The 71255-nt window shown below is 43.3% G+C and overlaps 4 protein-coding genes across 5 annotated transcripts; 3 read left to right on the top strand and 1 right to left on the bottom strand.

Annotated features, from left to right (window-relative positions):
- Positions 1 to 14547: 14547 nt before the first annotated feature.
- nus1 (NUS1 dehydrodolichyl diphosphate synthase subunit) lies at positions 14548 to 24756 on the top strand. The gene is made up of 5 exons (XM_079179858.1): positions 14548 to 15088; positions 16214 to 16345; positions 19666 to 19818; positions 22116 to 22215; positions 22397 to 24756. The coding sequence occupies exons 1-5, from the start codon at positions 14689 to 14691 to the stop codon at positions 22485 to 22487; spliced, it is 876 nt and encodes a 291-aa protein (XP_079035984.1). The 5' UTR covers positions 14548 to 14688; the 3' UTR covers positions 22488 to 24756.
- A 1758-nt stretch (positions 24757 to 26514) lies between these two features.
- Positions 26515 to 34808, top strand: slc35f1 (solute carrier family 35 member F1; the record flags this gene model as incomplete). Its single annotated transcript, XM_079180832.1, has 8 exons — positions 26515 to 26611; positions 29872 to 30047; positions 30500 to 30627; positions 32457 to 32616; positions 32754 to 32910; positions 33293 to 33345; positions 33473 to 33627; positions 34575 to 34808. The coding sequence occupies exons 1-8, from the start codon at positions 26517 to 26519 to the stop codon at positions 34806 to 34808; spliced, it is 1158 nt and encodes a 385-aa protein (XP_079036958.1). The 5' UTR covers positions 26515 to 26516.
- A 2408-nt stretch (positions 34809 to 37216) lies between these two features.
- On the top strand, positions 37217 to 43611 carry serinc1 (serine incorporator 1). Its single transcript, XM_079179930.1, has 10 exons — positions 37217 to 37356; positions 38085 to 38246; positions 39757 to 39950; positions 40071 to 40150; positions 40492 to 40629; positions 40729 to 40898; positions 41030 to 41120; positions 41363 to 41504; positions 41674 to 41898; positions 42519 to 43611. The coding sequence occupies exons 1-10, from the start codon at positions 37318 to 37320 to the stop codon at positions 42655 to 42657; spliced, it is 1380 nt and encodes a 459-aa protein (XP_079036056.1). The 5' UTR covers positions 37217 to 37317; the 3' UTR covers positions 42658 to 43611.
- A 1115-nt stretch (positions 43612 to 44726) lies between these two features.
- On the bottom strand, positions 44727 to 53711 carry hsf2 (heat shock transcription factor 2). 2 transcript variants are annotated; one of them, XM_079180105.1, is made up of 12 exons: positions 53570 to 53711; positions 53050 to 53158; positions 51032 to 51159; positions 50468 to 50592; positions 50190 to 50265; positions 49915 to 49976; positions 49675 to 49753; positions 49383 to 49504; positions 48912 to 49175; positions 48208 to 48310; positions 47818 to 47884; positions 44727 to 46555 (listed from the first exon to the last, which is right to left on the bottom strand). In XM_079180105.1, exons 1-12 carry the CDS (start codon positions 53660 to 53662, stop codon positions 46221 to 46223), a joined length of 1563 nt encoding a protein of 520 aa, XP_079036231.1. In that variant the 5' UTR covers positions 53663 to 53711; the 3' UTR covers positions 44727 to 46220. The 2 variants fall into 2 exon arrangements, with proteins under 2 accessions (XP_079036231.1, XP_079036232.1); XM_079180106.1 differs by lacking the exon at positions 44727 to 46555 and adding an exon at positions 47642 to 47732.
- Between the last annotated feature and the right edge of the window lie 17544 nt (positions 53712 to 71255).

The following is a 71255-nucleotide window of genomic DNA, read 5'->3' as shown; positions in this document are numbered from 1 at the left end:
AGGGTTAGCTTTTCCTCCACACAATCAAAGTCTTCTAAGCTGCGTTCCCAGCAAACTGGATGAAAAGAAGCACTATGTGTGAATAATGTTTTCTCTCAGAGATACTTGAGCTCTGTCATTTGGGGCAGCCACTCACTCCCACCCAGGGCTGAGGAATCCTCCACTTTCTGGTTGAGAACCACGGCTTTGTAATTGTAGGTGCTAACTGTAATCCTGACTGCTTCACACTCGACTGCAAACTGCCCCAGTGTGTGCTGAAGGTCACGGCCTGATGAAGCCAATAGATCAACATCATCTGCAAAGAGCAGAGAAGCAATTCTGAGGTCCCCCAGCTGCACCTCGAGTTGTGTTGGTCGGGATTTGGAGTTCCTCAAAGGGCTCGTTCCACCATTTGACAATACCCCCATCAGGGACAGCAGTTCTCCTCCCTTGTAGGTGCCGACTCTCATCCCAACCGCTTCACACTTGACGGAAAACTGCCCCTTGTGTGCTGCTCCTGAGTAGTCTTATTGTTTGCCAGAACTTCGTTGAGACCAACCAGAAGTCCTTCTCCATAGCTTCCCCCCTAAACGAACGTGTGGTAGGATTATCGCATTTCATGGACAAATAATTTCAAATAATAGCGTCTTGGTAGTGATGAATTTTCCATTCTGATGTGAAACCTTTCACGCACATTCATGCATGCTGAGGTAGGTGATCATATCGTCAATGTGAAGCTGTCTTTGATAATAGCAACAAGATCAATATGTATCGTTTCTGTGTTAAATGGCTGTTGTCGTACTAGCAGCTGGTAGAAAACTCCCCGTCAGGGAATCGAATCCTGGTCTTCCCCGTGACAAGCGGAGATACTGTCCACTATACTAACGAGGACTGCGCAAGTAGCATCTTTGGCCAGTAAAAAAAAAGTGGCGCTGGTCCGGCCGTTAAAGGGAATTCTTGGAGGTATACAGGCGAGGCTTTAAGTGTAGTCGACATTTACTGTCACTCAATGACACAGCAGCTGTGACTGAATCCATCGGAAACCATGTTGTCTGGCATCTGAAATGTTTGCAGTCAAGTGTGAATGGTGCATTGAGCCTGGGCAGGTGCGTAAAAGTAATTGTCAGCAGTTTCCGTAGTGTAGTGGTTATCACGTTCGCCTAACAAGCGAAAGGTCCCCCGTTCGAAACAGGGCGGAAACACTATTCTTTGTTCCTGCTTACTCCACACATTAAAACTCTACTTAGTGGAATTGTCAGAAATTGGATAATACGTACAACTGCCCCAGGGTTAGCTTTTCCTCCACACAATCAAAGTCTTCGGAGCTGCGTTCCCAGCAAACTGGATGAAAAGAAGCACTATGTGTGAATAATGTTTTCTCTCAGAGATACTTGAGCTCTGTCATTTGGGGCAGCCACTCACTCCCACCCAGGGCTGAGGAATCCTCCACTTTCTGGTTGAGAACCACGGCTTTGTAATTGTAGGTGCTAACTGTAATCCTGACTGCTTCACACTCGACTGCAAACTGCCCCAGTGTGTGCTGAAGGTCACGGCCTGATGAAGCCAATAGATCAACATCATCTGCAAAGAGCAGAGAAGCAATTCTGAGGTCCCCCAGCTGCACCTCGAGTTGTGTTGGTTGGGATTCGGAGTTCCTCAAAGGGCTCGTTCCACCATTTGACAATACCCCCATCAGGGACAGCAGTTCTCCTCCCTTGTAGGTGCCGATTCTCATCCCAACCGCTTCACACTTGACGGAAAACTGCCCCTTGTGTGCTGCTCCTGAGTAGTCTTATTGTTTGCCAGAACTTCGTTGAGACCAACCAGAAGTTCTTCTCCATAGCTTCCCCCCTAAACCAACGTGTGGTAGGATTATCGCATTTCATGGACAAATAATTTCAAATAATAGCATCTTGGTAGTGATGAATTTTCCATTCTGATGTGAAACCTTTCACGCACATTCATGCATGCTGAGGTAGGTGATCATATCGTCAATATGAAGCTGTCTTTGATAATAGCAACAAGATCAATATGTATCGTCTCTGTGTTAAATGGCTGTTGTCTTACTAGCAGCTGGCAGAAAACTCCCCGTCAGGGAATCGAACCCTGGTCTTCCGCGTGACAAGCGGAGATACTGTCCACTATACTAACGAGGACTGCGCAAGTAGCATCTTTGGCCAGTAAAAAAAATGTGGCGCTGTTCCGACCGTTAAAGGGAATTCTTGGAGGTATACAGGGGAGGCTTTAAGTGTAGTCGACATTTACTGTCACTCAATGACACAGCAGCTGTGACTGAATCCATCGGAAACCATGTTGTCTGGCATCTGAAATGGTTGCAGTCAAGTGTGAATGGTGCATTGAGCCTGGGCAGGTGCGTAAAAGTAATTGTCAGCAGTTTCCGTAGTGTAGTGGTTATCACGTTCGCCTAACACGCGAAAGGTCCCCCGTTCGAAACTGGGCGGAAACACTATTCTTTGTTCCTGCTTACTCCACACATTAAAACTCTACTTAGTGGAATTGTCAGAAATTGGATAATACGTACAACTGCCCCAGGGTTAGCTTTTCCTCCACACAATCAAAGTCTTCGGAGCTGCGTTCCCAGCAAACTGGATGAAAAGAAGCACTATGTGTGAATAATGTTTTCTCTCAGAGATACTTGAGCTCTGTCATTTGGGGCAGCCATTCACTCCCACCCAGGGCTGAGGAATCCTCCACTTTCTGGTTGAGAACCACGGCTTTGTAATTGTAGGTGCTAACTGTAATCCTGACTGCTTCACACTCGACTGCAAACTGCCCCAGTGTGTGCTGAAGGTCACGGCCTGATGAAGCCAAGAGATCAACATCATCTGCAAAGAGCAGAGAAGCAATTCTGAGGTCCCCCAGCTGCACCTCGAGTTGTGTTGGTCGGGATTCGGAGTTCCTCAAAGGGCTCGTTCCACCATTTGACAATACCCCCATCAGGGACAGCAGTTCTCCTCCTTTGTAGGTGCCGATTCTCATCCCAACCGCTTCACACTTGACGGAAAACTGCCCCTTGTGTGCTGCTCCTGAGTAGTCTTATTGTTTGCCAGAACTTCGTTGAGACCAACCAGAAGTTCTTCTCCATAGCTTCCCCCCTAAACCAACGTGTGGTAGGATTATCGCATTTCATGGACAAATAATTTCAAATAATAGCGTCTTGGTAGTGATGAATTTTCCATTCTGATGTGAAACCTTTCACGCACATTCATGCATGCTGAGGTAGGTGATCATATCGTCAATGTGAAGCTGTCTTTGATAATAGCAACAAGATCAATATGTATCGTCTCTGTGTTAAATGGCTGTTGTCTTACTAGCAGCTGGCAGAAAACTCCCCGTCAGGGAATCGAACCCTGGTCTTCCGCGTGACAAGAGGAGATACTGTCCACTATACTAACGAGGACTGCACAAGTAGCATCTTTGGCCAGTAAAAAAAAAGTGGCGCTGTTCCAACCGTTAAAGGGAATTCTTGGAGGTATACAGGGGAGGCTTTAAGTGTAGTCGACATTTACTGTCACTCAATGACACAGCAGCTGTGACTGAATCCATCGGAAACCATGTTGTCTGGCATCTGAAATGTTTGCAGTCAAGTGTGAATGGTGCATTGAGCCTGGGCAGGTGCGTAAAAGTAATTGTCAGCAGTTTCCGTAGTGTAGTGGTTATCACGTTCGCCTAACACGCGAAAGGTCCCCCGTTCGAAACTGGGCGGAAACACTATTCTTTGTTCCTGCTTACTCCACACATTAAAACTCTACTTAGTGGAATTGTCAGAAATTGGATAATACGTACAACTGCCCCAGGGTTAGCTTTTCCTCCACACAATCAAAGTCTTCGGAGCTGCGTTCCCAGCAAACTGGATGAAAAGAAGCACTATGTGTGAATAATGTTTTCTCTCAGAGATACTTGAGCTCTGTCATTTGGGGCAGCCATTCACTCCCACCCAGGGCTGAGGAATCCTCCACTTTCTGGTTGAGAACCACGGCTTTGTAATTGTAGGTGCTAACTGTAATCCTGACTGCTTCACACTCGACTGCAAACTGCCCCAGTGTGTGCTGAAGGTCACGGCCTGATGAAGCCAAGAGATCAACATCATCTGCAAAGAGCAGAGAAGCAATTCTGAGGTCCCCCAGCTGCACCTCGAGTTGTGTTGGTCGGGATTCGGAGTTCCTCAAAGGGCTCGTTCCACCATTTGACAATACCCCCATCAGGGACAGCAGTTCTCCTCCTTTGTAGGTGCCGATTCTCATCCCAACCGCTTCACACTTGACGGAAAACTGCCCCTTGTGTGCTGCTCCTGAGTAGTCTTATTGTTTGCCAGAACTTCGTTGAGACCAACCAGAAGTTCTTCTCCATAGCTTACCCCCTAAACCAACGTGTGGTAGGATTATCGCATTTCATGGACAAATAATTTCAAATAATAGCGTCTTGGTAGTGATGAATTTTCCATTCTGATGTGAAACCTTTCACGCACATTCATGCATGCTGAGGTAGGTGATCATATCGTCAATGTGAAGCTGTCTTTGATAATAGCAACAAGATCAATATGTATCGTCTCTGTGTTAAATGGCTGTTGTCTTACTAGCAGCTGGCAGAAAACTCCCCGTCAGAGAATCGAACCATGGTCTTCCGCGTGACAAGCGGAGATACTGTCCACTATACTAACGAGGACTGCGCAAGTAGCATCTTTGGCCAGTAAAAAAAAAGTGGCGCTGTTCCGGCCGTTAAAGGGAATTCTTGGAGGTATACAGGGGAGGCTTTAAGTGTAGTCGACATTTACTGTCACTCAATGACACAGCAGCTGTGACTGAATCCATTGGAAAACCATGTTGTCTGGCATCTGAAATGTTTGCAGTCAAGTGTGAATGGTGCATTGAGCCTGGGCAGGTGCGTAAAAGTAATTGTCAGTGGTTTCCGTAGTGTAGTGGTTATCACGTTCGCCTAACACGCGAAAGGTCACCCGTTCGAAACTGGGCGGAAACACTATTCTTTGTTCCTGCTTACTCCACACATTAAAACTCTATTTAGTGGAATTGTCAGAAACTGGATAATACGTACAACTGCCCCAGGGTTAGCTTTTCCTCCACACAATCAAAGTCTTCGGAGCTGCGTTCCCAGCAAACTGGATGAAAAGAAGCACTATGTGTGAATAATGTTTTCTCTCAGAGATACTTGAACTCTATCATTTGGGGCAGCCACTCACTCCCACCCAGGGCTGAGGAATCCTCCACTTTCTGGTTGAGAACCACGGCTTTGTAATTGTAGGTGCTAACTGTAATCCTGACCGCTTCACACTCGACTGCAAACTGCCCCAGTGTGTGCTGAAGGTCACGGCCTGATGAAGCCAATAGATCAACATCATCTGCAAAGAGCAGAGAAGCAATTCTGAGGTCCCCCAGCTGCACCTCGAGTTGTGTTGGTCGGGATTCGGAGTTCCTCAAAGGGCTCGTTCCACCATTTGACAATACCCCCATCAGGGACAGCAGTTCTCCTCCTTTGTAGGTGCCGATTCTCATCCCAACCGCTTCACACTTGACGGAAAACTGCCCCTTGTGTGCTGCTCCTGAGTAGTCTTATTGTTTGCCAGAACTTCGTTGAGACCAACCAGAAGTCCTTCTCCATAGCTTCCCCCCTAAACCAACGTGTGGTAGGATTAACGCATTTCATGGACAAATAATTTCAAATAATAGCGTCTTGGTAGTGATGAATTTTCCATTCTGATGTGAAACCTTTCACGCACATTCATGCATGCTGAGGTAGGTGATCATATCGTCAATGTGAAGCTGTCTTTGATAATAGGAACAAGCTCAATATGTATCGTCTCTGTGTTAAATGGCTGTTGTCTTACTAGCAGCTGGCAGAAAACTCCCCGTCAGGGAATAGAACCCTGGTCTTCCGCGTGACAAGCGGAGATACCGTCCACTATACTCACGAGGACTGCGCAAGTAGCATCTTTGGCCAGTAAAAAAAAAGTGCCGATATAGGAAATAGGACGATATAGAAATAGGACGGTTTAAAGTAGTGAGCTCAAACCGTATCCAAAAAGAAAGTACGTGGAGTAAGGGAGTGATTTGGCGGGTCTCTGTTGGAGTCACGATGGAGGAAATTAAAGCGAACCTTAAAGGAGGAACTTTGAAAGGCGCCCGAAGGCTGCAGGTGACTCGAGACGGGATAAGGAAAGACAGTGATTACGTTGTGCTGGATTTTGAGGAGGAAGAACTTCCACAGAAAGTCTCTTTAGGCTACCTGAGTTACACCGTTAAGGAGTTTATACCAAAGCCTATGAGGTGTTACAACTGTCAAAGGTTCGGACATACAGCTAAAGCATGTAAAGGCAGAAGGAGGTGTGCGAGGTGTGGAGAAGATCACGAGTACGGGCAATGTAGACATGAACAACCAAAGTGTTGTAACTGCGGGGGTGATCACAGCGTGGCTTACTATGGGTGTGAGGTGTTGAAAAGGGAGAGGGAAATACAGCAGGTGAGGGTGCAGAATAAAATCACCTATGCAGAGGCAGTGAAGAGAGTCGGCCAGAGTGGAGGGACGGATGGAAGAAGTAAGGCAGTAAAACAACCCACAGCAGTCCTAGCCCAGTCAAATGAGGGGAAAATAATGATAGATTTAAAAAAGCTAGTCACTTTCATAGCAGCGGTAGTAAATGCTACAATGGAGGTCAAATCCAAGACGGAGAGAATCCAGATAATTGTTAAAGCAGCAGTTCATCACTTAGATATCAGAGGATTAACGTGGGAGGAAGTAAGAAATGATCTCAGTATTCAAGCAAGTCAAGAGCAAGTAGGGGACGGATAACTTTAAAACACAATGCTTTACCTACTACAATGGAATGCTAGGAGTTTGTTGGCTAATGGACAAGAATTCAAAAAATATGTTGAAAATGTATCTAATAAACCAGATGTCATATGCATACAGAAAACATGGTTAAGGCCAAATTTGGACTTCAGAATAGTTGGATACACGTGTGTTAGGGGTGATAGGGAGGGTGGTCTAGAAGGAGGATGTGCCACATTCATTAGTGAAGACATTACATTTAGAGAAGTAAAGATAGGAACTGAGCTAGAGTATATAACGGTGGAGATCTGGACAAGCGAAGGAGAGTTCATAGTTATTAATTTTTATAATCCTTGTAAAAAATTAGAGGCGAATAGATTGGCACAAATTGAAGGGATGGGTGGCAACAAGGTGGTGCTGTGTGGAGATTTTAATGCACATAGCACATTATGGGGTGGAGTAAGAACAGATGCAAATGGGGAGGTAATAGAAGAGGTACTAGAAGAAAATAATCTGGTGTGTTTAAATGATGGCAGAGGGACTAGATTAGACGTCCACACGGGGAATACATCTGCACTAGATTTAACTATTGTATCAAGAAATTTAGCAGCGATATGTGAGTGGGATATAGAAGACGAAACATCAGTGGGGAGTGATCACTTCCCAATAAGTTGTAAAGTAGCATTACAAAGGAGTAAAGAACAGGGAGATATAGTAGGTAAGTGGGTATTTAGTAGGGCAAAGTGGGAACTTTTTGAATATATATGTGAGCGAGAAATGGATAAAATAGAAATAAATGAAGATATTGAGGAGATTGATACAAAAATAACATTTACAATACTGGAAGCAGCAAATCAAACAATTGCTAAAAGTAAAGGAAGGATGAAAAGAAAGGCAGTCCCCTGGTGGACTGATGAGTGTGGGAGAGCAGTGAAAGAAAGGAACAAAGCTCTTAAGGCATTAAGAAGATCGCATCATTTCCAAAATTTAATAGAATACAAACAAGCACAAGCAAAGGTTCGTAGAATCATTCGTAAAGTAAAAAGGGAAAGCTGGCAGAATTATTGTAGCACAATTGGAAGATCAACACCTGTGGGAGAGATTTGGGGGATGATTAGAAGCATGAGAAGAATTAGAAGAGTGCGGCAGTATCCAGTGTTGAAGAGGGGGGAGGAAACTGCAGCGTCAGATGGGGAGAGGGCAGAGATGATTGCAAAAGCACTAACAGAAATCCACAGCTCTGCCAACCTGACAGTAAAAGGTAAGAGAGGAAGGGAAAGGACGCAATCAGCTCACCCTGATATTCTTGAAAAGAGAGACAATACTAATAGTCCTAGTGATGCCCCGTTTACCTTAGAAGAACTGAAAAGAGCAATAGAAAGAGGAGGACTTACAACCCCAGGGAAGGATGAAATTTGTTATATAATGCTTAAGCATTTAGGTAGTAGAGCAATGATGAAATTGTTATTTTTTTATAATAAGGTTTGGCAAGTGGGGACACTACCTAGTTCTTGGAAAGAAGCTGTGATTATTCCAATCAGGAAACCAGGCAAAGACTCATCAAACCCAATCAATTACAGACCCATAGCATTAACATCCCATGTAGGTAAAATAATGGAAAGAATGATTACAGATAGATTAGTATTTTATATGGAGTCCAGGGGAATGATATCACCTCATCAAAGTGGATTTCGGAAAGGTAGAGGAACTATGGACCCAATTATTTGTTTAGAAACAGAAATCAGAAAGGCCCAGGTGAATAAGGAGTCAGTGATGGCTGTGTTCTTTGATGTGGAAAAGGCTTATGATATGGTTTGGAGGGAAGGGCTATTGATTAAATTAAATATGATAGGAATAGGGGGGAGAACATATAATTGGATTAAAGATTTTTTAATTAACAGATTTATTCAAGTCAGAATTGGGGCAGCACTATCTAGACCAGGGGTGTCAAACATACGGCCCGCGGGCCGGATCCGGCCCGCCACGTCATTTTATGTGGCCCGCGAATCTACCAGCAAAAAAAAAAAAAATGGAAATCGCGCACGGCGGAGCTCCTCCCCGATCCGCGTGCACACACGTCCACCAGCGTATGTGGCAGCAGCAGCCCCCCCCCCCCCCGCCGACGACGACGATGAAGGAGCAGCAGCACCCCCCCCCCCACCCCCGCCGACGACGAAGGAGCAGCAGCACCCCCCCCCCCCCCGCCGACAACCGGCCCTTTGGGGGCAACCATGATGCCGATGCGGCCCCAGAGCAACAATGAGTTTGACACCCCTGATCTAGACGATACCTGGTAGAGAATGGTACACCGCAGGGTAGTGTCATCAGTCCGATACTGTTCTCCATCATGATAAATGATGTTTTCCTTCAAGTTCAGGGTGATATCGGGCGATCTCTATTTGCCGATGATGGAGCACTGTGGAAGAGGGGGAAGAACATAAACCATATTAAAGGGAAAGTACAAGAGGCTGTGAAAGTGGTAGAAAGATGGTCTTATTCATGGGGATTCAAATTTTCTGTGGAGAAAACTAAAACAATCATGTTTACTAGGAAGAGAGGAGTTGATGCTCAGATAAAGATGTACGGACAAAAGATTGAACAAGTGAGAGTTTTTAGGTTTCTTGGTGAGTGGCTCGATGATAAATTAACGTGGAATGAGCATATTCAGAGGATAGTTATGAAATGTAAAACAATTCTAAACGTAATGAGGTGTCTAACAGGGTCAGAATAGGGAGCCAGCAGGTCTGCAATTAAAAATATTTATATCGCTCTGATGAGGTCAGTTCTTGATTATGGCTGTGTTGTATTTGGATCAGCTGCAAAAACTTCACTAAAGAAGCTGGAAGTGTTGCAATCCCAAGCTCTGAGACTGTGTTGTGGTGCTTTTAAGACAAGTCCTGTGGCTGCTCTGCAGGTGGAGGAGGGTGAAACGCCGCTGCATTTGAGACGCAAGCTCTTAACTATGAATTACTGGGCCAATCTGCAAGGACATTCTGGAGATAACCATCCAACCACAAAAGTGCTTCTCCCATGTTGGGAAAGAGACAGGGCCAAACAGGAATGTTTTGCATGGAGCAGTGGGAAATTAGCAAAAGATATGTCATTGGATCGGATAACATTCACTCCTACAATACCATACCAACCTTGCAATATGATGTCAAAAAGAGAACATCAGATCATCTGTCTGTTTATACAGTTGAGACATTGGCCATTTTAACAGCACTGCAATGGGTAGAGGAGGTTCGGGTCGAAAAGGTCATTGTCTGTTCAGATTCTAGTTCAGCACTATCCTCATTACAATCATTCACATCACATAGCAGGCAGGATTTAATTAATGAAATATACGAAACACTGTTCCGACTTAAGAATATGGGTATTTTAGTAGCATTTATGTGGGTACCAGCACACAGAGGGGTAAAAGGAAACGATAGAGCAGATAAATTAGCAAAACAAGCTTTAGAAAGGCAGCACAAGACAGATATGTTACTCAGCAAAGCAGAAGTTAAATCAATTATCAAAAGAAACATTATTAAGGAATGGCAGCATAGTTGGGATGTAGGGGAAACAGGAAGACATCTGTATGCTGTTCAGAGTGAAGTTGGCAAAGGGAGGCCATCTAGAAGAAGCACCACAGAAGAAAACATATTAACCAGACTGAGGATTGGGCACACAAGGCTGAACAAAACAATGTATCTAATAAATAAACACCCAACAGGACTATGTGAGCACTGTCAAGTACTAGAATCGGTAGAGCATATCATTTGTCATAGCCAGAAATACACACTCGAGCGACACAGGTTGAAGAGGAAGCTGGGAGTGGAGGAACTAAATCTAACAGATGCATTAAACTTGGGGGCAGGACAGTTATTACAATATTTGAAAGAAACAGGATTGAGCAATAGAATTTAAATTACTGAAATTATGAATCTCCCTTTTGTTTTGTTTTTGTTTTGTTTTATTGATTTTGTTTTATTTTGTTTTGTTTTGTTTTGTTTTGTAAGGGGATAGGGTACTCTGGTCCGCACTCCACTACAGTAGGTGGCGGAAATGCACCGTTCACTGGATGCCATCCGCCATAAAATTTAAAAGAAGAAGAAGAAGAACACGTGACGTGTATTTATTGTTTGGCACCACAGCTCGTGAGAAGTTGTAGACTGAAAATAACTTGATGACGGAAAACTACCAACCGAGGGTTGGTGCTCCGGTGTTCGGTAAGTGTTCATATTTAGTCTGACCGCCTAAAACTTACCGTTAGCTTCCCTCTGACGGGAGGCTAGCTGACTTTAGCTTCCCTGTGACGGGAGGCTAGCTGACGTTAGCTTTCCTCTGACGGGAGGCTAGCTAACGTTAGCTTTCCTCTGACGCTTATCAGAACACACATTTGATTGGCCGAGTAGCATCACGTGACACTGTTTACAACGCTTGTGATTGGTCGGTGTGTTTCCTGGACCTACTGAACGAGTACCGTATAGACTAGAAAAGCTGCGCCAGTTAAAATGTCTACAAAGACGGCATCATGTGAATGTTAGCTGTACTGGAGACATTTGTACTTCAATAAAACACTTAAAAAACGAATGATTAACTTAATGAAAATATGACGAATATAATATAAGACAAATAATACCCAAACAGATAATCCAGCTCAACTAGTATGTACTTTTCAAGTGAGTTCACATTATTTTGTCCACAGACACGTGGCTGTGAGGATTACCCATAATCCTTTGCTTCTCCTACTAGGTGCAGGTACACATTTACAACAGCAGGTGGCAGAGTTTTCCCATTTATCAGATGATCCTTTTTAACTGTTATACATGTGTAGCTCTGGTGTAAAAGTTATATTAAAACAAGTTAGTTCATAATGAAGTCAGATTAAATAACTCCGTGAGGTAATTAACTGAAAGTAATTTAGTTTAATAAAGAAAAAGTGATCAGATAAGTCTTCTGGTGGCTCATCAGAAAGGGATGTTCAATTCACAGGTTCACTCATACTCACCTCGTCAATCTTCACATCTTCATCCTCCTAAATTACTGACTAGCAGAGGTCCATTTTCAATAAGATTTAGGGGAACCATATTATGGAATGACTTTTCCCACCTAACAAAAAAATGTCCCTCTATAAAAGGTGCCTAAAAGAACATATAATTGTGGTTTTGTAATAGTTTGTATGTATTAGTGTTCATGTCTTTCTTGTTTTAGCTGTTATATTACATTTATAGTTGTTTCACTCATAGGGACTTGTAGCATTACCATTGCTTATGGTAATTAGTTGAGTTACTGCAGGTGTATAAACCAACATCCCTGAACAAACAAGCCCATGCTTACTCTCATTATTTTTTTCTTTTCTTTCTTTCTTTCTTTCTTTCTTTCTTTCTTTCTTTCGTTGTTTGTTTTGTTGTAATGTAATGTCTTATGTATATTTTATGTTTGTAATTTTGTAAAACTGTATTATATAGGTGGAGGCTTCAAATAAGCCCAGTTGGCTTTCTGCCTCTTCCTGCACTGTGATATTCATTTATCTCTGTTATGTATGTTTGTTTGTTTGTTTGTTTTAAATTTCATTGTTTGAATTGTGCTAAATAAATCTAAAAAAGAAGAAAAAGTGATTTCTGAAACAACCTCCTCCTCTAGTATCTCGGATGAAGAAAAATAGGGAACGGTACGAACTTTTTGAGGAGTACCTGAACACAACATTGTCACCAAGTTTCCGTAGTGTAGTGGTTATCACGTTCGCCTCACACGCGAAAGGTCCCCGGTTCGAAACCGGGCGGAAACAATTATTGCTTTTCATTACTAGCTTCTGCTTTTAACATATTGGTATTTTACAGCGATTTATTTCAATACATGCATGCAAAAATACAAACAGAAATAAAAAGAAATCTGTAAAACTGGAATCGCTTCAATATGCGGAAAATCACGTTTTTATTTTACGTCCCTGAACGCACCATATATGTAGTTTCCGTAGTGTAGTGGTTATCACGTTCGCCTAACACGCGAAAGGTCCCCGGTTCGAGACCGGGCGGAAACAATTTGTTTGCTTTTCACCACAAATATTGTTAATATTTGAATGAAGTCAATAAACTGAACTTCATATTGAACTCTAATCCCGCTTGTTGAGAGATGGTGATATCGTAGATTGCAGTTCTTCAAATCTGTTCCCTAACTCAGCCCTTTTAAAATATATTAAGGTTTAAAGTTGTTGCCGTTAGCACTGATATTTATTTTTCCACCGTATTGTGCTGTTGCTTCAGTAAATTCAGAGCACACTGTCTAAGTAAAAGTGTTCACCATTTCTACCACTAGATGGCAGTATACGTGTATTTAAACCAAAGATTTAGTCATATTTACCTGTGCCTTTGTTAATTATCGATGTTATTGATACAGATGTATTTAATTATGTTTATTTCATCTGATACTTGATGTTTGTTGTTAATTTGCAACCTTATATTTGTGTCATTTAAGAACCAAACATTCCTACATGTAAGAGTTAGTTCATTCTTATTAAACACTAAGCATAATTTACCTACCTCATTGATGTATTTGTCACACTTAAATCCTGAATTGAATGGTTAAACAGAAGAGGTCAAAGGGCCAAGATGAGAAGAGATAATGTTGGTCAAATGCAGTAAAATTACTTCAGTTTTATTTAGATTCAGAAAGTTTCACATTTTTTTCTAAGAGCAAAAACCATATTAATTGGTTCTCTTTTCTTCTTTGCTACTATCAAAACGTACACGGAGCATATACACATCTAAGGTATATATTAAGTTTAGTAACAATGATGAGTGTCTTTTTCTCAATTAAATCATGGATCACTCTACTTGTCGGCAATTTCTGAAACTTGACCTACACCAAACATTACACAGCAGGGAAATCCACTGCATTGGTCACTGTCACGTAGTTAAATCCATTTACTTCCGGGCCACGTGACTTGTTAGGCCCTTCCTCGTTAGTATAGTGGACAGTATCTCCGCCTGTCACGCGGAAGACCGGGGTTCGATTCCCCGACGGGGAGTAATACTTTTCATTTTTGTTGTAGTTTTACTATTTTTGAATGTATATTCATGTTTTTTAAGAGCGTAAAGTAAAGAATCATAAATCTGCTAATCATTCGGTGAAGAATAACAGGAGATTAAAGCTGGAGTTACAGACTTTTATGATCTCAGTCTGTAGAGGATCCACCTGCCAATAGAGGGTGGATTTACCACAGTGACGTGCGGTGAGGTTCGTGGCTGGTGATATTGTGAAGTGTTATTGACTTTGTGTATATGTCTTTATTGTATGTGAATTTAAAAAATGTTGCTCTATTTGTTCCAGATTAATGGAGCCTACAATCTGTCTAATCCAAAACACACATGCCCAAATTCTAATATTGATCTAATTAAACCAAGATTAATGGTGCTCAGTGCAACTATTCTGCCCCTATTCACTTTGAACCTACATTTTTAATCTCCTGTACATTTGACACTTTCTTAGATCTGCCACTAACTTTCTGGATGTGTCGGCCTACAGCCCACGCTAAAGGTTTTCTTCAATTTTCGATTATATAATTTTACTTTGACACGACTACTTATATTCTTTCTTGAAAAGAATACATATTGTACCACAAAATAATCTGAAACGTCACGTTATTAAGTGTTGCGGTTTCATGGCCCGGATTGACACTCGTTAAGGCGGCTCTTAGCACCGCGTCACTCGTATCTCATCCAATCAGCGAGCTACGTGTATCACGCAGAGGGTTCACAGGTCAGGGGTTGCCAACGAAAGAGGAAGATGGCGGCAGGCGGACCGAGCTGCAGGCAGCGATGAAACAGGTTTAGTAGGCAGATACTACTTAAAGAGAAAAGCGCATGTACTGCACAGTCAGACCACTATCCTTTAAGGCTCTTACGGGGAATAAGGACACTAATGGCGCTGCTTTACGGCTTGTTATGGCGGCTGCTGCTGGTTCTGGTCCACATCAACAGAGCGCTCGTCGCCTGGCTCCGTGTCCGGCTTCGGAGCTGGAAGGGGCGGCTGTGGGAGCGGGCGATGGCCGGTCTGCTGCTACCGGTAGCCCTGGCTGGGTTCCCGGACCACCAGAAGAAGTTGAATCAAAACCCCGATGCTAACGCTAACCCGGTGACTGGAAACCGCACTGCAGGTCGCCGGCCACGGTGGCTGTCTGACGGCAGGTCTCTGGAGAAGCTGCCGGTCCACATCGGCCTATTGGTAACGGAAGAAGAACCCAGCTATACGGACATAGCAAACCTGGTGGTCTGGTGTATGGCTGTCGGCATTTCTTATGTCAGCGTCTATGATCATCACGGTAAACACCTCTACCTTTACTTCCCGTCTCTCTTCGGTTCTACTGGACAAATGTAGCCACACCGCTGTTTAAGTTACATTTCAACGTAACTGCGGCCAACTAAACTAAATAACGCTCTCCCATTGCTTATATAGTTAAAATGCATGTCTTTTTAATTAAATAAAACCAAAATGTGTATAGCAGACAGCAGCTGTTCTCGTGTCCTACTTTTCATTAGTGTTTCTAAGTCCGTTAAACCCCTGAAACTGTCTAAATATGTCAACGTGTGCGTATCTGCAATGTGGGCTCAGATGAACGGGTTTTGCTGTCACTGAACAGATACACTACGCAATCGTCTCCTCATGTCATCACAGGCCTTTGTGTTTGATTAGTTAGGGTTTGTCTGACCTTTTTAATGTTCCCTTACTCATCTCACCATAACGTATACAAGTCGAACAATGATCCTCCCCAGTCTCATTCCTGTAGCATCATGTGACTGTTGAAGTTATATTGGTTTGTTCCACTTTGTGTGTGTCAGTTGTAAAAAAAAAAGTTGAGCTGCCGAGACTATGCTCATTTCGTGGTCTCTGAGGAAACAGAAATGAGACTTTATTATTCCTCGAAGCCCGTCGGAAATCTATTATTTGGGTCTAAATTATCATCCAGGTTTAGTTTATTTGATATGATCATCACAGTAGCAGTAGCATTGTAACATGCATTTACGCACAAGGACCAGAAGTGTTTGTATTGACAACATCCCGTCCACACGAGGCTTATTTCTGAGGTTCGATTCGGGACCCAGTGTGACTTATTCCAGCCTCTCCTAGAGGTCCATTGTGCAGATGTAGGCCGTGTTGCTGGCGCGTGATCCCAGTTTAGCTCACAAACTGTTCACAAGCTGTGTTCTAAACTGGGATCGATCAGCTGTGCGGAATAGACTGGTTCATCCCAGTAGCAACTTCATCCTGCGCTTAAAAAAACCCTGAAGTTTAGAGGCCGGCCACATGAAGCAAATTGGTCATGTAAAACCCTGCTTTATTACTTTGTACGTTAACATGTTCCCTCTCCTACATGCTCGCTCCTTTGAATGAAGTCAGAGACTCCTCTGTAACGTTGCCTTGTTTCTATTTATTCTGGATTAAATAGGTATTTTCCGCAAGAACAACTCCCGTCTGCTGGAGGAGATAGTAAGGCAGCAGCAGGACTTGCTGGGTGCGGATGGATCCAAATACAATGTGGAGTTCCTAAGCAACGGCAGTGACAAACACCAGCACCACGGTAAGGATTATGCACAGCTGGCTCTACTGTTTTAGTCGGTGCCTTTACATGCACCTCGGTATGATCAAGGCTTCTCTGGTAAACTGATAACTTAAATGTCATGTGGAGGAGAAATCTGGTCTCCCTTGTCTCGGTAGGGGATTAAGGAGACCTGATTCTGCCATGTACACACCTAATCGGTTTGCTTTCTTAATGAAAGGAGAGATCATTACGTGGAGCGATGCATCCTCGTATTTAAAATAACTCCAACGTCCGACTGTAACTGAAAGTAACCCAAAGTAGCCTCTAGAAGTGTGAATAAGTCAGTTTCCACCATCGACCATTTGGCTGTTTATTGAATTCAGTATTTTGATGTATTCAAATCCACAGTTATTCATCCTAAAATCAGTATCGTGGAGAACCCGGAAAAGAAGTCGTCTCTGGAGCTTTACCGATTCACCAAGCTCAGCTTTTCCAACTGTATTTCCGCACTCTGAAGTACAACTTGAGTTATGAACCAATATGTGATAGTCCACGCCCACATGCGCTAATCAATATGAAACTGATTTTGCTTCATGTTTGCCCTCAAATTGAGCGAGGCCATAAGACAACAAATAATAATAATAATAATAATAATAATAATAATAATAATAATAATAATAATAATAATAATAAACCAGCAGAAACTTCAAAGGTTCAACCCCCTTCTGAAAAAGAACTGGTTACTTTAGTGCACTTTGTTACTAACACAATATCATGTTTTGCATTTTATGTAAGCTTTATTTATGGTCCCGTTGAGAATTATAATCTTGCAAAGATGGCAGCACAAAAGATTTACACATAAAAGCACCAAGAAGCACAAATATAATTACACACAAGCACAAATTACAGATTAAATCAAACGGAACATGTTATCAACGAGTTGGCGGTGACATCTTGTACGAGGACGAGTTCAATCGCTATTGAACTAGTCCTCAATCCTGTTTTTTTTTTTTTTAAATCTTGCATGCTTGTAAAATAGTCTAGTGTCTCTGTAGCTCACACCAAGATGGCTGAGTAAATCTGCACACAAGTCATGTATTGCCTCACTCACAGTAGGTCACAGTTTAGATGTGATCTTCACTTTATGTCGGACGTCTTGGCATGTAAGAGATTCACTGTTGCTCAGCTGTGTTGTGGAGTTGTCCTCGGCACAGCGTGAGATTTATCTTTGAGTATTCGTTGCTTCACTTTCTTGTCCCTCGTGATTGGCCGGCTCACTGAAACCTCATATATAAGAATATGTCCCTCAGGTTTGTTGCTCCGCTTCTGTTTTCACAAGCTTTCATCGCCTCGTTCCTTTTGAGAAGCTGAAGTGTGATACGCTAAGCTGAAGGAATATCTACTGTTGCACTAGCTGGCACCGGGTCATTTTCATTCCGCGCAGATAAATAGAGCGTTGGCACAACATTTACAGTGCAAAGTGCAAGCTTGAATGAACTGGCTGACATGATGAAGTTTGAATCCGTTGCAACACTTTGGATGAAATGACCCCAAAGCCCCTCAAATCTTTCTATTTTAACAAACGGCTTTATTTTGAGAGTAAGGCGAAGACTGTGGAGTAAGGGGAACATGACGGAAAACATGGCTGTATGCACAAACCACAGGCTCAGTTTTTAGTTTATTGCTCCGGTCCACTGTCATCCTATTGGATCAGTACCAGGACAGGAGGATTGCGTTCCTCTACGTGGTCTTAGGCCCGGTCCCAAAGTCCCCACCTGAGGCCTTAGGCCCTGAACCCTCGGGGACTTCACTGATGTCTCCTGGTTGAGTGTGAGAGGCTGCAAGGACTTGAACTGGTTATTGTCAAATAATAATATAGTTTTAATAATTAGTTTACTCGTTTTAGTCAATACAGCTTCAGTAATCAAAATGAGACGACATGGTTGAGGAATGAACCAGATATGCAATATATCTCTGCTTGCATTCCTCTGATTTCATGATTTTCGTTTTTTTGTTGTTGTGTAAAACGCCAAGATTTGTGTCCTCATTTGTTTTTTTGGGGGTTTTTTTTACTGCGTTTTGTCACAACCCTATGAATTGTGGGTAACTCCCTCAGGCAAAGTCTGCTGAAACACAGACTTAAGAAAAGTGTGCATATAAAGGGCTCAACATGTGAGAGAGAGCCCTCGAGTACTTGGTTTTGACAATGGGACAGCCCTACGCCCTCGCCTCACATTTCATGAGTGGGATTTGTGCCCTCTGACTCGTTTTTTAGGATATTCTTCCAGGACACAAAAGACAGAAACTGACACCACCAGCAAGCCCTCAAAAACCCACATCCACAGGTTTTTATCTCACACTAGTGCAATGAAGTACTCCAACAGAATATTAGAGAATTCTGTACCACGCTAGCATTTGGGGGAAATTCATTTGTGTCTGTCACGCAAAAGGTGCCTGTCACCCTTCCATTGACTTTCTTTTTGATATTTGAATGTCTCAATCACATGGAGTCACAGTCTCTTCCCCATGAACCCATCAAATGGAATGTAGTTTCCTCGATAACGATGTCCTGTGGAGCAGGTTTCTCTCATTACGCAAGCAGTGTGTAAGTTTTTGTAGTATTGGTGTACTTCCTATAGACTGTAGTTCCAGTTCATTTACAATTCATTCGGGTGGGTTCACCCTCACCCAGGCTTCCTTTCAACACAACTCGCTCAGAAGTCTGCTGTTGCTCAACCGATAGTGGGCACAACATGCAAGCTTGAGGAGATCTAAACAAGTGTATGCCCGATAACATATAAAAAAATGAGGGTCAACTGTGAGGGCCCCTGGGTCCTGAATGGTTGGTCAATGTTCTAACACTCTCTCAAATAGGTAAACATGTAGGAACAAAGGGCTGAGGCCAGAGCGTGATTCATATCTGAGGGAATGCCTCTTCTGCAAATATGTTCTCCCCAAGTGATACTTGGTTTCCTGTGTGAGAATGTCTCCCAGTAAAAGGCTTCTTCTCTGGACTGTGTTGTATGGATGAGTGATCTTGCATGAAAACATATACTTCTACTATAGTTTTGTATGGTTTTGGTAGATCTAGATAACAAAATAGGTGAGGTAGATTCTTTGGTCTGTTACACTGATCTACTTCAAAACTCTTGGCCAATATAACGAAAGAGTTGTAGAACATTCTCCTGGTAGGACATCCACTCTGGGAGATTTACCATCTCAGTTATTTCCCAAATTGCATATTAAATACATTATTTCAATTTGACTATATGGTTTGGTACATTTTAAGGAGAATTTTAAAATGGAAGTTAATCGTGTGTGTGTGTGTGTGTGTGTGTGTCTCTCTCTCTCTCTCTCAGTGGTTTCCTGCAGCCCCACAGTGAAGGTGTTGTCTCCAGAGGACGGGAAGCAGAGCATCGTCCAGGCAGCGCAGCAGCTCTGTCGCTCTGTGGAGAACAAAGAGAGGAGCTCCAAAGACATCAGCGTCTCCATGCTGGACGTGCTGCTAAGAGGTACCAGTTCATGACTGTGTGTGTGTAAAAGTAAAGTTGTTTTTTCCCATATTCGTTTGTCTGGTGTCTCTCACAAAGACAGTGTCTTGTGTTTGGGATACAGACAGTGAGGCATGTCCCAGCTTTATATTTTCTATTACATTCTTGACATCAGGACAGTGCCGCATTATGCAGCAACCTACACACAAAACCAATTCAATTACACATATTGATTACACACTTGTAGTGAAACACCGCTGGGTTGATTAAAGGAAGTGACTGTCTGTGTGTCTGTGTCTTATCTGCAGCATACTGTTGAGGAAAGGTGTCATAGTATTCTTTCCTCTAGTGGTCGACCAACGTGGGCTTTTCAATGTCCGATGCAGATATTGAGAGAGCAGGGCGGCTGATGAATAGTGCCGACATCATGCTTTCTTTCTTTCTTTCTTTTTGCATATGATGAAATACTTCAATGAGCATTTAGTTAACACAGTTGTCTGACTTGTCCCCGTTTGCTGAAGTAAATCTGCACTCTGCAGTGCACTTGTTTAAAATAAATCATTATCGTTAACATATTATTACATATTTTTATTGCAAGGACTATAGGAAGAAAAGTCACTAGAAGATACAGGATTTATCTTAAATTCAACAAGATTATATCGGAGTTAGTTTAGGTTTCTTATTTTTTTACATTTAGTTTCTATTAATCACTTTGTAAGCAGATACAGAATCTGTGGTGAAAGTTGCAACGGAGCTGATATGAAGCCGATATGTCAATCAGCGGATCATTTTGACCCAAGGGGGTCGGCCAACCGTGCAGACATTACCCGAAAAACCTCAAAACGACAATCGACCGACCGATACTATCGTTCTATCGAGGTTTGAACGGTGTCACCATATCACAGTCCACCAGAGAGCGCTGACGTGTTCTGCTCTGTATGGATCTGTCTGAAGAGTGTTGTTTATGTTGTGTGTATTGCATCTATTTATAATGAAATAACTTTGTTCATTCACATCTCTGGATTATTAAAAAAATCCATGCGTCATAAGTAGAAACAACAAATGTGTTGCAGCCACAACAAGTGACCCAGTTTCACCTCCAATCACTCATTAAATGAGGGAATCAAAGTTCCTTAAACTGGTGTGTAGTTGTCCTTTGTTCACTCAGTGAGTGGAGCAGTGACGTGATGAGGATTGAAGCTGTGCTGCTTTAGAACCAGACCTGAATCCGCTCATCGAAATGATGCAATCATTTGCAAAAGGAGAGACTATAAGTCTGCGGATAGTTTGCTGAAACGATGCTCCGCCTCGCGCTCTGCTGCACAGATTTATTTCAAGCCCTTGACTTGCTGTTGAAGGAGGCTTGATTTTATGTTCCCAAGTTAATATGCGACAAGGAAACACAAAGCCAGTTCTTAATTCAGCCTCCAGACCGGAGGCACGGGGAGACGTTGTGTGGGACCATGCTTTACCAAAGGAAAGGAGATAGTGCCGCCCCACAATTCCTTGTGGCAATAACGTCAATAACATCCGCCTTAGCATCATAATTACGTAGCAGTCATGTAAGTGGAGTCCTATTTCTGAGCAGCACAGTTGTCTTTTCTAAGTCCTAATGAATCCTCCTCCACATCTTTCCTCAACCTCGTGATGTTCTCCATCGAGGTCGAGGAAAAGCGGTTTAGAAGACATAGGGCGCCATTGTTTTGACAATTTGTCTGCAGCACAGACATCTTTATGTGAATTTTGTCATTCGAAAAGCTGGATGGAAGCGACGACTCCAGCATAACTCCCCCCCCCTGGAGCTGTCAAACACACCGCTGCATGTGTAGAGGAGACAATAAAGAGACTGTTATCAGCTCCTCTATCGTCGTCTTGCTTCAGAAAGCAACAAAATGCAGACTGATGTGAGCGGAAACAGAGGAACATGTCCGACAGCAGTAAGATCTGGACAGCCGAGCTCTGGTCTTGCCATGTTTTCTTGTGCTCAGGTAGACCCTTAATTCCCCCAGCGGATGGAAACGCACCTAATTCACTTTCTGTTGCCGCATTTGTAACTTTGGCTTTAAATTTGTGGAAAATGATCGCAATCAGGCGATTACGTAATAACTGCGACAGTCCACTGATGATGATCCAGATTCCCAAATGTAAGAAGAAAACTTCTGCACACTTATTACTGGATAGAAACCACTGCGTCGCCATCACCATTTCATAATTAGGTCTATTTAAATGCGGGTTTCACTTTTTTTCAGCTGTAATTGCAATCATAGTGGTAAAAGACTGCTGATGACGTGCCGCCTGTCTGTGCTCGTTTCTTTCAGAGTCCAAGAACGTCCCAGACCCTGAGCTGGTGGTGAAGTTTGGTCCCGTGGACAGCACGCTGGGCTTCCTCCCCTGGCACATCAGACTCACTGAATTCATGTAAGCTGCCGTCTGAACTTTAATATCACAAAAAGAAAGCAAAAACAAAACAAATCTCCAACATGACCAGTAGATGGCACTGTTTAGCTCTCAGTATGGGTATTTTTCTTTCCTCTCCGGATGTGTTCAGTTGTGTACAGTTTGATATGTTTAACGTTTGTGTCCTGCTCTGTATCCTCAGGTCCCTGCCCTCCCACAGAAATGTCTCCTATGAGGACCTGTTTGGTGTCCTGCAGCGCTTCGGTTCTTGTCAGCAGCGGCTGGGCCAGTGATGTGCCGGCCCCCCCCCCCCCCCCCCCCCCGTGTCAGGCTCTTCGAACAGGAGAGAGGTGTGGGGCTTCACGCAGTCGAGAGGAGAGTTTGGACATGCGGTGACCCCTCCACGATTCGCCGTGTCCCTCACGTCTCCTCTCTACCCAACTCTGTCCATCTCCTGGGACTTTTAACAGACTCAAAAGACAAGCTCAAAGACCAGGAGACCAGCCAGCTCACTTCCTGCCACCAGCTCTTGTCTCATAATAAACTCACATTCCAGGACTTCTGGAACGCGCTCTGCAAAGCCGAGAGAAAATAGCACATCGGACACACACTGACATAAGAGGACTGTCTGCACAGACTCGGTGTTCCACAGAACCCTGTTCTGTTTCCTCTCTAACCCTCTTGGCCCTCTGTTTGCCATTCAGTCTCCAGCTGCTGTTTTCTGCTGTAGACTTAGAAAATGACTCGCCTTCACTCGGCGGATGACAAAAGAAGAAACGAGGCTTTGTGCCCGTCTTCGCGCGGCACCCGCCGGAAATACAGCTGCGCCTCGGAGAGAATCTCGACGACCCCGACTACCCCAACCACACATGAGGCCGAGAGGCGGAAGCTGAGCGTAGGGACAGAGCGGTTAATAATGTGTAAATATGAGAAATTCATGTGGCCCTGTGTTTGTTGTCCCGGTGGCCTCCAGTTCGCAGTCGTGTGTTCGTGCGTAGTGTTGCTTCAGACACATACAGAGGTTTGTTCAAGGCTCCTGTTAGACTGACCCAGCTCTGAAATAAAGGAATGCACTGTCTCCCTTCAGTCCAATTTTAGGTCACTTTATTAAAGGAGTCCCTGACAAAACTCCCCCTAATATTAACTAATCCTGACAGACAGTTTACTTAAGAGAGTTCTCACTCAACACAGGTCCATATTTGGGTCTCATAATGACGCAGACCATGAGATGGTGTGTGATGAGTCATGAAACTTGTATATCCACCTTAAGTTCAGATCATTTAGTCAAACTTCTATTTGAACGACATTTGACACTCGACTCATAGATTTGACAAACGTTACGGTCATTAATCTAAACTTTGCCCTCTAAGTCAAAACCTGACTTCTGGAGACGTGGTGACATCACAAGAAACACGAGCAGTGAGACGGTCAGACGGGCTGGAAACGAACCTCCAGGTCGGACAAACTCTTTTGGAGGAGAAATGACCCGTCGTCGACCAGGGGAGGAATACATTTTGACATACGGGTGTAACTAAAAAAAAACAAAAGAAAAGATGAATTGTTTCACCTATGCTTTTTGTGTTGTGACAAATTGTTTGCTGTGGAAAAAGATCAAAAAATCGGTTTCATTTGGAAATATTAAAATGTTCCTCTGGTTAAAACTGACAGAGAAAAAAAAAACGCTGGCAAATTTCAAATTTCAATCTTTTTCTGCCCCCGTGCATTGTGTTTGTGGGGTTGTCGTTCCGTCCATTCGGTTCGTTCTTGTGAAAGTGATATGTCAGGAACCACTGGAGGGAATTATTTCCAAGTTTGCCAAAAACAACAAACCTGAACAGATTAGAATTTGTAGGTCAAAGGTTAAGGTCATTGTGACCTCACGTCCGTCCCATTCTTATCAACGTAATCCTTTGGGAACACCTCGAGCGAATGTCTAATTCAAATTGGGCACAAACGTCCACCTGGACCAATGGTTAACTGATTACAATGTGGTGGTCTAAAGGTCACGGTGACCTCACAAAACTTGATTTTTTTGGCCATAATTCAAGAATTCATGTGCTGATTGTAACAATTTCACACAAATGTCTAATAGGATAAAGTGATGAAGTGACGACGTTGTGGACAGACATGGATGTAAACATGAACATGACTGGTTGGCGGAAGCATTCATCCGCGAGGTGGTTATTGTAGTTTGTTTGCACAAAGGCAATAAATGAGAAACATGTTCATGCTCTAGAGTCTAGATAATGCTTGGCTCCTTCAGTTAATGGTTTCCCTAGTTGATAAAAAAAGTTGACTGAGGTATCTCTGCTACAAATGTAGAGGACTTGAGAGCTTTTTGGTGTCCATACGAGTTTTCAGCATTCATACAGGGATTTAAAAAAACGACTTTCTTTTTAAATTTGACATTACCCTCAATAAACCACAAAGCGCTGCAGCCACAAAACGTGGTTTTCTTTCAGTAACGGTCATCACAGTTGTTTGACCGGCAGGCGTGGCAACGTTCGTACAGCAACAAGTAAGTTAAAACACGTTATGACACAGTAACAAATAAAACCTTGTACCCTGAGATCATGTCTCAACTTATCTTTTGTTGAGAAAGTTACTCAAACTTTTACTTTGTAGGGACTTTTTATCCACCTACTTCTGGAATCTGTGGATTACAGTCGGCTGCCAGGATGGTAATATAGAGCGGAGGCCCTTTTAGCATTAAAGTTCTCTGACTGTGTGGTAAATGTGGGGTTAGAGGACAGAAAAGCTAATTCATTCATCAACAGAATCCTTTCCATTTACCTTGCATTTTAGTGCACAACTATCTCGAGAGTCTCAATCTGGGCTGACATCGATAACATTTAAAAAAAAGCTCTTGGCTTGTTGACGGACAGTTCTGGGCCACTGTGTGTTTTTGTTTCCAGTTTCAGTGCACACATGTACACAACAAAAACCTGGTACTTGATCACTGCATGGCAGATATAGCGTTCTCTGGGTGAGAGCTGTCATCTCTGAGATGATGTCTCAGCTGTGTCTCGCCCTCCCTGAATATCTTTAAAAAAAAATGATAGTCAATTTTCTTAACTTGTCACTATCTCTTGTTTTCCTCTGGTGAGACATGACATCCTCTGTCTGCTGGAAGTCCTTCATGTGAAACAGTCTGAGATGGGAGGACAGTGTTGATCAGTTCGCTCAGGTCCACAGCAACATACCTGACAATACTCACCAGCCCACCATGACATTTCACAGCAGAAGGTAAGTCTGTGGAGCTGTGTCCCGAATCCATAGACTACATGCTCTTCCTAAGTGGGTTTTGCAATCTGTTCGTGCTTAAAAAGTGTGAGGATAAAGTCAATAATTTAAGACTGCATAAATAATGTACTTCTGTGTAACATGAAATAAGGTTCCCAGACAGAGAGATGGGGTTGTGTTTGCACCACTATGAAGAGCAGCCTATGTGTATTTACATTTGTGGAATGCTTTGGCCATAGAACTCAAGCAAACTCCAAATATAAATCAATTCAAGAAGATGTACAAAATTACCATATTTCAAGAGTTATAAGGATGAGGAAGGGTCAGGCTTTTATTTAATTTAAGTTATATCTGATATTTGGGTTGTAGCTATACATAATAGCAGTGGGGTAGTTGTTTATGAGTTGCATATATGATCAATATTAACTTGAGTTATGTAAAGGGTAGTGGGGGTAGGATCGTGTACACTTATATGATCCTAATATGTATTTGTTTTTAATTCACATTGTTTAAAATAATTTGTATATGAATAGTTTTCTATATCTTTACTTTTCCTTTTAGTTTTCACTTATTTGTTACATTTTATATGAATTGAATACATATAATTGAATACAAGCTTTGACTTCGCTCCAAACGAACCACAACGTAAATGCAATTTTGAATCGCATGTGGTGACGTCATTTGATGGTAGTTCTTTCTGACGTTGATACACATCCTGATGTATTACGTCTTCACCTCGTGAGGGTGTCTGGCTGAAAATGACGCCACCTTGTGGTACAGTGAGCTCCTCCGCGTGTGAAGCGCAGGACGCGGTTCCGAATCCCGTAGTTACTCGTCGGGTGAGGGGAAGCGCATCCACGCGGGAGGTTAGTTCCGCCTTGACAACAACATCGTTGCCACGCGCCGCTGTGTATTCCCCTTTGAACTGCACCTCGGGTCTGCAACACGGAGACCAGGAGGGTCCGCTGAGGTGAGCCTGCTCCACGTCCCCTCCCTCTCCTCCTCCTCCTCCTCCTCCTCCTCGGCCTCCCCCGGAGCAGAATGCGCTGATCTCCGCTCAGTCTGGGGGGAAAAAAAGAATGATGTCTGTCGTTTCCACTGTGGAGAGCGTTCCCAGAGTTACGGGCACCCCGGCGCCGAGCCTTTACCAGCGGATCAGGAGGGTCTTAACCAGGTAAGATGATGATGATGACGGCACCGATCCGAGCCGAGCATCCCTTTTTTGCATTCACCCCACGCTCAGCAGGCGCTCATCACTGCGGACACCTTTTATTTCAACCTGTAACATCATATTCAGGCTGCTGCTGCAAGAAGAAGCAGCAGCCTGTTGTGCAACAGATGTGTCAACATAACCATGCAGCATCTTCCCTTTTGCATGAACATCACATCATGCGTGTGTTAGTGTGTGTGTGTGTGTGTGTGTGTGTGTGTGTGTGTGTGTGTGTGTGTGTGTGTGTGTGTGTGTGTGTGTGTGTGTGTGTGTGTGTGTGTGTGTGTGATAGCGTTTTGACTCTGGGCATCCGTGCACCTTCTGGTGCTGGAGCGGAGCGCGGACAGGGTGTTGCTGGTTCGGTGCCCGCTGGCTGCCATGGGTGGCTTTTTCTCAGCGTGTGCTTGTGCTGCACAATGGCTGCTGTGCTGCCCCTGCATGTCTACTTACTTACATGCCTCACTCTCACTGTTTGTTGCAAACTCCCTTTTGCATTTCTCATGCACTCAGACACACACACACACACACACACACACACACACTTCTCGCCGCCTACCAGGGGCATAAATATAGACAGTGCATGTCACCGAGGCCGGTGGGGCTTATCAACTTATCAATTTAGCTATTTGCTATATTTTACCCTTGAAAAAGGCAACCCCATCATGTTTTTCATTGATGGGGGGTAATATAGTCAGCAATCTATGACAAAAAAGATCTGCTTATACATAAACAATACAAACTAAAAATAAACTATTACAAAAATACAATTTACTAAGTCTAATTAAATGAATCATATCGAATTTTCTTGTTATTTTTGTCACAACAGTTAAGGGATGCTTTGGGTATCCACTGATACTCGTGTTAATAATAATAATACTATTAATAAGCTGTGGGGACAACAACCAGCATCAGGTTTGACTTCAACATTGCTTTCCTAACTTTGTAAAACCAAATGCAAAAATAAATATAGAAATCTAAATTGACTGAATTGACTGAAATAATGGTATCTGACACCAGATTGGCCTATTGTCACTGATACCCGATCCAGCTATTTGAGTCAGTATCGGACCGTTATCTGGTATCGCTGCATCTCTAATACCGACATGCAATGATGAATATTTGGATAAAATGTTTGTTAATGTTTTCCAATGTCAAGTCTCAATTTGATCATGTGAAGAGGCGTTACAATGATGTGTGTGTGTGTGTTACAGTATGTGTGTGTGTGTATGTGTGCTTCGAAACTCATAACCACCTTACCCCACTGTCTCATACTCTTTCCTGCCATCTGCTGTTCTCTTATCCCTGGTATCCCTGGCCTCTCTTGTGATTGTGAAGTCTGGCTGCAAGCTGAAATTGAGACCAACATATCAGGCGTGTGTGTGTGTGTGTGTGTGTGGTGATGTTCTTGTGGCAGCCACAGACACAGAGGGATGTTATTGTAATACATCCTTGATCAAAAGTAGACGGGCAGAATAAAAGCAGACTCACAAACAAGCACAGATGGCGACATGTCAGCCAAGGGAAGGACAACTAACAGAACAGTACGTATACACAAAACTATAAAACAATGATAGATAGTCACCACTATTTTTGGACATCTCAGTCACGGTTAACCAGGCAGGAAAAAGGCTGCTTAGAAAACTCATGTTGGTCAGATTTGTCCAAACCAAGGGTTCCAGTCAGAACTAGCCAGCAAGAAATAGCTGCAGCTCCCTAATAGCTGCTGTGAAGGCCAAAATGATCCGCCTCCTTTCAGATGACGATCAGAGTTCTTCATTAGTCAGGCCAAAATTTCATTTTCGCGGTGTGCTGCCCTTTAACTACTGCAAACAGAAGCTTATTGATATTTAAGCCTAACTAATACTGTGTTTTTGGAGGCTGATACTGATATTGATTTTGATTTTTTATTTCCCCTTACACTTCATTATCAAATCTCGTCAATGCAAACATATAGTCATGTGGCAGCATCTCAGGACATGGTCAAGAGTTTCAGTTGTTGTTCAGACCAAATATTATATGATTGTGTAATGTCAGACAGGCTGATCTCCAGAGTTGGCCACGCTGGCGAGAAGGCAACAGTAACTCAAATAAACATCACGACTGTTGTATAGAAGCATTTCTAAGCACACAACATGTGGAACCTTGAAGTGGAACCCCACAGCAGCCTAACCCTGCTGAGTGGTGTTCTACTCAGGCGGCTTCCTTCTATCGGAATAATGAATCCACTGCTGAAGTGCCTTAAATTTGCACTCTGTCTAATAGCCAGCAGGGGGCGACTCCTCTGATTGCAAAAAGGAGTCTGATTGTATAGAAGTCTTTGAGAAAATGACTCTACTTCTCTCTTGATTTATTACCTCAGTAAACATTGTAAACATGAGTTTATGGTCTCAATCTCTAGTTTCAAGTCTTCTTCAATACAGCATGATGTTCATTTAGTAAATGATGGTCCATTTAGAGTCAAACAGACCATAAAGCAGGGGATGCTTTAGGGCGGGGCTGCCCTGTAATTTAATGGTTCACAGTTTTGTCTGAACTTAAACCCTTTACAACATTTTGGTCGTATAAATTATTCAGCGTTTGGTTGTACTTAGCTCCACCCTCTTGTGTCACTTTTGGTTGCAAAAAAACAAGACTGCGAAGGCCAAAATGCCAAACTCGAGGCTTCAAAACCGCAGACCACAAACCAATTGATGACGTCATAATGACTACATCCACTTCTTATACACTGTCTATGACCCCACTGCTACAAAGAGCACATGCTCGACCAACCTGGACAGCGCAAAGATGGAAAAGAAATACGTCGCCTGGTCTGACAATTCAAGTCACGTGTCCTTTTGGGCTGTGGGTGGAAAGAGAAATTCTGAGCGTGAAGGCAACAGACACATCTGCAGACACGGCGGGAGGACATGTCAACATGGACATGAAATATCTAGGCAATGTTTCTAGCAAATTGTTGAATTTATGCCACAAAGAAGTCTGGCCATACTGGAGGCAAAGGGGGCTCCTACCAACACAAGAATGATGTACCTAATAAAGTGACCCCTGAGCTTGTTTGTAAACTATGTAATCTTAGATATATCTTTATAATGTTGCTCTGTAACTGCTGAATTTGTAAATGAGATTATCATATCGCCTTGGTGTTAAACACAAAGCATTTGCCACATGTAAAATCATCCTTAATGGAACACTGACGACCCTTTGCCCATGCGCCCTCCCCTCTGCAGGGACCTGCTGGTGACCCTCGCCCTGGGTCAGGTCCTGTCCTTGTTAATCTGTGCCATCAGTCTGACCAGCAAGTACCTGGCTGATACATTCCATGCCAACACGCCGGTGTTCCAGAGCTTTCTCAACTACATCCTGCTGTTTCTGGTCTACACCACCACACTGGCAGTCAGGCAAGGTACAGTATGGACAGAAACTGAGAGGTGTGCGTGTGTGTGTGTGTGTGTGGTACTGATGTACATGCTGTAAGTATGCTGAAACTAGGAGCAGGCAACACCATCAAATGCAGTTCCCGTCCGGTACCAAGTAACACCGGGGCCAGAATCACCAATATCAATACAGATTATTATTATTATAAGCTTTGAGTTGATGCGCACACACATGCACATAGCAGCAGCAGTCATGGAGTGTACACATCTTTGCCACTTTAATGCTATTTGACGTGTGTTGCCTTAAATATAAATTCAGAAAATCAACAGGGATTTGGACAATAATCATCATTTATCAACGTACGGAATATGCAATTACTATGCTCTCCTCACTCCACTAGAAGCGATACAAAATCTGATGGGTTGAAGATAAAAACTGTCGTGGCATTTAGAGATTCTCTCTCTCTCTCTGTCGTACCAGGGGAAGGGAACCTGCTGGCCATCCTGAAGCAGCGCTGGTGGAAATACATGATTCTGGGTTTGATAGACATCGAGGCCAACTATCTGGTGCTCAAAGCTTACCAGTACACCACACTCTCCAGTGTACAGGTGAGTGTGTGTGTGTGTGTGTGTGTGTAAAACTTGTGTCAAGTCTGACCAAATAACCACGATGATGTCTGTGTTACAAACTCTGGGGGTGGGGCTTCAAAGACATGGACCTGTACCAGAAATGCTGAGGTCTAACAAAAAAATGTGCAATTGAATTGCATTGTGGGTAGTGTAGGATCCAATGTCTTCAATTTAATTTGTTCTTCTTCTTTTCTTTAGTAATGGCAGTGTCATGCTGTCTACCACCTTGGTACAAACTGAAATATCACAACAAATATTCTGGCATTTGGGAGACATTTATGTTATCTTCACGATGAAACGTAATAGTAGTGATCCTCATCAAATACTTTGGTTTACAACCAAGTACCTACAGAACTAGCGGCATCTCTATCTGCCTCAGCTGGACTTTGAACATTGGATCAATGCATGTTTACAACTCATTGAGTCCACTCGCATTACACGCTAATCAACGGTGTGAAAGAGGGATTAGTATTTTTAATTGTCTCTTGCAAATCCCTTAACCTAATGTAGTACAATACGACAGTATCTTTTAGTACATACTAAAATACTAAAATAACATTTAACTGGCTCACATTGCTTCGTGCCTATTAACACACATTAGATGTAGTTCTTTTTTGCAATTAACTTCCTTTAAGTCATGCAATACATCCTTCAAAATTCAATATTTGACATTATATTCAGGCTGGTTGCAGGCAGTGAGGCTCTTATCTAATTGGAAGAAAGGAATTAGCTTACATTCCTGCGTCTAAATTAGCAAGAAATCAATAGCCCTGAAATGTTGCCAGGGCCGTGTAGATCTGGCAGCATCCCTGCAGGACTGACAGGCACAGAGCCCCTGGAGGCTTTTAACATGACTATCAGGAACGCAGGAAGATGATGCTGTTGCACACAGCTAACCCTCCTGTTATGTTGCGGGTCAAATTGACCCGTTTCAAAGTTTGAAAATCTAGAAAGAATATTTTAAAGTACTTTTCCTGTATGAAACTTCTTCTGCTTGCCTTAATTAGTGTAATCAACGTGAAAAAAAATAAAATAAATAAAAAGTATCATGGATTTGCAACCCCCCCCTGCAGGTTACAATTTGACCCGGCAGTGAAAGTGGAGGCTGTAAGGGGTCAGAAGGGTCAAGTTTAGACCATTTCTTTCTTTGAAAATGTGAGACAAAGTATTTCTTACTCCTCCCAACATGTTTCACCCCATTTCATACACACACACACACACACACACACACACAGACACCATAGTTCATCCCAATCTCACACACATACACACACACACACACACACACACAGACACCATAGTTCATCCCAATCTCACACACACATACACACACACACACACACACACACACACACACACACCCACACACTCTCTTTCTCACTACCGCACTTGTGCGAGAAATACAGATACTATTTTGGCTTTGACGGGAACCTTTTATTTTTGAGCGGGAATACTCCGCCCACACTTAGCAGGAGAGGGGAGAAACATACGAAAGGGTTGCTTGGGAGTCCTACCAACATTACACACTGCAGATACACACAACACAGCAGCTTATTGGAGGACAGCATGAACAGAAAGAAAAGGATGACAGCCCTGGAGGCTCTGGAGCACATCCTTGATCACGACAGTGATCCATTGTCCATTGTTGCACGGTGATTTCCCAGCCCATTACTGCTGTTGTTTACTGGTCACCAGTCTGAAGTGATGAAGCCACCCAGGAGGAAGAAAACAACTGACTGAAACCATAAATAAATAGAACTCACCATGCCTATATGTGTTTGTCTCTGTGTGTCCGTCCTTCCGCTCAGCTGTTGGACTGTTTTGTCATCCCAGTGGTCCTGCTGCTCTCCTGGTTCTTTCTTTTGGTGAGGTACAAGGCCGTCCACTTTGTCGGGGCAGGACTGTGTCTGCTGGGTGTCGGCTGCATGGTGGGAGCTGACATCCTGCTTGGTCGGCAGCAAGGATTTGGTGAGTGCCCCAACGCGTTCTTGACCATACACGGCACGCCAGGTTACAGGTAAATGTGGAGGTTGCCAGGTTTGTTGGACTTGCAGTCTTGCTCACATTTGTCTCTTTCCCCATCTTCGTTCTCCCTCATCGATCAGGAGAGCAGAAGCTGTTTGGGGACCTCTTGGTCCTGGGTGGAGCGACGCTCTACGGGATCTCCAACGTCTGTGAGGAGTTCATCGTTAAGAACCTGAGCCGTGTGGAGTTCCTCGGCATGATGGGACTCTTCGGATCCTTCTTCAGCGGCATCCAGCTGTGAGTTTGCGTGCGTAATGGGGAGTGATACACCTCATGACAGCTGGGCAGTGGTGGAAAGTAATTAACTAATGGTACTGTACGGAAGTACAATGTTGAGTTTAAAGCTAGACGTCATGTTAACATATATCTGCATACTGGAGTCAATTAGTAGCCATTTGTAGCCATTTCATTGTGGCGAGACCATTGTTTGAAACTTGGCTTCACTGTGTAAAATGACCTGTTGTGCCCTCTAGGCCGGCATTCAGAGGATGTATGGCTCTCACAAAATCTGTGTAACAAATGGTATCAACCCCAAGAATTGCTGCAACATCTTATGAGACAAAATTGAGCATGGAAATGGCCATCAGAGGTTAAGCTCTGCGTCTGTGCGCTGTTGCAGGGCCATCATGGAACACAAGGAGCTGCTGAGGGTACCCTGGGACTGGCAGATAGGTGAGAATGCACATGCATCAGGAAACACAGACATACACAACTTGGATTCATACACACAAGTAAGTAGGTAAGTAAAATATAATGACAGTAACTGGTAAAATCATTTGCTCCCTCTGTGTGTCTGCAGGTCTTCTGTACATTTGTTTCAGTGCCTTCATGTTCGGCCTGTACAGCTTCATGCCAGTGGTGATAAAGAGAACAAGTGCCACCTCAGTCAATCTCTCTCTGCTCACAGCCGACCTGTACAGCTTCTTCTGTGGCCTCTTCCTCTTTCACTACAAGGTAAGAGCAAACTGCCAGGAAGCTTTCATTTGGAGATATGCAGGTCCAAAGATGCCCAGACACCCGAATCTGCGACCAAAGTGTCAGTGCTCGGGTTGCATGGTGGGTAATGTAGGTGCCAGGTTTTGACAAGGAAGAAGAATGTGTGGAACAAAGAAGACAATATCCGTCATTCTGCTGCATCGATTTTGATCTTTTTGACCACAAATCCTATCTTATCTCAGGATAGGAATTGAACTTTTACAGAAGTGTCCTACCGTAGAGATTTCCCAAGTTAGGAATCCTAAATTAGGATGGCATAAATATACCCTGTCCTAAATTCAAAATATCTGCCAAAAATGGCAGCAGCATTGTTGTTACTGTTACATTATGGCAATTACAATAAAGACAGGGAACAACGAGAACACTGGAATATATTGATTGTTGTGGCTTTGAATTTCCCGTCTGCCAAGACTCTCATTCTGAATTTGATCAACGACTAATGGCCCTAGAGAGGCCTTGAAGGAGGCATGGGGCTCTAGCTGACTAGCCAGTGACGAGTAAGAGTCCTTGATTTTATGGCTTGTCCATCTCGAGTAACCTACTGCTGCATTCTAATCAAAGATACAAGCATGACAGGACGAGTGCCGATCAAATAATCAAATATACAGTTATAGTTGTCCTGTCTTTGAAACTTAAGTCAAGATGTTTTTCTTTAATGAGGCCCCAGGTTTATACCAGTCCCAAAGGCTATGACTGATAGGGCCTCATTAGGTTAGGTTTGCTTTTGCCACAACATGCATACCGGGGAGTGGACCTACAATAGATCCCTGGGGGACACCGACATCACGTCTCCATGTCATTGATCCTTACACACTGATGTATAAGGAGAAGATAGGATTTAAACCAGCATAAAGCAGAACTGTAGAAATAAAGCTCCTATGTTTGAGTCTGTCTCTGTGTTGCAGTTCTCGGGCCTCTATTTGTTGTCGTTCTTCATCATTATCTTGGGCCTGGTCCTTTACGCCACCTCGTCCACCTACGTTGCTCAGGACCCGCGAGTCTACAAGCAGTTCAGGAACGCGGGCGGCCAGCAGGCCACTGACCGGCCTCCGCTCAGCGCTGGAGTCCTGGAGCCCTCCGTCACCTACACCAGCCTGGGTCCCGAGGCGGGGGACGAGATTCCCGTACGCGTCGCCTAAGATCTGGGAGGGAGTTTAGTCAGTCAGGCTGGTGAATCAGCGAGCCAGCTACAGCCTCCAGTTTCTGCCCAAAATTGTATACAGAGAAATATACTGTCTGTACCCGGTCTCCTGAGCAGGGCAGCTGGGTGGTCACCCCGGTAGGTCCTGCTTATCATTTAATGGCCTGTATTGGTGAGCAAAGTCTCTACCCGCTCGGGGACCAAGTTAAGACAAATACATGTCTCTGAAAAATGAATAAGCAGAATGTCGTTAAAACAAATAGCAAAGTGAGTGAAACTGTTGAGTTCACTGTGAACAGAGACTGTGAGTAGACAGTAGTGACTGATCATTCATGTAAATAGATGGTATTGTACTTTTACTGTATTTAATCTACTTTCTTTTTTTATATCTGTCAAGAATGTTTGTGCGCCACACGTGTATGTTAAAGCAGTTTTCATTGACTTTGTTATGATCTGATTGTTTATAAATTCATTCAGTAGCCTATTTCATCTTGAGACATAGAAAGTAAATCATTGAACTGACGAAAAATCTTTCGAGAGTTTATTTTGGGGTCTGTTCAGGTGGCGGGGTGGGTTCTTGCATTTAATTATCTGCATTTCCACTCAGGTGTTTCATGCACTAATTTAAAATGGATATCTGGAAATAGATGAATGGAAATGCACCCACTCGCCCTGGAAGTAAAATTCCAATTAATTATTTCCATAGAAACTCAATGGATGACTCATCATCAAAAAATCATCCTAAAATCATCCAAACCACTGGGTAACTCTATTAACTCAACCTGCCTGGTACAACACCCAAGTCTTCCAAACTCCACACCTCCTGTTTGTAATGCGGCCTTTTTATTGTTCTCTAATCCCAAACTGAGATAACCCTGATGACATCACTATGATGTCATTTGCTCAGAGTTCACGAAGCTCCCCCCCGAGCCACAGAAGATGTACAACAATAAGTAAGGTAAAACTAACCATGACGAGGAATGACCATGAGCAAACTGCTGTGTTGTTGGTTTGGCTTCAATCAAATGCAGTCTGTTATCAGGAAGTGACAGAATGGAGGTGTGATTTGCTGGCGTTGTATTAAACCCTTATCCTTACCAAAACTGCTGTTTACCAGCTGAAAATGAAGAAGACAGGAGATGTTTAGTTATGTTCTTATGGTTTTTTTGCCATTTCACTGTGGACGACCAATCTGAAATCACTGCCGTGAACTGAACCGTGTATCCACGTATGGTGCATTTTCAGATGTATTAACATCAGTGTGAATGTTGCACTAGTATTGGTTTGTATGAGACAGAGTGCTGAGATGCCCTGCCGCTCAAATCCAACTTACTGGTTCTTCTTACTGCTCAGTGTGCATACCATGAGAAACGTGAGACTGTTGTTTAATGAGAGGAAAAGTCAAGGCTCAAGGCTTAAGAGCGTTATTTGACTCCTTGTATTATTTGTTTGTTCTTCCTATTTAAGTCCTGTTTCTGTTTGAAACCTAATATTGGAAGCAATACATTTTCCTGTCGATTTACAGGAGAGACGTAACAGGGTGACTGAACGGACCGAAGATAAAGCTGTTCACTTGGTTTGGTCTGCTTCTTTGTTCACTTCATGACTGTATATAATCTCCTGTCTGGATTATTTCCGAGGGACCTTCTTGACGCTCCTCTTTCCTTTTGTATGTATTCCTTTTGCCTTTTGTATCCTGTTTGATGTTGCTGTTTACAATGTGCTTACAATGATGTTACTTATTGTAAAATAAAGCATCTTTGTCAGAACACCCAGCCCCACGTGCTTTGTGCGCAGTGTCACATTTTAAAATGTACTTTTGAACACTTCAATTTGGCAATCCCAACAGGAAGAACAGTCTAAATAGCAGAATATTTTTTTTAGAGTTTATTGATTTTGCTGAATGAAACTTGCTCTACATCAAAGTGTGGGAAATCCCTGATGACCTCTGGAAGACGTTATACCAGACAGTGTAAGAAAGTCTTATGGACAACCAAAGGTAAGCTACATATTGTTTCTCCAGCTATTGTCTTAACTCCAGCTTGCTTGTGTCATTGGGCCCCTGGTGGGACGCCCAGAATGTCATATAGAATAATGGTCCAGAAGCTCAAGGACAATTTCTTTTGCTATTTTACTTACTTGATTTTAAATACGTCACAAATGTATTTCTTAAAAAAATCGAATACACTACTTTTAGTTATTTTTTTCACTTGGAATTGCTGCAAAATGTTGATTTTATGTGTATGTATTTATGTAACACAGAGATGAGGTTTTTGTTTCCTGGTCCCCACTCTGAATACATGGTCAGTATGTGGGTAAAGACTGAATGGAGTGTGTTGGCTGCAGTCGTCCTATGGGGGGCAGCAAAACTACCGGACGTTTTATGAGAAGAAGAAGAAGACGAAGAAGAAGAAGTCTGCGGGAGCGCATCATCCATCTTCTGGGGAGAGCACGAAAGCACCAGCCATCTAACGACCGACTAGAAAAGAAGAAAAACATCCGCCATCATGGGAGCCGTTTTGGGATTGTGCTCCATGGCGAGCTGGGTAAGTCACAGACGTCTTTGGTGGTTTAGAAACCGTTGACAGTGAAAGCAGTGGATGTGTTATCGCTGTTATTTGCTGCTCGTACTTCAAACAAGTGCTGTCATGACTGCGCAATAACACAGACGGCAGCAGGCCGTCGCGTTGATAAACTGCGGCTCAGACGGACACAAATAAACACGACATAGCTAGTTAGCATTCACTAGCTGCTATTCTACAATGCTAATACGAAGCTATAGTTAATAATATTGATGAGGTTTATCGGCTCTTGACGTTGTGTAAGCTAACTGTAGGGCTACGTTACATGGCGTCTGCCTTTGTTTGGAACCCAGCTAACTAACATTAACCTAAATAACCCCCAAAACACGTCGAGCTCGATGTTTAAGCTAATGTTAGGCAACCCGCTCTGTTGTTGCTAAGCTAAATGAGCATTACTGGTGTTTTACAGTATTTTGACGTGTATCTGGTGTTTTTATGTTGGTCGAACATTGTAAACAAACATGTCGATGATGTCAACGAGCAGCCGGGGCTGTAACGTCAACGCTGGCTGTTGCAACACTGCGGCCATGTAAACAGGGGTCAGGTATCCGCTCATTGCGACATGTGCAGACAGACAGCAACACATCTACCCAGAGAGAGCGAGAGAGAGGCAGTACACACCGTCCCTGCATGGTGGAAGGGTAATAGGATTAATGACTAGGTAATTAATAGCAATGCTGGTTTGTGTGCAGATCCCGTGCTTGTGCGGCAGCGCCCCCTGCCTGCTGTGTCGATGCTGCCCCGGTGGAAATAACTCCACAGTGACTCGCCTCATCTATGCCTTCTTCCTGCTGCTGGGAGTGGGCCTCGCCTGCATTATGTTGATGCCCGGCATGGAGGGTCAGCTCAAGAAGGTATGAAATGCAACTATTCATTATTAAAGAGCAGGTAAGGAATAGCGTATGAACGACTTCTCACATTACTGCTGTTAGGTTCAAGGACAACTAGTGCTGGAAGCCTGTCAGGTTTGCTGTATTTGCTAAATGTGGTGGTTAGTAGCTGCTTTTATTGTGGAGGAGCATTTGTTTTGCGGAAGTTGCAGCAAGGTGTGGAGACAATAATTTATTTATTTTCTTACATGTGTTGATTTATGAATCTTTGTCTAATGGTGCCAAAACCTTGTATAATAGAAATATGAATATGTATGTAATGTGCAGAAAGGTGTCACACACGCACATAAAGGATCCACTTGTATTTTAAGGGGACACTATAATGAAGGCAAACATGGTCAGAGCTCCATTCCCACTGTTGTGCTGATTGTTCTTTTCCTTTTACTTAAAGGTATATTACAACGAAGCTAATACACAATTCATTTTATTAGTTTATTACCTTGTACTGGCTCACCGGTACGATTAAACAAATTGCCAAAAAAAGACCAAACTAACCCATGCAACAGTGGTTCGCAGCTGCTTTGAAATGATATTTGGTCATTTGCCACCTCAGTGCACCTGTTTTAAAGACTATTCTGCGTCGAGCTGTCCTCGACCAAAGACATTCTCAGCTAAGAATCACACAAAAGCACCACTTTAAAATCTGGGAAATAAGCCATTTAGCAGGAAAAATCATTTAAAAAATGACAAAACAACCGAGAGTAACAACAAAAACACAAGCTGGCATGCTTTCCTCAAACATGCAGTTATTATGTGCTGCTATTGTCCTTTACTGAGCTGTTATTATTTAATAGAGAAGAGGACAATTTCCCTTTTTCATTGAAACGCAAACAGCTGCAAAATGTGCAAAAAAATCACATAAAAAAATGATAGGGATAGCCAATGAAAACTAATGAGGTCATATGCAGGCCTTTATTTATTTATATATATATATATATAGCCTATGTCAGCAAAATAAATGAAAGACCTGAGAGCTCAGGCGCTGAGAATAACTCCTAATAAAGAATAATGTGTGATTACTATTCCTTATTTTATGGGCTATTTGGGATTTTTGGTGTAATGCATATATAATAAAGTAGTAACGACAATAGTAATAACAAAAACCTGCATTTGAAAACTGATATGGAAGTCGATTACCATGGCAACAGAGCATTTGGGTCACGTCTTATATTTACATTTTCGTACCAGGATTTTTAGAAAATCAGCAGAATGTTACATTGAAAACCTCCTAATTCATACATGACTCTCCCTCTCCCTTTGGGTTTGAGTGACGTTAAGGATTCAACTCTTGGTCTTTCTGATCTTGAAGGCCTTGAGAAGACTTCCCTAAAAGGATCAGAGTTACATTTAGGGAGAAAGTCCGAGCAGCTCTCCTAGTGGGAGTCGCACACTCTGTTCTGTGCTGCACGCCAGCTCTCTGATCTGAAGTCTGTGACTTGGCCTAAAATGTCTTCCTTCCCGTGTGCCGCTGTAGATTCCAGGTTTCTGTGAAGGAGGGACGGGCTCGTCCATTCCCGGCGTGGAGGGTCACGTGAACTGCGACGTGCTGGTCGGCTACAAGGCCGTGTACCGCGTTTGCTTCGGCATGGCCATGTTCTTCCTGCTCTTCTCTCTGCTCATGATCAAAGTCAAAAGCAGCCACGACCCCCGAGCCGCGCTGCACAATGGGTGAGTCGGCGCCCCGACCGCTGGTGATAGACAGATCCTTTCAGCCCTAATCTGTGCAACAGTTGAGTTCTGAAATTTCTGCCTGTGACTAATGTAAAAACAAAATCCTCTCACTTCCAGGTTTTGGTTCTTTAAGTTTGCTGCAGCTGCTGGCATCACTATCGGATCATTCTTCATCTCAGAGGGTCCCTTCACTACTGGTAACCGTTCTTGTCCGTTCTTGTCTTTCTCCCCTCAAATGAAACGTGGCGTGCAACTGTCCGTACAAGGAATCAATCCCAGGAATCCATTCTTCCTGTTTCCCGGGAAATATGATAACAGGAAAAACTAGTTGTGTTCTCGACATAAACCAAGAAGGCTGATGATGATGCAGAAAACAGGCTACTTTTTGGGGAAATAGTATTCGTAAGTCTGTCCTTCTGTGACGGTAGATCAAGACTGCAGATATCAGTTCTCATTGGGATTAGTCTGCGTATGACATCATAAGTGATTTAATAATGACCCTACATAAACCCTGACCTCGCTCTCCCGTCTTCCACAGTGTGGTTCTACATCGGCATGGCCGGAGCCTTCTGCTTCATCCTCATCCAGCTGGTTCTGCTCATTGACTTCGCCCACTCCTGGAATGAGTCCTGGGTGGAGAAGATGGAGGAGGGCAACTCTCGCTGCTGGTATGCAGGTATGGTGACGGTGTTATTATGATGCTTTGTGATCAATAACTACCGTCTAAAAAAAAACAAAAGAAATAAATGCCTACCTTGCTATTTTGTGTTCACAGCTCTGCTGTCGGTCACCGCGGTGAACTACCTGTTGTCTCTGGTGTCTCTGGTCATGTTCTACGTCTACTACACCCACTCCGACGGCTGCACCGAGAATAAGGTCTTCATCAGCATCAACATGCTCCTGTGCGTGGCTGCCTCCGTCCTGTCCATCCTGCCGCCGATCCAGGTTTGCATTCATATCTGGGACTTAAAGCCAGAATAAGTCGTGCGCTATTCCCTCCGTGATGCTCAGCGGATGCGCGCCGAGTACTTTTTTTACTTGCGAGTTGTAAAATGCTTGCCTTTCTCTGTGTGAAGGAGTCCCAGCCCCGGTCTGGCCTGCTGCAGTCCTCCCTGGTGACCCTGTACACCATGTACCTGACCTGGTCTGCCATGACCAATGAGCCTGGTAGGGTTCCATATATTTCCATGCTGCTTTACCCTAACAGGGGAAATCAGGTTTCTCTACTCCCCTACCTCGCTTATAGAAACTGTGTTTCTCTAATATGTAACGTCATCCCTGCAAAAAGCTGACAATAAGCTGGTTCCTTAGGTGCATGTAAGTTTGTTATCATATCTGGTAGAAACTAGGCGGCAACCTCGAGTTCAGTCACACAGCATGATTTAAACATCTTTTCTTGTGGCTCACAGACAGGAAATGCAACCCGAGCCTTCTGGGTATTATCGGGCTGAACAGCACCAGTCCTGCAGGTCAGGACCACGTGGTTCAGTGGTGGGACGCCCAGGGCATTGTGGGATTGATCCTCTTCCTCATGTGTGTCCTCTACTCCAGGTGAGGAAGTCCTTTTTTAGTCATCTTTCAACTTGTGAAGCGACTGATCTGTTTAATTACCAGCGGGCAGGCTGCAGCCTTAAACGGCCCGTCTGTCACCTTGTGTTGTTGTTCGATAAGGCAGCTGACCTTCTCAATGTCCTCTCTCCTCCCTCTGTGCGTCCATCAGTATTCGTAACTCGTCCAACACCCAGGTGAACAAGCTGACTCTGACCAGCGACGAGTCGGCCCTGATCGAGGACGGGCCTCAGGCCGACGGCTTCGAGGAGGGCAGCGGTGCCGGCCGAGCCGTGGACAACGAGAAGGATGGCGTCACCTACTCCTACTCCTTCTTCCACTTCATGCTCTTCCTGGCGTCGCTCTACATCATGATGACGCTCACCAACTGGTACAGGTAGGCGTCGTGTCACCCAGCGCAACAGTGTGGAGCCCTATGGCACAGAGGAACAGGCACCTTTTCTCTGATTAGTCTACTTTGAGCTCAATCTGACAGACGAGACGAGGTGTACAGTAACAAAAGCACAACACTCACCAACATAACGTCATATACAGAACGTCAAACACCACGATGTGGTCTCAGAGTTTTGTCTTTATCAAGTTTTAAAATGAGCGCTACAACCACGATCTGTCCCGTGGTAGTCAACGCGGTGTTTTGGTTTAATGAGCGACCGTGTTAACCGGTGACCCTTGGCCGGTTGCTCGTAGTGACACCGCCAGCAGAATATGAAGGCGTCCTGTTCTGTAGAACTCGAGTCCGCTATTATTAATATGGATTCTGACAACCGAACACGTAACAACGAGACATTTTTTGTTTTTTTGCAACGTAACTCAATGAAGAGAATCTTCAAATTACATAAGAGTCGTTCTTATTTCTGCCTCAGTGAGGTTTCATCTTTCTGTCTTTTGAACACATTTGTTTTTTGGAGCATTTCATTTGACAGTTGTTGGAACACAGACCGACAGACCGATAGCCGCAGAGCCTAAATCTGTCATCTGTTGCGTTTCCCTCCACAGCCCCGACGCCAACTACCAGGCCATGACCAGCAAGTGGCCGTCGGTGTGGGTGAAGATCTCCTCCAGCTGGATCTGCATCGCCCTCTACGTGTGGACGCTGGTGGCTCCGCTGGTCCTGGTCAACCGAGACTTTGACTGAAAGCACCGTCCCACCGCTCACACAAACACATCCATGCTCTGCTTCACCTGTGTTTTGTTTCAGCAAAAAAAAAAACAGTAGCTAGCTAGCACCCCGCATCAGTTCCAGCTGCAGCAGAGAAGCCGGTTGGCTGTTTCAGTACCGTTTGGTTCGGGGGCTGTGGGCTCGTCCCCTGTAGTCCGGGCTTCCGATTGTCCCGCCTCAGCTCCAGCTCTGGCTGCAGCCCGGCTCCTCTGCTGCAACGTCATTGTGAATCCTCAGCAGCCTGTTGTAGTGGTTTCCCCCCCCCCCCCTCCCCCCATGCCGTTTGCCATTGTAAATACGTCCTGTGTATTTCTAGCGGATGGTTTCGTTTTCTTTCTATAAAGACAGAGCTGCATGCTTTTTTCCTATCAAACCTAATGTGACATGAACAGTAGCTGTAACGGAAGCTCGTGTGAGGACGGTGATGGCCAACGACACTGACTGCAGTATTACATATGGAAACGCCGTTACACGTAAATGAAAGTGCTTCGCTTGTCTGATGGATTCAGTTGTGTGTGAGCGGGACTCCAGCTGTGGCGCTGAGACGCGAGAGCAAGCATGAGCGGTGCTGTGTAGCGTCATGCGTGTGTGTGTGTGTGGTATTCTAGTCATCGGCCGTCATGTGTTGAAGCTCTACCAGCTGCGCGTGTCCTCTGCAGCTTGCATATTCACGACAAAGGCATTCCTGTTTTTGTGTGGCTTCTGATTTGAATTTTTGACTTTTAAATGTAAAATTTAAACTTCTACATAAATGATTTGGTAGTGTTCAGAGTTAGCATGTAGTTCCTCGCACACACATTGTGTGTTTGTGTGCATTCGTGTGTCTCACCTGTGCTTTTATCCTAATATGATTTTTCTCCTGACATGTAAAAGTATATTGTAACTCGTTTAATAAAACTGAAGAGAAAGAAGTCGAGTGTTGTTTCTTCCCCCGCTCGCCGTAACAGTCTCTCAGCAGTATGTGTGGACAAAAAGATGGAGCTGATCAAAGTAATCTTCTTTTTGGATATACATATTCTGACTGTTTTCAACACACTATACTATGACTTCTGCTGAATGTTTTTCGACGTGATATACTTTTATTTATTTTTTGGCTATATCGGACATATAATAAAATAACTTTTATATTTTTGGTCATTCTGTACTTTGACTTTTATTGATTTCTTTTTACATTCTATGCTATGACTTTTTAAAAACGTATATTGTCATAATATACTAAAATTTAAACATCCTTTTCTGTATATATACTATACTGACTTTTTTTTCCGTCGTACTATAACATGATTATTTTGGACATCCTATACGACTTTTTAATTACATCCTATACTATAACTCTTTGACTATGTGACCTTTTTAATGACTTCATGCATCCGCTCTGACAGGAGCTGGAGCTGTTATTACTGCTGTCACTTCATTCTCGTGAACACACCACCTCAGGAACGTTTGAATTTAATGATCAAGGTCCCTGCAACCTCATGTCCATCCAAATGTCATGGACGCAACATCTCAGGTCTGCCTAAAGGGAATTTCATCATGTGTGGCACAAACATCCACTTGGGTTCAAGGATGAAGTGAATCGATTTTGGTGGTCACTGTGACCTCACGAAACTCACTCGAGAATTCATGTTAATTAGGTCAATTTCACACAAATGTCTAAGAGGACAAAATGATGAAGCGATGACATTTTGGAAAGATGGATGCAAACGGCAACTGGCATGTTCGGTGCCACGAAACATTGCACAGGTGTGTCGTTAAGATTAAAAGTGAAGGCCGAGTTCAAAGGGTATCGTCCGAACGAGACTCTGTGTACAGCCGGCTTTGGACACACAACACTTGATGCTCGGATCAGTTCCTGGTTGGTTTAACTCTGCACGTGGTTATAGAGTATAGAAACAGTCTCAGTCTCCTGATGAAAAGCAATGAACGACAAACGAACACTGTAGCATTTGCTTTATTTTAACTGCAAGAATTGCAACAATGACAGACAGCTCATGGGAAGCAGGCAGGTCACAGAGAAGCCACGTGACCTCTGTGGCCATGGCGAGCAAACTATAACCAGTATCTGAGAACTAAAGCGTGGCGCTACCGGAAGCAATGGGCGCCTCCATATCAGCGAACAGAGAGGGGAGGACTGTCCCTGAACCACAACATGAAAGTACTTCAGCTACTGAACACAACGAGAGTTTTTACAGCTGAGATCAGGGCTCTGAGTTCACACCGGTTTTCCTATGTGGCGATGTGTCTCTCACACACACAAACACGGAGAAATGTAAACTCATATATATATATATATATATATTTATTAAGAGATGTTGATAGATTTAGCAGTCAAAATTACAACACTAGGCCACACATCTTAAATACTGCATATTTAACTGTTGTTTTATTTTATAATGGAGGAGCGCTGCTTTTCTGCAGAGTGCTAGCTTCGTGGACAGAAATGTAGCAAAAGATAAGAAAACAAAAATCTAAATAAATCCATAGAAAAGGTTCAACGTGTTGTTACGGGTTGGTGAAGATGCCGCCGCCTCACTGACTTTGTGGAACCGGATGTGATGCAACGCGTTACCGACGGTGAAGCTACTGAAGAGACAAAGAAGGATCCAGGCGAGAGTGTCGAGTGCTTACACTAGCCACAGTTAGTGTAAACCAATAAACCATTTTTACATTTGACAGTATTGCGTTTATGAAAACATTGAATTCATGGAAATAAAGTACTCTTATCATCGCTTCTCAGACAGTCGGTTTACCCCTTTGACCCCTGATCCGTTTCTGCTCACTTTTCACTGCAGGTAAAGGCCGATGGTCTTAGCTACACGCCGTGTACGTATTCCCAGGATGAAGGGCAGCAGTACTACACATGTAAAGCGCTTTGTGTGTTCATAAACACACAGCAAGGTAACTGTGTGGATACGAGTGGATACAGGAAGTGTTCTGGAGGTATAAGAACCATATTGAGACATTTAGAGTCTAAACATTTATTGATCAAACAAAACAACAATATTTTTCACGGGTTTCTTTCTATTTCCATGTTGGATTAGAATGGTACTGAACTTTCCATCATGCTTTGGGTGAAGAATGATGTCGCCAATAAATCCAGATGTTCCTATGACAACAGTTGGATTACTCTTGATACAGAAGAACATGGTGATTATGATCTGAAGATATATATATATAAGACCTGCATGGGCACATTCAGCTCTGTGTGTACAGTGTGTGTCGTCTGTCCTGACTGTAAGAAGTGGTGCGGTTTTTCACACTAATCTTCTAGGTCCAAAGTTTTAATAACCTGCCAGAGGCTGTTAAACTAATATCATATTTGATGAGAATGTGGCTTATTTTTGTCATCATAAACGCAAAAGTCTTGAATGTAAAAATGTGTACATGGGACAGCCTGCAGCCTGGTGCTTCCTTCAGTTCTGTTTCTGCTTCTCAACGTGCACACCCAAGAGAGGTGAGGGAATATTAACACCCAATGTCAGTACTGTCTGTATCCTGTGGTGGACCAACATCCCTGTCCTACCGGTTCCCCTCGCTGCTCACAAACCGTCCAGCGCGGCGGCGTCGCCCTCCGCTCCGACGGGACTCAGTTCGCACAGGTAGAAGAGCGTCTCGGCGCTGGCCTCCGCCTCCGTCAGAGGCTCCAGGCGGATCAGGGAGCTGCGGGCCGACTGCTTCGACTCCGGGCTGGTGTCCAGCAGCTCCGCGGGCGGCTCGGCCTCCACGGAGGCAGCAGCGCTGGAAGAGGCCTGGAGGTGGCTGGTATAGGAGCCCATGCTGCTGCTGCTGGGACCCAGATCCAGCTCCGGGTGAGTAATGCAGCCGTCCAGGATGGCCAGAAGAGGGCAAGACGTGTACTGGATCAACTGCTTATCTGAACACAAGACACCGGAAGAGTCCTTATGTGTTGTACGGAGAAGACCTAAACAACCCCACCTCCAGCTTCCTCCACGCTGTATATACATACACATCAACAGCACATTCTCCTCTGCTGACTGGCTTCCATTTGCAGAGGCCACAGATAAAGGGACATCTCCCACTGTGACTTTGTTATTTCATAAATCCCAAATCAACTTTGAAATCTCTCTACGTGCATCAGCCTCATAACCCGCCCTCTACACGCCCACATGCAACCATAACTGGGTGATGCAGAGCGCTCCATGAATGTGTATGCAGAGAAATGAGCTGCGTATCAGTGGCTGTTTACGGTGACTCACTACCAAAGGAAGCTCCCTCTTAATTCTTCTATTCGCATAGTCCTAAAAGTGCCAGCGCAGCCATCATGAGGCATTACACATGATGAGTGTCACCACAACATTTAGGCTGATCTGTTCTGATCGCTTCAATCTGTGGTGTCCCCCAACCAGGGGAACACTATTTATTAATGTTTTGTTATGGCATTATGAAGAGGACTTGGAGGATATGAAGTGTTATGACTGTGCGAGAGCCGTCCCTGGCTTTATTTCCACAAAATGTGCAGGTGATGAAGATGTGCTCCGTGAGGTGTGGTGCATTGGAGACCCACTGTGATTGTGGCATCGGATAGATGATTTCAGTTTATCTCTGTCCCTATTGACTAAACCGTTGATATATGCACAGTGCACAGTGTTGGGAGAACCACTGAAGCTCTGTTCTGCAGCTCTTTAAAGCGGTCTGATGTTATCTTGGGTTTCAGATCATTTCATCAGCTGCCTACGAGCGCTTGTAGTCTGGCTATCTCTGCGCTCCGGGAGCGGGGAACGTGATGGTGATGATGATGATGATGATGATGATATGGCACTAATTGAGCAGAATTTGATTCAAGAGTCGAGTTGCTTTACGTCTTTGACAGTTGAAAGATGCTTAGGGAACAGTCGCGGCACAAACAACGCTGCTGGTTTGAATGATACGGTGGATCTGTAAGTTACATCACCCGTATAACGATTCCACTCACACACTTCATCTAAGTGTGTCACATTCCCCCGTCTCCATAACGTGCGTATGCATGTATCAAAGCGTCTGTACGGGGGCGCACGTTCTCCTGTCGAGTTCGGTTTCATAGATCACACCTTCTGTGGGCAGAGGGGTACGTGGCGTAACGCGGCGGTTGTAAATGAGAAGCAAGGTAAGTGGAGTGTGAGAGTATCCTGTTCTCACCTGTGTTGACTTCCTCTGTTCTGCCTCGGTTTAGCTGTGCCGTGCTGTCTTTGGAGGAAACACCCTCCTGAAAACACACGGGGGGGATGATGAATACAAGAAACCAGCTTCAACATAAAACAGGTGGATTAACTATAGATTCATCAATAATATGCTCTAATGTTGTAATTTGCCTTTCTGGATGAATACAGTCAGGTACAGTTCCTGTACTAAGTCATGCTTCATTGTCTGTGACAGAGGACCTGACACACGTTGATATTAACCCTTTCTGCTACCTTTACAGCAGTGGAGACATGTGACATTGTTTATCCACAGCCCTGAAATAAAAGCGATCCGATGTGTCGTGGATCACGTGAATTGTCTTTAGTTCGTCAGTGACGTCATTTTTACCTCGAAGGCATCCAAGTCCATGCCAAACTGTTTCCCATAGAGCATGGCCTGGAAGTCCTCCAGACTGCAGTCAATACTGTCCAGATAGTCCATCAGCTCCATCCTGACAACACACAACACACCATGTTCCACCAGTAGCCAGCAACTCTTCTTCTTCTTCTCATAAACATGTAGAATATTTTAAAGTAGTATCAACACATGGAAAGCCTGACAGACGTACCAGTGGGCATCCTTTATTATACATTACTGCAGAATAACTACTCCACAAAGAAAATCCACAAAAACATGGAGCATGAGACCCGTTAATAATAAACTGTTGTACAAATACATCCCCATTTGCATGGCTTGATAACCTTCACAATCCCTATATTCATTTGAGAAATCGTCAGCTTAGCATTTTAAAATGGAAATGTGTTTGTGACCCTTTAAGACTGATTCAGCAGTTCATTGTGTGTCACACAAAATTCACAAGTGCAGGGAAGACCCAGCGCTCTCCAGCAGATGGCGGAAATGCAACATGTATGGACGCCGACTGCTGTTAAACCAAACGGAAGAAGAAAATAAGCCTTCACCAAATAAACATTAGTCCACCGGTAGCACTCTCAATAACGCATCGGTGGATACTTCCTGAGCCCAGTAGGCCTGCAATAACGTTCGGAGTGAGGTTCTGTTTCGGTAAGAATTACGGTTAGGTCGGCACTTACTTGCCCAGCAGGCTGATGTTCTGCGATATCGCCCCGTTCTCGTTCAGGATGGAGTCCATCAACTTGACGGGGTCCTCCAGACTGAGGCTGGAGGCTTTATTGAGCTGCAGGGCGCTGCTGGTCGCTCCACTGCTGTCGTCTGCTGCCGCCGCCGACACACCGGCCTCTGTCTGTTTGACGTCGTCTGTGCAGGAGGTGCTCACCTCCGTCTCAGCCGGTAGCAACGCACAGCTGTCCAGCTCCACTTCCACGATGTCCATGTCACTGAGGGAGGACGTTTTCATTGAGAAAGATACCGCTGGCTATTTAATACACTGGCTGGTCCGTTAAAGTCAACTTATTCAAAGTTTTGTAGTCAAAGTGTTTTTTAACTCGGAGTTATACTGAATTGACATAACAAAATGAACGGCAGCTTGAAAGCAGGAGAACAGTGTGAATGTCACCCGGTGACTTATGGGTAACTGGTCTTACCCTTGCTCATGGGCTCTGGGTGACCCCTCTGCGACCTCGGCGTCACTCTCGGTCAGGTCACAGATGATGACATCATCCGATATCTCGGAGTCTTTCACGCCATTCACACCGTTAACAGACGTCTAAACGGGGACACACAAATATTCATATATAAAAACACGTCGCACATTTAATATCATCCTTTTAAAAGCGACAACAAAGACCACAGGGGCTTAAAAAGTGAAGTGTGAGGAGTAACCGATCCTATCAGGAGTGCACTATAGGTGACACCCCCCATGTCTAATTCACTGACCTGGTCCACACACACTTTGTCATCGTAGATCTGATGAATGTATTTGGGCTTCTTTCCATTGCTGTTCATGAGAAGCGGCCTGTCAAACGGACGACAACACGGCAACAGTTAAAGTGCTGAGCGAGTTAGCTGGTTTACTGTCGTTGGTCAAGACAAAAATACAACAATGACTATTTAAATAATAGATTATTCATTGAGTCATTCCAGGAAAATGTCTTTTTCTTGTCAGTGTGAACTCACCTTTTGCGTTTTAAATTCAGGATGCGGTTGTTCTGCACCAATGTGACGATGAAGTGGATCAGCTGAAAAGAGAAGAGTCTCTGAGACTGAACAGAAAAACTGGATTTGCGGCTCAGATGAACAGAACACCTGCTGCGTGCGGTGACATTAGACTTCCCTTTCTAAAGTAATGAATCAAAGCCACAACAATTTAAACATGGGAACTAAATAGAAATGAATTGTCCCGTTTATATTTCTAATACTCGGTCACTGGGTTCATCCGGTGTCGTGCTCACCTTTTTGATGAGCTGTTGTTGGTGGGCATGTATCTGTCGCAGATCTGAGATCTCCCTCCACAGAGCTTCATTCTCCCTGAACAAAAACAAAAAACAAGTTTCATTTACAGTCTGCAACACCAACCTTGCCTCCTCTGAGTTCCAGGAGCCTCATTTAGATTTGTGTTAAGTGAAAAGGGTCAGAGCTAATGCAGGACTTCTGGTTCCTGACGAGTCATCTGAAATGGGTTTCCCCCACTCTGTTGAAGCCGTAACATTGCACAGCGCTCCACGCTCACCTCTTGAGTGTTGCCAGCCTGACGTCGATGTTCTCCTGTTTGCTGTGGACGCTGTGAACACTCGCCAAGATCTGGCCCAGGTCATCCTGTCGAATCTTGTTTTCCTCTGGCCGAGTGTTGGAAACCTGACGGACAGTAATTACAATCAAATGTAGTGTTTGCAGTATCTTCACCCTGGAAGCCATGTGATGTAAGGAACATCACACAAAACATGACATTAGCCAGCAAATGAGAAAAGGAACCCGATACGGTGGTCAACGGTCTTGATGAAGACAAAATATTTAATTATTTTGAACAAATTCTCAATAATATCATCTTTTCTCCATCTTAACTTTGTCAGTGAAAATACAAAGTCCTTACATCTGATTAATACAACGTGTCCTACCAGACCACTGGGGCGGCAGAGTGCAAACATCTCTTCACTTCCACTACAGACGTGATGGGAATGTTCCCCTGTATCTATCCGTTTAGCTCCGTACCTAGCTCTGCCCTGAATGTAGAGCGATGACGAGGCTTCTGGCAAGTGTCACAGGGAGCATGCAGAATACATAGAGATGACCCCACCTTCCTTTTGATGTTCTCCAGCAGGTTGTCCTGTCCATGTTTGAAGTAAGGGTGCTGAAACTCCACTGGGCCGTCTCTCTCCTGTTTCACAACGCCTGTGTCGATGTGCATCACTTTACGGAATCCATCTGCGCAAGGACACGAACACACAGATGTAAATAAATAATAAATAATGCCCCACAATCAAGATGTCTGTCACAAACCTTCATTTCCAGAAATAGCCCAACTCGAGCCAATTTGTATGCGTTATCTGTGTGTATGACACGGGTGTTAAATGAGGTGTAAGAGCAGAGAGAGAGAGAGAGAGAGAGCGCAGGGTGTCTGCGTGTGCACGAGATCCTCCTTGTGGCACTGGCACCCCAGTGGCAGGTCTGTGGCAGGTGTCGGAACTGTGGCAGGCGAGCGGCACTAGTTCGGCACCCGAGCGGCACTAGTTCGGCAGCTGCCGAGCTGAGCCACATTTCCTGAGAACACCCATTGTTGTTACGAGAGGTCAGCTGCCATAAATCAGTTTTATGATTTTAGTTGAGTCACCGGAGCCACCCGTTCTCTGTATACATCCTGAGAGTAACCACGTTGTACTTTTTTGTTTCTCAATCATTTTATTTAAGTATGATTTTGCTGGTTTTGCAACAAAAGGGAACATAATACACTCTTTCCAAATTATTACTTTTATAGTCATTTACAACAATCGGCTAAAATAATGAAAATAAATCATCCGTGTCATTATCATTTATAAATATATATATATATATAAAAACGTTTTAAAATGAACCCATAAAATCTCCAATCCAAAAATACATGTCTGAAAATATCTTCACTCTTCCTCTGCTTAAATGTAGGTGTCAGTAGTAGCCACAAGCTGCCAGTGCCAATAGTTGTCACAGGAGTGCCGCCAGTCAGAGGGGTGTCGGAGGGTGCTGCCAGATAAATTAATATTAAATTGCATGTAGTCAACTATTGTTGCTAACACACTCCCATCAGCTCACATTTATTTATTTATATTTATTTATTTGTCTTCTAATGTTACCCTGGTATGTGCTTGCATCATAGACAAACCATATTCTTGCATATGGTCATTCTATTACCTTTACTTTTATTTTGACATATTCTTACTTCCGGACTACCTGTCTTACTTTGCGTCGCTCGTCAAAAGAAAAACAAATAAACCATAAAACAGACTATCAAAACATACACGGACCGGGGGGGGGGGGCACACTCCTCTGACTGCTGGCGGCACCCACCGGCATTCCTTCACTTGTATATTTAATCCCATATCTAACACCAAACCAGACGTTGCGCACTGGACCACCCAACTGAGAGTTTGTCCTGCTGATGACTGCAAACTAACTCGGAGCAACAGCTGATTAAATGTTTACACTGTGCATTGCGGTTACCGTGGTTACCATGGCCTCCCTCCATGCAGTATGCAGTATTATTGTTATATCTGCTTTACCCTCAACAGAGCTTCTACAGCTGCAAGGATCAGTAGAATAATCGACAGAAAGAAAACACAATTGGTTGAATTGCTGTAGTGCTTTTCCAGTTCAAATGCCAAACATTTGACATTTAACTTTGATCCACAAAGTTAGAATGTGATGCTCTCCTTTGTCTTATATGTCAGCAAACAGAGTATCTTTAGGTTTTGGTCTGTTGGACCACATCAACTTGGACTGTGGGAAATTACAACAGACATTTTCTCACATAGTATCGATAAATATTTGATCAATTAAATGAAGTACCTGCCCATTCTTTGATAGTGACAATGAATGTTAGTTGCAGTCCTGCTTTTTTAATCGGTTAAGAGGAGAGTCAGTACTAGGGCAATAACCTAACAGGCTATTTTCTCGCTTCGCAGCCTTTATGGGTTAGGGTTTCAGGGCCATGTATCACTACTTACCAGTCGTGGCTGCAGACTGACCAAGTGAAGCCAGAATAAGACAGCCAGTAGAAACAACTGCAAAGACTACCAACTAAATGTATCACAAACCACGACAAGTAGATAAACGCAGTCTTACACATGTTCAGCTGCCTGATGAAACTGGCCATGTTGTTGTGCTTGAAGAACTTGGGGAGGATCTCCTTGGCAAAGTGCTGCTCGTCCAACACGAGGAAACTGTTGCCCTCCTGGAAACAACCAATGACAGTCAGAACAGCGTCTCAGTGGGCCACTGGATCTATTTTCATAGTGCCACTTCACTTCATGCTCACACATAGCTTTATAAGGACTCGGTGGCCAAAAAGCCTGGAGGAACTGATGCTAGCATGACGCACAGACTGGATTTGGCCCAGCGTGCAGGCTACCGTTACACGATGAAGAGGAACTACTAGCTAGCTAACGGTTAGCTTCGGCTAATGCTCGCCGATAGGTAGGTGGCTGTTGAACCGCAACAGTTCATTGTTATTAGCGTGGCTAAATGCTAGGTTGCCTTCCGGCTAATCTCACTGCCTAGCTAACGTCGGCTCTCTGCTTTGCGTTAGCTTTTAGAACTGGCGTGCTAACTAGCTAAAGGTAGACAGTTGCAACGTTAGCGTTACCTGGCTCCAGCAAATAAACTCATTGGTGTCGGCATCCTCGACAAGCGTCCACAGCTTGGTGAGGAAGGCCGGGACGTTCGAGTTGTGTTTCATCTCGTAAATCCAACGACACACGCACCTCTGCTGAAATGCTGCTGAAAGCCTGTTGTTGTTTCAGAAAATGTAAACGCTTACAACTTCCGGTTCTAGTGAACGGGAGCGGATTGGTGGAAAACGGGCACTTACGCTACACTTCTCACGTGTGTAGAGACGGAGCGTAGTTACTTTTTTGTATTAAATTAATTTACTTATTTGTTTCATTTTTATTGTCGTTAATCTTTTTTTCAATTTTGCGGAATGTCTGTTCACATTCTTCAATAAAAAAGCTCCACTTTGTAGGAAGCATTTTATTCAGCATTGTGAAATTAAGTTTGAGCAAACACGATTCAACTGTGAACTCCTTTTGCGAATTTTATTGCTTTTTTACTTGATATGTGATATGCAACCTTCACAATGATATATGTGTCAGTGTTTATTTCAGTAGAATAATAAGTCAATTAAATTCCCAACCTCTTAATAGGTGGGAGATACCTATTTGATCAATACTGATCTCAATTCAGAGTGGTTTTCCCAAATCTACTCATTTATGGAAACTAACCTTCCCAGAAATCTTAGCAGAAAAAGTTTGGTCAGACCCTAAAAATTCCCCATTCCAAATAAAATAATTGGGATTCATTAGCCAGACCCAGTGTTGTGGATTGCAGACGAGTCACTTATCAATATTTTGCAAGGTTGAATCTGTTCACTCCACTGGACTGCCATTGAAACAGCGTACAGCTCTACTGTATACAGTTCATTTATAGAGACCGTCATTCAGCCCCTGGCTGCTGGCCCGTCTGTCAAGATGAAAAGATGCTCTCTGTAATTATTTTCCAAGTAGCAATAGTAATCATTCACTAGGTCTCCATTTTTACTTCTCACTTTGGCCTCAAGTAACTCCAGATCAAGTTTCAGGGTCTGCAGCAGCAATATTGGCACAGAGGGCCACAATAGTGCAGGGCAGAACTCTTGAGCATTGAACCCCATATCTCCACTAAGCCCCTCACCCAACCAAAGCCTGTGCCACCTCTCTCTCTTGCAGCAGTCTTGCACCACCTGGTGATTTCCCCTTCAGGCTGAGTCAGGCGGCAATCTCCGGTTCTGAAAAGTGAAGCCAATGTTGAACTGTCTTAAACCTGCATTCTTTCTACTAGCAATCAGGGGGCAAGTCCTCTGGTTGCCAAAAGAAGTCTGATTGTATAAAAGTCTATGAGAAAATGACTCTACTTCTCTCTTGATTTATTCCCTCAGTAAACATTGTAAACATGAGTTTATGGTCTCAATCTCTAGTTTCAAGTCTTCTTCAATACAGCATGATGTTCATTTAGTAAATGATGATCCATTTAGAGTCAAACAGACCATAAAGCAGGGGATGCTTTATTTATCAGTATCAGTATCAGTTATGCAGTATCATTGTCATCTTACCTAATGATGATTACATTTAAGATGGCCAGCTCCTCATAGTTCCTCATCGGTGGAAACATCAGATTTTAAGAGGCTTTTTAAAGAAAGTGTCGGACATCATGTGGCCACTAGATGGAATCCTTAACTCATTGCAAAACCTGATCGCTTGCTGATGTCAAACCAGCATGCTGCCAGTACTGATGCGTGCAATCTGTTTACTACTTCACTATTTCATACAGCATGTCTTCTGTAAGTATAATTGAACTTATCTGCCTTTAGTCCTGCTTTTACAACCTGTCTGCACTTAGTACCAATAAACCTTTTATAAGAACCATCCCTGTTGTCTGTTTTCATTTATCTCAACACTTCCTCTATCTGTTTCACATTAAACGTGTTGTAGCTGTATCATGATTATATCATTTTAATCTATCAGCCTTTATTTGGGACCTTACAGTCCACAGATTTTCTCTGACAGAAGTAATTGAGGGTAAGCTCTCATTTATAAACATCTTTTCAGAAAACCTATTTCACAACTCAATAAAACGTCAGCAGATAGAGCGGGTTAGAGCGGTGTGGTTAATCAGCAGAGGCATGCCATTATAATTTTGAAAGGAAGAAAGGAAAGGTTTCTGGGCCTAACTTTCAGGCTGGTGGCCATGACTGCTGAGTGAGGTTGACAAGTGTTGGGCTAATTGGATTGGAGGGTAATATTACATCAAAAGACGTCACCCGCTCCTTTAAAATGGCTGTAATTAGGACATTCTTTAATCTCGGACACAGGGGAGATTATGGAGGAGCAGGAATCAGAGCGCATTACAACCACCCAGGTGACACATTCATTTCATAATGCACAAGATAAATAGTCCTCATACGATACAATACCGACAGGGACCCTTTATCTGCAAAGTAGAATTCACTTCCTGTCAGTTTGGATATAAATTGGGACAAGGAGTCGTTGAATTAAACATTGATCCAAGTTTCAGGGAATTTTAAGCAATAGGTTTGAGAATAGAATTTATGTTTACATGGGTACTTTGTCAGAAAATAAAGAAAAATGTTTGCAGGATGCATATGAAAATTGTAATTAATACAATAATCACTATGGCAAGGACATTTAGTGGGAAATGTAAGACTCGTCAGAAGGTAAAGCGAGCACACATCAGTGAAACACAGAGTTGAGCATCGTTTAAAAAATGACGATGCCAGTACCCTTGAAGCGTTAACGATATTAACAGAGTACTTCATTTAATACCTTCTTTTACTACTCCGTTCGATGCCCATCAAGGGAATGGAGGCATTCAGTGTCGCAAAATGCCACCCCCACCGCATTTATTTTGATCAGACGCCACAGGCGTGAAGTATAGCCATACTTTCCAACGTCTTGGTGGCATCTCAGCGCACTGAACTCACCGTACTGTATGGGATGCAGCTGCTGCTGTAGTGGGCCAATCACACCTCGCATTGAGAGAAACACCAGATCAAAAACACTCACAGAATGGGTCAAGTTTACTTTCGCCAACCTGTTGATGACTTAAAATAAAATATGAATACAAATCATTGACATCCCCATTGCTGCAGAGAAAGCGTTGCCCTGTGGCAGATCACACATACCAGCTCAGAAAAGTACAACAACTGGCATCACATCATGATGGAGTGGGTCACCGAAGAGCATCTCAGTGGAGGTGAACAGATTTGGATACGAGAATAAGATTGATTTTCCTTCTTGATCAAATAACAATAATAAGTGGCAATTAATAGACCTCTTAGCTGACCTTTGACCCTGACCTCAAAATACCTCATCCTGGTTTTCTGTGAATTCTGTGACATGTAGCACAGTTATATCAGTAGAATTGATCAGCGTTTTAAATACATATGTAAGGTAGAACCAAAGCATTCCTGACTAATACCCAAACCTGGGCTGTGTGTGTGTGTGTGTGTGTGTGTGTGTGTGTGTGTGTATGTGTGTTGTTACAGAGCAGGTAAGAGTCTGCATACTGAACTGTGCTGTGGACTTGGAACACAGAGTGTTTGGAAAGAACAGACATTTTCCATTGGATGGAGAACTTGGACATTTGTTTTATAGTTGTTGTTCTCTCTAATTACTTGATTAATATTGAAGTCTAGCAGGACAAAAAAGACCCAGAAGAAGAAGACGGAAAAAAAAGAGCGGCGTTACAGCTGACCTTGGCAGATTTATTTATTCACCGAATGGATAAATATGTTTTGGAGTTGGCCAAGCGGGTAATAAGCATCCTAGACTGCCAAAGCATGACTTTTACTGCATTTTCAAACAATGTTTGATGAAGTGTAACTCAATAGGTATGCCTCTTTCTATAAACTGATGCTGTATTTCAATGCCCCCCTCCCGCTAAACACAAAATTGAAAATAAATGATCTCACCAAAAAAATGGTTATTTTTAAGACGTCTGTATTATAGTGCAACAATAAAACACACCTCCCCAGCTTTTCACTTTGTCTGTGTCTCTCCTCCTTTTCAGGAAGCTATTTTTCCAAACATTATAAGAACCCATTTCTCTTTGTCGTTTGTTTCTCTGTACAGGCAGGAAGTTCTTTTTTCAAAAGGGACATCAAATGAATTTCTTTGGAGATTTGGAAATGATTTGACACTACCTGCCAGCCAAAATAATTCAACAACCACAACACATGTTTCAACACTTGAGACCAGAGAGTCCTGGCTAGAAACTCAACAGGCTGAAACAATAAGTTACCAGAGGCCATAGAGAACAATTCCAGACGAGCTGGAAGTCAACACTGCCCACATGTCACATTTGTGTGGGTGTGCTTCTGCATGTGCGGCTGCTATCTAGAAGGCACTGTAAACACACTCAACATATCATTGCTATTTCAATTGTTTCACAGCTCAGACTCAAAAACAGGTGGTGTTATCCGTTGCCCCAACACCATAGATTTCTCCTCCTCCAGCTGTGGGGCCTCAGGAGGGTGATAGCGGTTTGTCTGTCCTACACAGTGGGCAAGAAAGCTCAGCAGCTACAAGACTAACTGCTACGGAATTTGGTGAAGATGTTCATTTAAGGACATTTCTAACTCCTTGATCTCTCCACTAGCACTTCACCAGTATCTACGTCTACACTAGAAATATCAAAATCTAAGTCACAGATCCCCTCCCAAATTATCAAACACATTTATGCATCCCAGAACATGAACTCCTTTAATTTTAGACACTAAAAAAGCCTCTGGTCCCACTCTTGGGTTAAAAAAAGCTGAAATCGTCTAAAAGTGATCTCTTAATCTAGTGGCTTTAGCTGCTGTAATGAATCAAGGTGTCCTCATACAAGCGTTTGTATGATATCAAAAAGTAATTTTGTTAATTTTTTGTCCATCAATACAAGCGATTAGTGAACCTGCAGTGTTCAGGCAACAGAACTACTTGGTTAGGTTTGGAGGAAGATCGTGGTTTGGTATCTGAACCTCTATTTTCTTACAAACTAATTCAGTTCAGTTTTTTTGTCTTATATTGTGAAAGAGCAAGGCCACATGCCATTTAGACATTTTGTAATTTCAGGCTGCCTTCAAACATCTGGCCGGGGACAGCAGATGAAAACTAGCCTCTCTGGCTAACTCTGGCTCACTTACAGTTTGACTGTTGATTGGTGTGCATTGTCCCTGCAAAATAAACAAATAAATAAATACAATTTAAAAAATGACCCACTGGATTAGGAAAACCAGTTGAAACTTGGAAAACTTTTTTCCCCTCCTAATGGATCCACCTTGGTGACACTGGGATGTATGACAGTCAGTACCAGTCTGAACTCTTGTGTAACTTACACATTGGACAAACTGCTCCATTTGACAAACTGAGCTCCGACACTCAGCCACAACCCTCTGACCCTGCACCACAGCGTGATTATAGGACGATGGGCAGAAGGAAAGTTATGCAGGATACGACAACACACAGCGTGGTGACGGGAATGGTTTGGCAGCACATTGGCAAACACATCACAGATCCCTCACCGCGAGATCTTATTACATCAGATTGACAGTTTGAAGGAAGTTTTATGACGTCTTACTTCTGTGGCTTCCAACAAAACAATTCAGACCTCCCTCCCTGAGACAGTTATGGAGAGAGAGCTGATACTTAAACCGAAAGAAACCATTGGCCATTGATGCTCAGAGATACTCAAATCTCTGACATAAAGGTTTTCTAACGCACAGATGCCCTTTAACAACTGATACAGTACACTGTATATGTCCATGTACTCCCTTCTCACTTCAAACCCAAAGTGAAGCTGCGAGCCCACTAACCAGCTCCAACCATCCTTGTAAACTTGTTACAGTGCTAGCACACAATACAAAAAGTCATAGCAATAAAACGTTAACGCGGTTGCTTTAAAACCTGTGTGCCAGCTGCCTCACGATTTTTTATCGTATACATATTCATTTTGTTTTTGCTCGTGCGTTTCTGCCGAGACGCGAGGCCCCGGGAGACACAGAGCGCAGTCGCTTTCGTTTAACAAACCAAGGAGGCCAACCAGTGAGAGGGTTACATTTTTAGATATATAGCTCATCCACTGGACAGGATATCTGCTGTATTTGTTGGACACAGAGGTGTGAAGGTTATATAACGGTTTATAAGTTCTTCATGTGGTAGTGTATGCGTGTGTCTTTGATTGTGTGTATGTACGGATGTGTGTGTGTGTGTGTGTGTGTGTGTGTGTGTGTGTGTGTGTGTGTGTGTGTGTGTGTGTGTGTGTGTGTGTATGTGTGTGTGTGTTGGGGTGTGGGGGTGTAAATGCGTGGGTGAAAGTAGCAGAGCAAAAGCATATGGAAGCACCCAAATGTAGCATTCTCTCATCTGCCAATTGAAATAAGCTCAGTCAGGTGGGGAACTACAAAGACAGGATATCATTAGTGAGAGCTGAAGTCACAGCTATGGTATCAACACTGCGTGAAATGAGGTCAGTCCTGTAAGCAGATGGTGGGAGAGAAGCTAACAATTAAATAAAAATACGAACCAGAAAAAAAAAAAGAAATCATCAAAGAATGGTTCTTGCAATCCGTCCAACCCACTCGCTACAGTGAACATTGATACTGGGCCATTCTGCAAACCCAAGGTTATGTCCAATGACCACATGTGAGTCATTTTTCTTATTAATTATCCTCCCAATATCTGTGGATCGCAACTACAGCATAAAATACAGCGTAAATGAATAGTTCAAAATATTCTAAAGAAAAGGCTGTTTTATGAATCTGAACCATTGTGGAATTGTGTACATGCACAAGACTAATTTCCACTTCATTAAATAACAAGAACAAGAGCTCTGGAGACAATATTGTCCATAACATGGGTTGGCCAGTAAGGGATAGAAAGAGCAAATTCATGCATTCTAAAATAGTTGATAGATATCGTTACTCTCCAGTCAGACTAAAAAAGCTTTGTATAAATGTCGAAGTAATGGGTGCCTGAAATGTAAGAGCTCTTTGCATACTTTTGTAGACCTCATGGAACATGATCTCATCCCTACTCGTCATGTCTTTCTGGAGTCATTAAAGTGAGACTTTTGCATAGTTAACGGTGTAACATTTGTGAAACTACTTGGTTAGGATTAAGAAAAAAAGAAATCTGGTTTGGTTTAGAATAACTATGCTTGTAAAGTAACTTAAGCTAAGTACTTTAGGTTACATGACCTCAAAAGTAAAAATCCAACTTTTGTTTTCACATGAGTTAAAAGTTAGTTTGAACCATCCACCTTTCCTTCTCTGAGCGTCTAATAATAAGCGGATGGGTTTATATTGGAGTTAGCTGAAATCCTGGTGCATCTCATGCAAACGCTAAAGGGCGCCTTGTGTGTTGGTATCAAGACCCAGATGGCCACTGCCCAAGCATCGGTATTTGACGAGTGAGACCAGCCTGACTCATGTGGGGCCGTCCATTGGTTTAACCATTTTAGACCCAAGTGGTTGGGCCAAGTGGTGGGATCAGCCCCTGAAAAGCGCGTTTTTGTCTTCTTTTAGACAAATCTGTTCTACCAGATGGATTTACAAAAGCCCAGGTTGGGTTAGCTCTAGCAGGCTTACATAATACAGCCAGGATTATATTAAGTAAAGCACACCTTGTTCCAAGGACTTGGTACTCATGACGGTTACAGCATCATACAAGTTATTGTTAGCACAGCTTCTTCCACATTAATGGTGGGGATCATTAGATTGTAATAGAAAGCCTTAACGTGTGACATGTGGGGTGCTGTGAGCAGTCCGGAGGGGGAGATGATGAGACCTTTCATGCTGAGCTGTTGTGTTTGTTGTAGTTTTCCTTTCTGTTTTCTATGTGTTTGTGTAGCTATACAGACTACACATAGAAAGTATGGTTTGTACTGTTATGTTGCAGGATGTTTGAGAAGAAAATAAATCCTTATGACAATAAAGAAAAAAAGATTATAAACAGGGAAATAAAACCATGCCTACATTGTAACACATGAAAATAATTAAAGATGTCGTTTTTAGATCCTCTGAAGTTTTGATGATAGAGTGCCAATTTAGGCAGCCTGCAAATGATTGAGATGTTGAACCACTTGCTGTGGAACCAGTAGATGTCAACAAGCTGTCATTCCTAACCTCCTAATGTAATGCAATGTGTCAGCAGAATAATCCTCCCTTCACAACACACACACTCTCGCACAGACAGCGTATGCAACAGAGATAGCGCTAACAGTGAAGCTTTTCATATGTCGACCTTCAGCTCCCTGTTTGTGTCAACAGCATGAACTGGAAGCTGCTCAATACAATCATATCTCAAGTTTGTTTACCCAGAGGCCCCGAAAGGCCTTAACTAGGTCTCACAGTTTCCAGTTCTGGTTTTGTCCATCTTTACTGTCTCAAGTCTCTTAACACAAATGTTAAGTCTGGAAATCCCATCAGCATTGCAACCTGTTGAAGTAACTACACTTGCTTTGCTGGGCAGCCCAATGATCCATGTTGCTATGGACACCATTCAATGCTATAATCAACAGCAGATAACCTTGTACTGCGTATTTTAGAAAACTCCAAGAATAGTTTGCTTTAACAGTCACCATGTTTTGATTATTGCAACAGACCTATGCAGTTAGAACCAAAGTTCTTAGCTCACGGCAAGGCAACTCCGTATCTTTGTTTTCTTGACGGCATGAATCATACAAATGGAGATAACCATGCGAACCTTCACACAGTTTATCCTGGAAGCCATTCATCACATTGCAATCAGTTTTTCCCATGAAAAAGTGCCATGTGCTGCACAAGGTGGCCGTGATTGTCGGATTGTCTTTTTAGGGTTCCACAATGGGTATGGAGGTTTCAGATATTGTTAGATGGTCTGACAAGCGGTTTGTTTTGGGCATAATCAGGTATTGCGACCCAGACACACCAGACTCGCGATGCCTGCGTCTGGACCTCATAGGTTTCACTTGAACACAATGCAAAGACTGCAGCCAACGGCCAACTAGCCCGTACGTTCTGTGCCTTTGTGAGAGGAAATAACTCTCCTTACCAGCAGGTGGCGGTAGTCTGTATTCGCCATTCAAAAATGGAAACCGGAAGACCGGTGGGCTGCGGGTATACAAGTTCATAAGTTCTGGTGATACATACATAAATCAAAGCAGCGTTGGCCGGCCATTTTCATAGCACTCTGGCGCACCACTTAGCTTCATTCTAGATCGCCGTGTCGTTGTGAAAATACTGAAATGATCAGATGAAATGAAGACGGAAAATGAGAAGAGCTTTCCTCACTTCCGTTTCTCTTACCCTGCACTGATTTGCTTGAGCTTTGAGTGATTTTCTCTCCCCGACAGGACGAATCGTCCGACAAGCCGCCGTCACGGTGCTAATGCAAAACTAGGGAGGCAGGCGTTCGCCGGCGGCGGCCCGAAAATGGCTGATGGAGGACAACATGTGTATCAGTGTCTTTATGAAGAGACCCTCATCATGGGGTGTCTGTATTCAGCTGAATAATCAACAGCTGCTCCTGGAGTCCCTGCTGTGACTGTCCGTCACATGATTCTGTACACAGACTGATTAAAAGTACCATCAAAAGTATGTGAAAGGGACATTCATACATCCCGTGCAGTCTTTCTGGAATTTGTTTGATGAATCAACATTTCAGCCCATTTTCCTCTGAAGCACTTTACTAGAATAAGCTTATCTCCAGTTCTTAAAAGTACCACTAATCACTGTACTCCCTCCACTCCCACCCCCACCCGTGGGTGCACTTCAGGAGGCCAGGTTCCCTCTTTGTCCTGGCTCTGCTCTGGCCTTTTCACGGGGCAACTCCCTATTGTGAAGTTACTTAGACATTCTGGATACATCCTCCAACCCACACACAACCTCTCTCACTACACACACACACACACACACACTCTAACCCCAGGAGACGATAACCTTTGTGAGTTGCTCGCTGCATTTCACTATGATGGACTTTTACAGCCAGACTTACATGGCTGGAGCATGGTGGAATAGTGGAAGCCGCGGCAGGGCCTCAGATCAAGAAGAATTCAACAATGCACTCTTCTTCTGTGGCCCCGTGAAAGGCCTCTCCAGCAGAATTGTGACTTCTAATGAAGCAGATTGAGTTATCGAGGCTATAAATACACAGTGGATAAGGGAGGGTCTGTTCACTGCTGTGTGTGCAAGTGTGTGTGTGTGTGTGTCAATTGGTACTTTGTTATAGGTTTGTGAAGAAATGGAGAGATAATCAAGCTGTTTGCGCAAATAAATTTGCTGCAGTTCTAACAGGAGCCTTGTTGAGCCTACAGAATGCAAAGCAGTCACTGCTGTAATATTTGCTTACACTGTTGTCTCCATGTTGGGCACTGAACGCTCAGTACTGTGTTGTTTCTGCACTGTCTTCTACTATTTCTGGTTCCTATGTATGATGGCGTTGAATCAATGTTAGATCGCTCAACCACATGTCCTGGTCTTTCATGGACATGGCTCAGTTGTCGTCATGTGACCTACAGTAAGTACTGTATGGACCTATAACATGGTATACATGGGAGGAGATTGTAATTTTCTTTCGGAACTAATCTTTCTCCGGTCGTCCACTGACTCTTGCTTGACCTTTTACAGTGGATGCTCTGAGTGGTTTTGATGTGGGCTGCGGTAAAAAAAATCCATTTTGCTTCAGAAGATTCCAAACTGAATTAAATGACCCGGGAAGTTTCAAAGTGGCAACGATGATGAGAGCTGGTCAAATTCTCTAAATGCTGAGGAAAGGTGCCTCAATGCTTCCTTCCTTATCTCCTTTAGCAGAGGGTACACTGAACCACCCTATGGTAAAGGAAAGGAGATAATGTTGTCCTACGATCACTTGCGGCAGAAACGTTTCAGCAACTTTTATTTATAACAAATTGGAAAATGAGAACAGAGACAAACTCGATGCAGACAATTCACTTCATGATTCATGTCTAAAACAGAATCACACCTCTTAAGAAGGATGTTTTTTTCGAGGTCATGGAAAAGTGTTTTGTTGACTATTCAGGTGTGTGTGTGTTAAATGGTTAGTGATGAGTGCTTGAAGACTCTGGCTAGATGTTCTGACAGCTCAGACAAGGAGCCCCACTGGGATGAGGCTCGATGTTGCTTCAGTTCCATACTCTGGTCTTGTGATAACAAGTCAACTGATTCCTTTCAAGGATGAAGACCATGACATGTGATTAAAGTAAGTAGACCTTGATTTTTTTGTTTTGTTTCTTTAAGTACTTCAAGGACAAGAATTTATGATTTTACTTGGTTATTTGTTTTATCATAACATCAACATAATGAAAGCAGTTTACCAGTCTAATAATAGCCATTCAGTCAATCAGGTAGTCAGTGCACCACTTGAATGAAATATCTCCAAATCCATCAGATGGATTAGCACAAAATGTAGACCATAATTTCAAGGTTCCCCGTAGGATAAATCCTTTTGACTTTGGTGATCCCTTGACCTTCACAATTAAACCCTAATTCATGCTTTAGTTGTCGGGGGCCACAATATGGTAGGAAAAACGAATAAAACTAGTTTGTGTGAACAATTTACTGGAACGCTCAGTGTGAACAACTAAACTAAAATGACTATACTATACTATGTTATACTATACTATACTATATACCATACTATATACTATACTGAACTGTATTATACTATACTATACAATACTATACTATAATATATTATGCAATATACTATACTGAATACATATACATTTATTAGTTTTGCCCTCTGCATGAGCTTTTTGCTGGTGCAATTTTTGAAGTCTTCAGACTGACTGTAAAGCAATTTTTCTTAATTTGCACACATTTGACTGCTGAGCTGTTTGAGCAGTCTGTTAATTATGTCTTTGTGTCAATTTACACCATCCCAGGTGAGCTGGTGTCGACTTGTGTCTTTTTGCCTGGACTTTATATGCCCGGCCTCTAAAGTTCCCTCTCTATTTAGTCTGAACACACCACACTAAAACATCAACTTTGTGTGCACTTCAATTATTCCAAACAAACCAGAGACATCAGTGATGAAGTGAAATGAACATTATTCATGTGAAAACTGTGAAGTAACACTTAAACATCTCAGAACAGCGTTCCATTTATTTTTGTTGCACAAATGTTCCATTCTCTGCAGCAATGATTAGAAGACTGAGGCAAATAAATTGGGATTTACAGGTTTGGCAGTCACATCCCAAACTCACAATACACGTGTAATGTGGCTAAATCTGCATCAGTAAATGAAGCAAGAACTTCATGAGGACTAGTTAAAAGAACCATGGTTTTATTTCACACCATTAATGTTTCTATTTTTAAGTCAATGTAATCGCCCCCAATTTAGCCCCCTGTTAAATGGCAGCATATGTGTTGAGGTGTTAATCCAATTAGAGCAGCAAATACCACTGAGAATGTCACGTTGGGACCTAGTTTAGGGCTCAGCACTAATAGTTTAAAGTGATTGCATATTATTGCTGATCTGGTTTGGCAAGTAGCTGGTTTCAATAATCTGATGTTATCCCCTCTGCTTCCTCTCTTGTTAGTGCTGATCAAACAGGATTGTTAGAGGGGCTATATACAAGACTGTGAGCGATTCTATTGCTTATGTGATAGAGGGTTGAGCGGGTCATCCTCTAATTGGAAGATCAGCGGTTCGATCCCCGACTCCCCCATTACGCATGTCGAAGTTTCCTTGGGCAAGATACTGAACTCCAAATTGCTATTGAAGGCCGTGTGTGTGTGTGAAAGGGGGAATTTTGGGAGAAAAGCGCTTTGAGTGGAAGAGCAGAAAAGTGCTATAGAAATACAAGTGCATTTAACATTTATCACTATTTAGCCGAGGGGGGAACGCGACGACGCTCAGCTGTAACCACCGTATGAGTGCAATGCAGAGCGGCCATGTAAACAAGGAGAAGCTGGGATTACAACACAAACAGAGGGAGAATGAGAGTAGACAATAATCCACTATATCTTTACATAGGAAATAGTTGTTTGCTGCTGTATTCATGCTCTGAAGATGTAGCAAGGAGCACTGGGCTTGTATCCAGGAGAACTGCTAAGTCACATCTTTCTCATCGGTGTTAACATACATGATGAAGTTAACCCACATGGTGCTCTTATGTTTTTTCACTTTTGCAGTAGTGCTACAGATTTGACGACTAGTCAGTGAGAACGTGTTCCACGGATTGATGCGGGCTTCTCTACACTTAAAAACAGTTGGGAAAGAAGCTTTTTATGTCTCGCTGTATGGATGATGGAACGCCACCTTCAATTCAGTCACTCCAATGCCTCATTTCCACTTCATAGTTTTGTTCAACTCGACTCAACTCCCTTTTGGCACCAGGTCCTTTTCCTCTCGTTTGTTTCCCACTGCACATAGAACCCCCTCGGTGTAGACAGGATTCTCAGCTGATCGCCATAGCGATGCCGCATGAAACTGCAGTGACATCATCTTGAATGTGACATCGAACCCTTTCATTAGCAACCAAACAGAGGAACGTCTGCACTTCGTCGGTTGTCCTGCGTAGTTTTGTGGGCTGCCATTTTTTTTAAATCTGAAACTTGCCTATTTAAAAATGGCGGGCTTGTGCAGGATGCCTCTTGCCACGCTAGTAACAATTCCCTCCATCCAATGAGTAGTCTGCAGTGTTTCAACTTTACATTCTAGAACCGGCTCGGCTCACTTGTAACCTCAAAAAAATGGCGTAGAATTGAGTAGAGCCGTGCCATGCAGTGGAAACGCAGTATAAGACTGAACTCTTCTGAGCCTCTCCCTCTCCTCAACATATTAGTAATCAGTCTTCGTGAAACGTGTGCAACGTGATTGATTACTTTCACTGAGCATGTTGTATCTGTCACTCGGTCATGTCGCTTTGCACTGTATAACATCAGAAACATCAGGTCCTATCTCACTGAGTATGCGGCTTAACTCCTTCTACAGGTCCTGGTCATCTCTGGACTATTGCAACACCCTTCGGGCAGGGTAGTGCTGGATCCGCCTTCAATACGTTGGATTAACTTGCTTTTAAGAACCTTGTTCTGCTTTTTAATCTTCAACCCAGACATTAACTAAGCAGCTACTTCGCAGTAACCACAGCAAACTGTCAGGAATGTTAATGTCCCGATGTATATCCTCCCTTATAAGCCACATGCGACACAGCCTGCGGTCACACAGATGAACCGACAGGAAGAGGCAAAAAAGAGAGAATGCGTAAAAAAGGAAGTCGGAGCATCTGAGAACGAGGTGTAATTGCACGTTTGCTCGGCAGCGGCAGAGCTACATGCTTGTTTAGTGGTGGGAGGGTGTTGAATGTGTGTGTATCTCGGTGTGTCTATGCAGTATGTGCCCTAGTGACTGCGTCTGTACGTTGTGCATGCATGTGTGTGGGCAGGGAGGCAGTTGGCTTGTTTTATATCAAACCAGCGGATATGCACAATGACCCTGTAACATGCATGCACTTATCAAACTGTAAACCCTGGCCAGGGAGGGTTGTTTATCCTCAGCAGTGTGGGAAAACAGTGGAGTGCAGAGTGCTTGAATGGTTTCTGTATATTTACGTGGGCTTTAAATACTAAACAGCTCAACACTCCGTTCCACATCTCACAGCTTGGCTGCGCACATTGTCACCAGCTGCGAGGCACTGAACCGCGACGCCAAACGGGGTCACTTTCTCTTTCTGCTTTTGCCCAGATGATTTTTCAGGATTAGCGGATATCATACAGAAGACTACTTAACTTAAAGGCTTTCGAAATGACACTCACAGATCCTTCCCCTGGGGATGCCTTTCTCTTAAGGAGAGGATTTGTTCCCTCTGTGACAGCATTAGAGTAATGAGTAGCTCCCACAGAAAGCCACTGTGTTGAATAATTGACTGTAAACACTCAGGGAATGTTAATTAAGCCTCTCACACAACCAAACAGATTCAGTAGGTCATTTTGTGCTCTGGGGTACAGGGAAACCTCAGCTCAGTAAAAAGCTGTTACTTCAAGTAAAATGTGCTGAAAGTAATCCAGGTCTTTATGCTTTCATCAGTCTGGACTGCATGGTGGTGGTCCGTCGAGCATTCACAGGGGGAATAATGGCAGCAGCATTTTAGCAAAGAGTCATATATTTAGCTCGGGAATGGAGATCAATGTTAGATCAATGTTAGTGAAATTACATTTTCTGCACTGTGTTGATATTCTGAAAGTAAAATAGGTCAAAGTAATACCGAATCATTGAAAGGAAAGAACCAATAGTCTGTTTTTAAGGTTTCTCGAGACTGGATGAGTTGAAGATGTTTCAAGTTGAGTGGAAAACTGTTTTATTCCAAGGCTCTATGCATCTTCATAAATGTAGTGAGACATGAAGAAAAAGGGGAGAGACAGCAAGAAAGTAAGAGAAAGAACAGGAAGTCTGAAGACACACACAGTGTCAGTCTCAGTGTACATGGCTAACTGCAGCTATAGAGGCTGGGCTATGCTTCAACTGAACCTGTACGCCTGACATGTCCGAGTATGTCGGAGGGGAATTTAAAGGCGGATTGAGAAGCCTGCCGTCTCAGAGAGGGGTCCAGACTTAATCACTGTTCAAAGGGGATAACAATGCACACATTTGGACAGGCTTTCCTCAGAGACAGTTATGGTGTTGCACTTGGTTGTTCACATAAAATGGGACTGCTGTGTGAGGAATAAAGAGAAGAGCTTAAGGGGTAGAGGTTCAAAGTTGGCAGTACTGCAACAAAATATAAATAAATACAAATGAATAAGTAAATATACAAAGTGATGTCTATGGTTTTTAACCTTGAAGATTTAATATGTATCAAATCTTATGCCGCATCACGTCATATCATTTAGACCATAACGTATGGTTAACATCACATCAGCTCTTTTAAATCCAAATCGGAGATATAAAGATATTTTACCTTGTGAAAAGAACTTCTGGCAAAATGGCTGCAAAGGCATCCTCACTGCAGTTGCATCATTAAGCTCTTTAAAAGGGGCTACAACTATTTAGTTTGTATCCGGTTTGACTTGTTAACGAAATGCACCAAATACTACATCCGTACCAATATCAAACAAAAAGATAGGAAACCTATCTGTGACTGCAAGGCTAGGAGTAGAGTTAACCATCTTGGGATAATGAGAGAAGCCTGCTGCATGTTGCAGATATCAAATGACCAGCGCTGCCGTGGCCTACTTGCTTCCTGTGTCGGATCGCTCTGTTTGGGTTCAGGCTCATTCAGAGGAGATTCCAGGTTGTCTTGGAGAAGCTTAGACTCTGCTCCTAACTAATCCCCTTGCTCCCACTCTACCTATGTGAATGTTTGTGTGTGTGTGTGTGTGTGTGTGTGTGTGTGTGTGTGTGTGTGTGTGTGTGTGTGTGTGTGTGTGTGTGTTTGTGTGTACATGTGTGTGGAACCAGGGTTTGACAAAAACAGTGTCCAGCAGAGGGCCTTCTTTTATCATCTTTAACATAGGAAGTCACTAAAAACAGAGGTCAAGGCAATACACAATCTGTGCACACCAACAAACCACACACAGAGAAAAACTACAAATGTTGAGCTGATGCACTTTGTCCTGCTCTGTTGGAGCCAACAACAAAATTAAGGGTTTTAAGAAATTGTCCCCTTTTTACACTTCTGATGAGGCACGATTGCAGAAGGAGCTTGTAACTAAAGGATGCCCCCTGTTAGCCGACCTAATGGCTGTTGCTTTACACAGTACATTTTTATTTATTCATTGTTAATTCATATTCACAAATCTGACTCAGAGCTAAATAAAGGAGTCTTTGTGATGCTAGGTGCCAATTAGCAATACAGAGTAAAATGTGCCAAAAGTTGAATCATCATTCTTATGAAAGTCCTGTATTCCTGTTTGATGATGTCTTAACCTTATTATTATCACTACCATGCGATCGGTCACATGCATGCATGCTAATGCCATCATATTTTGGGTACCCAGTTATGGCTGCAAGCTCAAGGACCTCTCTTGGTTGCGATAACTCACACTTTCATAAAACACCTTTTACTGCCTGTTTTGTACTGCAATGGACTGCCTGCTGACTCCTCACCCACTACTCCTAACCGACACCGGGCCGGTAGGTGCCGCTATTCACAACAAAGCTGAGTGCATCGCCGACCCCCATCCCCTGTTCTGCGGCCAGAGACACAGTAGGAGAAAACAGTTTATACATAGTACACAAAAGTACATACATAGCCGCTTGTTTTAGATTTGAATTAAAGTGCATTTTTCATTGACTTACAGCCCATTAGTGTCTATGGGGCAGTTGTGGGTTGTATTTATTTAGTTACATAATTCAGCAGTTGTTGTTGCAGACGCATCTGGTGGAGATCTGCCTGTCTAGTTAGGCCCTGCAGTGGGCATCAAGCTATGCTTTCATAAATCTACTGAGCCCTCTGATGGGCAACACCATTTTCTAACCCTGACCTTATGTACCATTAAGCTGCTTTGGAATCCTGCTCTCACCATCTCTGTTCAGGAATAGCCCAACATTTTGGGGAATATGCTTATTCACCTTCTAGCGTGAAGAAAGCAGCGAGGTTTTGAGATTGCCAGTGTAGCGCTCCTTCAGTTTGTAACTGCAGCGGTTTGCGGGTTTCTGGTACAAGAAGCACGCAACGGGCCTTAGAATTGCTATCCATGAAGATCACAAACAGAATTAGTGATTGTCTTCCTGCTGCATTTGTATATATTGTCTGAGATAAGAAAAAACTTTATTCGTCCCGTGGGAAATTGC

Source organism: Pholis gunnellus (genome assembly GCF_910591455.1).
Source record: "Pholis gunnellus genome assembly, chromosome: 19".
Taxonomy (NCBI): Eukaryota; Metazoa; Chordata; class Actinopteri; order Perciformes; family Pholidae; genus Pholis; species Pholis gunnellus.
Note: the sequence above shows the minus strand (reverse complement) of the source record. Positions and strands in the feature narration are given on the sequence as shown.

What these genes read in the sequence shown, in the direction of transcription:
- serinc1 (XM_079179930.1), top strand. Translation starts at nt 37,318, where the DNA reads ATGGGAGCCGTTTTGGGATTGTGCTCCATGGCGAGCTGG. An exon ending in TGGAGGGTCAGCTCAAGAAG is followed by an intron (nt 38,247 to 39,756) that starts GTATGAAATGCA and finishes GTGCCGCTGTAG; the next exon opens with ATTCCAGGTTTCTGTGAAGG. An exon ending in CCATCCTGCCGCCGATCCAG is followed by an intron (nt 40,899 to 41,029) that starts GTTTGCATTCAT and finishes CTCTGTGTGAAG; the next exon opens with GAGTCCCAGCCCCGGTCTGG.
- hsf2 (XM_079180105.1), bottom strand. Translation starts at nt 53,662, where the DNA reads ATGAAACACAACTCGAACGTCCCGGCCTTCCTCACCAAGCTGTGGACG. An exon ending in AACAACAGCTCATCAAAAAG is followed by an intron (nt 49,977 to 50,189) that starts GTGAGCACGACA and finishes TTCTCTTTTCAG; the next exon opens with CTGATCCACTTCATCGTCAC. An exon ending in TGGACTTGGATGCCTTCGAG is followed by an intron (nt 47,885 to 48,207) that starts GTAAAAATGACG and finishes GTGTGTTTTCAG; the next exon opens with GAGGGTGTTTCCTCCAAAGA.
- nus1 (XM_079179858.1), top strand. Translation starts at nt 14,689, where the DNA reads ATGGCGCTGCTTTACGGCTTGTTATGGCGGCTGCTGCTGGTTCTGGTC. An exon ending in CAGCGTCTATGATCATCACG is followed by an intron (nt 15,089 to 16,213) that starts GTAAACACCTCT and finishes TGGATTAAATAG; the next exon opens with GTATTTTCCGCAAGAACAAC. An exon ending in TGACAAACACCAGCACCACG is followed by an intron (nt 16,346 to 19,665) that starts GTAAGGATTATG and finishes TCTCTCTCTCAG; the next exon opens with TGGTTTCCTGCAGCCCCACA.